At 32.5% G+C, this 67,429-nt stretch overlaps 8 protein-coding genes and 1 long non-coding RNA gene across 14 annotated transcripts; 5 read left to right on the top strand and 4 right to left on the bottom strand.

The window, feature by feature from the left end:
• Positions 1-7,714: 7,714 nt before the first annotated feature.
• LOC114378792 lies at positions 7,715-12,309 on the bottom strand. 6 transcript variants are annotated; one of them, XR_003659397.1, is made up of 11 exons: positions 12,153-12,291; positions 11,621-11,856; positions 10,999-11,054; positions 10,527-10,600; positions 10,275-10,317; positions 10,075-10,124; positions 9,730-9,792; positions 9,407-9,487; positions 8,976-9,147; positions 8,316-8,421; positions 7,715-8,217 (listed from the first exon to the last, which is right to left on the bottom strand). It is a non-coding gene; the product is annotated as an uncharacterized LOC114378792 (long non-coding RNA). The 6 variants fall into 6 exon arrangements; XR_003659396.1 differs by having other exon boundaries at positions 12,183-12,280; XR_003659395.1 differs by having other exon boundaries at positions 10,999-11,489; positions 11,621-12,309.
• Positions 12,310-17,881: 5,572 nt separating this feature from the next.
• On the top strand, positions 17,882-19,523 carry LOC114378784 (indole-3-acetic acid-induced protein ARG2-like). The gene is made up of 2 exons (XM_028337407.1): positions 17,882-18,154; positions 19,034-19,523. Exons 1-2 carry the CDS (start codon positions 18,081-18,083, stop codon positions 19,254-19,256), a joined length of 297 nt encoding a protein of 98 aa, XP_028193208.1. The 5' UTR covers positions 17,882-18,080; the 3' UTR covers positions 19,257-19,523.
• Positions 19,524-23,863: 4,340 nt separating this feature from the next.
• Positions 23,864-25,490, bottom strand: LOC114369357. Its single transcript, XM_028326579.1, has 2 exons — positions 25,392-25,490; positions 23,864-24,472 (listed from the first exon to the last, which is right to left on the bottom strand). The coding sequence occupies exons 1-2, from the start codon at positions 25,488-25,490 to the stop codon at positions 23,990-23,992; spliced, it is 582 nt and encodes a 193-aa protein (XP_028182380.1). The 3' UTR covers positions 23,864-23,989.
• Positions 25,491-28,030: 2,540 nt separating this feature from the next.
• On the bottom strand, positions 28,031-28,921 carry LOC114378777 (uncharacterized protein At5g01610-like). The gene has a single exon (XM_028337403.1). It carries the CDS (start codon positions 28,794-28,796, stop codon positions 28,314-28,316), a length of 483 nt encoding a protein of 160 aa, XP_028193204.1. The 5' UTR covers positions 28,797-28,921; the 3' UTR covers positions 28,031-28,313.
• Positions 28,922-40,600: 11,679 nt separating this feature from the next.
• Positions 40,601-41,658, top strand: LOC114378772 (RING-H2 finger protein ATL2-like). Its single transcript, XM_028337398.1, has one exon. It carries the CDS (start codon positions 40,686-40,688, stop codon positions 41,268-41,270), a length of 585 nt encoding a protein of 194 aa, XP_028193199.1. The 5' UTR covers positions 40,601-40,685; the 3' UTR covers positions 41,271-41,658.
• A 385-nt stretch (positions 41,659-42,043) lies between these two features.
• LOC114378766 (pectinesterase inhibitor 3-like) lies at positions 42,044-42,994 on the top strand. The gene has a single exon (XM_028337395.1). The coding sequence runs from the start codon at positions 42,149-42,151 to the stop codon at positions 42,689-42,691; it is 543 nt and encodes a 180-aa protein (XP_028193196.1). The 5' UTR covers positions 42,044-42,148; the 3' UTR covers positions 42,692-42,994.
• Positions 42,995-43,055: 61 nt separating this feature from the next.
• LOC114378761 (probable pectinesterase/pectinesterase inhibitor 41) lies at positions 43,056-45,654 on the bottom strand. Its single transcript, XM_028337389.1, has 2 exons — positions 44,565-45,654; positions 43,056-43,917 (listed from the first exon to the last, which is right to left on the bottom strand). The coding sequence occupies exons 1-2, from the start codon at positions 45,532-45,534 to the stop codon at positions 43,226-43,228; spliced, it is 1,662 nt and encodes a 553-aa protein (XP_028193190.1). The 5' UTR covers positions 45,535-45,654; the 3' UTR covers positions 43,056-43,225.
• A 4,145-nt stretch (positions 45,655-49,799) lies between these two features.
• On the top strand, positions 49,800-54,974 carry LOC114378751 (pectinesterase-like). The gene is made up of 3 exons (XM_028337380.1): positions 49,800-50,762; positions 51,230-51,390; positions 53,969-54,974. Exons 1-3 carry the CDS (start codon positions 49,930-49,932, stop codon positions 54,661-54,663), a joined length of 1,689 nt encoding a protein of 562 aa, XP_028193181.1. The 5' UTR covers positions 49,800-49,929; the 3' UTR covers positions 54,664-54,974.
• An 8,600-nt stretch (positions 54,975-63,574) lies between these two features.
• LOC114378742 (endoglucanase 17-like) lies at positions 63,575-66,467 on the top strand. Its single transcript, XM_028337371.1, has 8 exons — positions 63,575-63,955; positions 64,045-64,251; positions 64,466-64,666; positions 64,761-64,853; positions 64,930-65,091; positions 65,199-65,310; positions 65,412-65,575; positions 65,887-66,467. Exons 1-8 carry the CDS (start codon positions 63,704-63,706, stop codon positions 66,217-66,219), a joined length of 1,524 nt encoding a protein of 507 aa, XP_028193172.1. The 5' UTR covers positions 63,575-63,703; the 3' UTR covers positions 66,220-66,467.
• Positions 66,468-67,429: the final 962 nt, after the last annotated feature.

Below are 67,429 nucleotides of genomic sequence, written 5' to 3'. Positions count from 1 at the left end.
TCTAATAATGTGTCTTTTGACCAGTAATTCTAATAGTAATGTATCTAAAATAAAATGTTCATTTTTATGTTTTTTAATAAAAAGAATAGTGTTTTTTTAAATGAAGATATAACACAAATTTGAAAAATATATAATGTGATACTTTGTTGTGTATTTGTATAGTTTAATTTAATTATTTTATAAAATGATCATTGTCTATCAATATTAAAAAAATATCAACTAAACATGCACATTATGTGCATTGGTTTCGTTTATTTTGAAAAATAAAAATCAGGTTATTTACTATTTTCTAACAGACTTTTTAAATAATAAAAAATTGTTTTAACAAATAAAAATTTTGAGCTAATTCGTTTAAAATAATAAGTTGTATGTAGAAAATAAAGTGTGATTATAACCATTAAGTAGAAAAATGAAGATTTGAAAGTTTGAAAATTTGTAATTTTAAAATCAAAGAAAATAAAGTACACTTCGGATTATAGTAAGTTAAAAATTTGTTATACATGCTCTTATTTTCTAATTGACTTTTCAATCAATAATTATAATAGAATTCTATCCTCTAAAAGGTATTCTTTCATATTAGACTAGTTGAATTCTAAAAATATTATATATAATTAAAATTAAACTTGAATATAAATATAACATTTTTTTGGTTTTATTTATTATAAAGGTTTTTCTTCTGGTTTGGATCCATGTTATAGACAAGCTCTTGGAAGGCCCACTTGAGGACAGATTGAGGTCCAACCACATTCCATCAAGAAACTTGACATACTCGTCAAGATAACTATGGCACCTAATCGCAAGAACTTACCAAGGGATTATAGTTAGGTTGAAGTTCCTGGAAAGCTTGTAAGAAAAGTCTCTTATGTTAAGTATTAGTAATTGTTAAACGCTTGATCGACAAAATTATATCATTAATTATTAAGCTTTGATGTGTGAATAAAGACACTTCAATCAATAAAATTATACATACAAAATCACAAGATACAAAATACCTTAAAATTATACCCATCACCTTATTTGTTACTTTCACATTACCTTTCGCACTTGTTATTTTTCTATCTCTGATTCACGTGCAACATATATATGATGTAAGAATTCGTATGATCATTTTAAAAAGAAGTAGAAGAAAAAAAGAACATAGTCCTAAGTGCAACTTGTTAATGGAACAAAATTTATTAAGAGAAGCATGACTTTATAATAACTTTTATTTTAACCATCGCGAGATCTTTGAATTCCGGGTGGGATCAAAAATATTTCTATTAGTTTTGATTTTTTGAACTGATTATAAGATTAATTTATAATTAAGAATTTAGTCACGTTTAGAATTTATTGTTAGCTACCTAAATGTATTATGTGAGGATTGAACTCATATCTTCTCTCATAAACTCAATCAATATGTGTTATCAACTTATTTATACTGATTAGATTTAATAACAACTTGTTAGTAGAACTAAAATTATAAACTTCTTAACTCTAACATAAAAACGAAGCTCTCAAACTAAAAACACAGTCAAATTTAACTAATCTTCAAATTCCCCACCTTATTATTGTACAAAATGTTCCTATTTCAAACTAATCCATAAGCAATTAGCGACCCATTGAAATAGAATAATTAAGGGTGTGTTTGGTTTGCATTTTTATTTTCTGAAAACTGTTTTCATTTTCAAAAGATTAAAATTTTAAAAACATGTTTGGTTTGACTTCTTATTTTCTGTTTTCATGAAATAAAAATATTGAAAATTTATGATATATTGATTTCTTGTCTTTTTGTATTTTTAGATTTGCTTAAAATTACATTCATTGTCACCGCAATTTCATTTTACCCAAAATGAGATTTCTGTTCTCAACTTAAAACACTGAAAATGAGAATTTATTGTTTTCATTTTCTGGTTGTTTCTTGTTTTCATTTTCACTAAAAATATTTTTAGAAATTCAACCAAACACATTTTCATCACTGTTTTCTATTTTCAGTGAAAATGAAAACAGAAAACAATCAAACCAAACACCCCGTAAGTTTTCACCACAATAAATTCTTTTCATAATAACTTCCCACTCGCCACACATATAATATATTTTCACTAGTCATCATAATGACTTGAGAAGTTTTATTTTTTAAGGAATGATTAAAAACACAAAAAGTGTTAGAACTTAATCTTTCAGAATTAAATAAAAAAAATAAGTGACTTAATTATTACTTAAAAAATTACTAATGATATTTTATCTGGCATTCTCTTCCTAATACTGAGTGTCACTGGCATTGTTCTTATTACTCATCATTTCACTAATAATACTCCACTAATTATACAACTATATATATAAACTTTTCAAATTGTTATCATAAAGTTGGGCTCAATTAATCGTTATCAACTTAGAGAAGATTGACTAAATTTTGTGTTGCCTCTGATACAATCTGACTTATACTCTTTGATCTTTGTAGTTATTGCGAAGTTTGTTTTATCCTCATAGTATTAGACCTACTCACAGGACGTCTAATGTCATGCAAAACATCCTCTGTTTTGCTGATTGTATCTTTATCACTTTTATGTATATTTTGTGCCTTCTTATTTCATTGTTCAATTAGTTTGTGTCAGGTTTTGTCACTCGAGCCTTATGGATGATCATTTGGAAGCATCCATTATACGAGGAATTTAGGTCTTGAAGATTAGCTCAAAATAATTTTAAAAAATTCAAATCAATAAAGATAAAAATCAACAAAAAAATTGTTTGAAAAATAAAATAAAATTTAACTATATTTATAAAGACTAAAAACATATTTAAATTATGAATTTAATTTAAAAAAAACAAATATTAGCACAATGATTGTAAAAGCTTTTACAATCTAAACATTGTAATTATATATATATATATATATATATATATATATATATATATATATATCATATTTTAATTGTTAATTTTAATTAAAATTTATAACTTTTTATTTTATTACATTTAAAAATAAGTTTTTAATTATTTTTTTACTGGTCACATTATTAGTGTGAAATTGTTCCCATTAAAAGCAGTAAATAATCGTGAGCTTATACTATAAGAAGTTTGTTATTTAGATGGCCTAAATCCAAAATTTGGTATTTTTTTCTTCATTATTATTATTAGCAAAAGGGCAGAAGCCCAAGCTAGAACCCCTCTAGAGAAGTTCCTTGGCCAACAAGGAAATACAAGCAGGGATAGAAGAAAATCATCTGTCATAATTAGAACTTCCTAGGCCAAAGCATCTGCCACTTGGTTGGCTTCCCGGAACACATGAGAAGCAACAAGAGTATTGATCTCCTTAACCAGGTTGAAACAAGGATGATTCTGGTTGCAACCCCTTTCACAAGCAATAGCAAGGCTCTTCACCAATCTGATTTCGAAGATCCCAAGGAACATTGTTAGAAAAGCAGATTTTGGATTTCTCAAAGCTAATCTTCTGACCCAACGAATTGCAGAATAATTGAACAACTTTCTGAATAGGTTGGATTTGAGTAGTTTCTGCCTATGCAAACAGCAGCAGATCATCCCCAAAGGCAAGATAAGCTAACTTAAAAACCTTTCCTGGATATTTGCATCGGATCCCACAGTTTATAATCAACTGCCACATTGATCAACTGGAAGAGTCTTTCCAAGCATAAAACAAAAAGTTAAGGTGAGAGGGGATCTCCTTGACAGATTCCCTTTGAGATAACTCTCATCCTGGCCGAGGAGATGCAATGCCACACCAAATTCACAAAATTATGGGGTGAACTCAAATCTTCCAAAGTTTCCTTGATGAAGCTCCATTTCAAGGAAACTTTATCTAATACACCAATTATAATTTTCCACACTTCTCTTTTCTTTTCTTTTTTAATGTTATAAAGAAAAGAAAAATGGTACAACAGTACATATATTTTCTCATAACAGTAAGAAATCATCTTGAACTCCATCCAGAACTGCGGTTTCGGACCCCGTAACGGTGTTGTTTCTTCATAAGAATTTTCCTGCAAATAGTGTTGGCACAAGACATTGGTGTAAAACAGTTGTTCCAGTTCCACACGTAACACCATGTCTTTTTGAACTTGGAGACGGAGTACTTGAATCTTTTTCACACTGTACACTGACGGTTGTATATATCTAGGTTAGTTTATTTTGAATAAAAACATTCTTATAAAACTTTTCATATACAATTTAAGAGCTTAATTCCAGACAGACTATAAGCCTAAAATAAACAATTGATAAAGATTCTTTGACAGCGAAATGCATTTGGACAGCTAGATTGTCGTACCAGGTGATTAACATGTTTCATCATTTTCGATTACACTACAAGCCTTGCAAATTGAAACTTTCCACTATTACACTGCAAACAAACTCATCCTCCATGGCCCCGCTGTTACGTGTCAGATGCCTGAATTACCTTGCATTCCGAGACTCAAAAAATTGAATTGAAACTAAATGTCCTCAACTTCAGAAACTACTGCTTAGAAGCGAACGTACAATTTATAGTGTCCACTTTCAAACTAGAAACTAGTAGTGATTGGCACCGTCCACAGAAGAAAAGCAAAATGTGTTCATAGTTCTTAAACATCCAGAGTTATATATACACATGGCATATGTTATCTCAGTGATGAAATGAAATTACTGCTCATAGGGTGGTCAGATAAAATGGTAATTAATCTTTCATTTGTTGGAGACCACAATGTAACATTGACATCCTTCACACTGTTTCCAACAGCAGCAAGAAGAAGAAGAGTCATGATGTAGATTTGGAACTAAATTTACGGGGGAAATTAACAAAGAGGGAAGGAAAGCAACTACCTTCATGAAGTGGCATGACTCGCCGGAGTAACCGAGAAGGAGAGGGAATGGAGGGTGAGGAAGCCGTGTTGGAGAAGGGGAGCACGTGCAAAGGGTTCAATGGCGCTTAAAGAGAGCCGAGAGAGTTGCACGTGCCCTGCTTCTCCAACAAGTAGCTTCTCACCCAGTGAAGAAAAATTACTGCACGCCTTGAGTATGCGAGGGTGGTAGCAGAGGCTCAGTATTTATAGGTAGCAACTTGAGAGAGAGAGATTAATGTAAGCAGCGTGGCAGGAGCAATGAGTGAACTGAAAATGAAAGTCATATACGCCTTGGAATGCCATGATGGCAGCGTATACACAGAAATTCAAAGAAGGGATATCGAAGGAAACCCGATTGGAGTCTTGTCTGCCTTAATTTCATAAAAAGGTCACCAACCCCTTTGTTCATTTGAGGTTCACTGCAGTGCAGAGTACTGGTACGACCGAGCCCTTTGGATCCAGAGTGTTGGGCCCCACATGCATACGTGGCTCCCCCATGTTGGCTTGCCTTTTTAGTTTTTCCTTTGGAGAAGAATAATGTATGAGTGCACGTAGGCTTTGCGTGTTGGCTGCAAGTTTTTGAGTATGGCATGTGTATTTGACAAAGTTGGGAGAGGCTCCCTAGGTTGATATCATTCCCTATATCCAATAGCCCCTTACCTTTTCTCCCCAAAGTTTTTAGCTGTTTAATTAAAACACTCTACACTACTACAATTTCAAAGGGTAACATAAATGCCTTAACACTGCCCATCAAGGACACAAACTGAGAAGTTATTGATTAGCCATTGTGCCCAAGTAAGAAAAGTCCTACACTACTTCCATCTATGATAAGTTTCCATTGATTTCAGCAAAGCATGAGTCATAGGTACTTCAAAATCAATTGCAAACCTCATAAACCTGTTCTAGATAATGATATAGTGCATGTTTTGATTAAAATTTGTAAGTTTAAGTATACATTGATTTCATTTTGCAATCTGAATTTCTAATAATAATTTGGTATTGCTTTCATCAATTTAAACTTTGTTTCAAACCAAATACAAGTATGCAAATGTACTTTTGAGATAATATAACTCAATTGGTTAAGTAACAATGTGTAAGTTATTGTAAATTCTCTAATGTTGTCTTTGATTCTCATGAATAATAAAAAAAAAAACCAAACATTTCAGCAAGCTGAGTTTATTAAGTAAACGTAAGTCTAAGAGAGGCCAAATGGTAAACCAACATAGTCTTTTACTTGGGGTAATACCAATAACAATTACATTCAAATGTTGAAACGTATGAATAATTCGCCTTTTATGCAGAACAAACTTGCTCATGTTTGTCTTTACCACTTGATGGTGGATCCAAAGCTAGGACAAAAACTATTTCAATTTCACGATAGAGAATCCCTATAAGCCCTGTTTTGAGAGGGTTTTTTTCCCTTTTGGGGGGGAGGAGGTGTAATGAAACATTACAAAAAAGTCTAGTGAATAGCATGCGAGAGCCTGTGGCGTGCGGCAATGGCTCAAATCCTAGTTCAGTTTCTACATAGGTCACACTTACGCAGCCCATCATTACTCTTTGCTGTTTGGTTCACTGCAAGGTCAATTGAAATTAATTATGCACAATGGTTCAAGGGAAAAATGAAACAGGCTCGTATGTCACAGTGGATTTCTAAATTTTGCATGCACTCATGTCTTGTGCATTAAAGAACCGATGAAGCCCTTCTAGGGGGAGGGTGATTTTCTAGTGTCACACATTAAATATGGATATTGGAGCAGTTATGGCTTTAGAAATTGGCCATGCTCTATTTATCTTGTGGGAGAAGAACATAGATTCTGGATGAGGTCATTATCAAATCTAAGGACTTTAATATTGGCGTGTGCACCCTGCAATTGGTATGTGGTAAATGCTTTATTTGGTCTGGCACTGCAACTATTCAAAGGTTTTTGAAACTCAATCATGCTCCCAAGCTGCTAAAATTCTACTGCACTTGATGAATGTGTTTGACTATGCTTCAGAAAAAGGAACAGCAACATAACAAAAAGCCATTCCTTCTTTACCCGTTAAATTTGCACGAATCCGAACCCAGTCACATGGGAGAGAAACATATGTTCGTTCAATAATTTGCCAGTATGGAATTAAAACCTACCACTACCCCTTGCCCTACAGTTTTTCTTTTTTGTTTCCCATTAACAAGGTGGAACAAGACATGCGGAACTTGTTAAGATAAGGAAAAGGTAAGTTCATTTCTATACATTAACTTCAAATTATTAGATTTGCTAACTTGGCTTAAAATCTAGAATTTGACATATAACGACGAGAATACCACATAATTTGATTAAAATCATTATGGTAAAAAGTTATTTATTAACTGAGAAACAGAGTTAATAAGTTTGTGATAAAATATGTTTTAAACCCAAAATACAAGTAAAATCAAATTAATATCACGAATATGGGCCGCGTAAGTTTATTCTCATGCACCAAGTATCAATCATTAGACTCGTTAACGTCATTTAATTTTTTATTCTGGAGCTTTTGAAAAAACCATGCAATGCATATCTGATATCTTGTCCAACTTTCGTGACAAGTGTTGCTACAATGAGGAAAACATTTTATTTTGTGTAATAGAAGTTATTAGTAAGATTAAGTTTTTTATGTATAGATAAGCGTACCTGTTATGTTTATTTTAGCATCTTGATATAGGCATTCTTGTATTAGGGAGACTTTTGATTTTCTCTAGATGTAGGATATGTTCCGTTTATTGTACAAGTACACAGGAAGCTGATGCTAGATTAATTTAAGAAGAAAAAGAAAATAATTCTACTTGCTTGCCCCTGCCAAGCAGTAGTAAATTATCCGAGTTTAAATATGGTACATTTTGTGTTCAGTCTTTCAAAAAAAAAAATCATTGACACATCTAAACATACCAAGACACTTACCATGTTATCGATCGTTCACAAACATAACGTGTTAAATGCATGTACATCATTACAAAAATAACATTTAAAAAATTAAAAGAACTAAAACTAAAAAAGAAATTGAAGTATTAAAAATTCAAAACCAAATTTCGCTATATTTATAGCGATTTTATTCATATTTCTTGCCTCGCTTAATTATGTCATCCTAGTTTCCATTTGTTTCTTTTGGCTTACGATATTACCACAGATACGAAAGCACTGGCTAGCCTTTGACTTCATTTTCTTAGCAACAGTGCAAACTTCATCACTTTTCGGTGTAAAAATACTTGACATTGATAATAATCATCGCTGATTGGCTTTGCGAACTAGAAGATGATGAAGTTACAAATAACATAGTAATCGTTTGGATGCTAACTTGTAGTCTTAAAATTGAAATTTAAGTGAACAATATAGCGCATCCTAATCTGCTCCACATTATAAACAATGTATTCATTGTACAATAGATCGCCCTGCAATACAAAGTGATAGAGAATAAATGTGAAGTATTAAATCATGACAATTATCAACAAACTTCCCTGCTAATAAAAATTTAACTTCTAGTGCATACCTTTTTGCCTGATTCTGTTTTGGGCTTTCCTAGGGGAACTACGAGCCCATCCTCAAGTTCCTGAGCTTTTGAAGGATCAAGAGCAGTACCTCCTAATCCTTTTGTGCTGCAGTATGAGATTGCGAAGCATATAAACTTTACTAGTAAAAGCAAAAAGAATACAAAACACAATATTTGAACCTATATGAAAGATTCACTAGTGCATTTAAAAGCAATGAACTGGAATTAGCTGTGGAATCAAACAAGGAGGCAGGCTTCAAGAGCCAGACTCAAATAAAAACTTGTTATAATGACTGACAGTACATGAAAACATGCAAACTAATTGATCAATATAGATTTTGTCATTGAATTACATAATGAGAAATGCTAGATACGCACTTCAAAACACTATTATTAATTGAAATTCATGTGAGACTCATTGAATGTGTTGGGTCCCACTCCCTATTTAGAGGATCCTACTATCAATTTAGTTGATTTCACACTAATTTTAACTAATAATAAATAATGTGTCGTATTAGATAGACCACTCAATAATGCAAGTTAACTAATAAGAATAGTGACAATTACGAAGACAATTGGCTCAATTCAATGCAAAATGTCTACATATAAACATCATATCATAAACTGAAACAACTTTGAGTTACAAAGTTACATTCTTACTAGAAGAAAAATTAAGGGAGGAAGATCCTTATTCAATGATGCATTAGCCACAGTGCCAAACCTTTCTGAACCGTTCTGCCTCGCCTTCTCTTGATGTCCTGAATATTTGAACAATATCCACAGTATAGTTTGAATGTGTTTCTGCATGAGTGTTCTTCGTATACTCTTCAATCTAGTGAAATCAAAAGGGACACGATGATATTGTCAGGATCAAGAACAGAAGCTCCAGCAACAGGTCAAATTTAAGGACTGCAGTATGCAATTTTGCAGAAAGATTTTTATGCTTAGGAACAAACTGGTATTTTATATCAGGTGAAAAGAAACGTTATCACCATTTAGAATTCACTTTGCCTTTCTCGACTCTCTTTTTTGTCATAGTAATTACCTTTTCAATTTTGCAACAAAACTATAAAGACAGCATAGTTGTTTACCATAGAAAATTCCACACAACCAAATTCAACTGGTGCCAGTTCACAATGAAGGCGTTGATAATGAGTATACAGAGGATCTCCCTGCAGCACATCCAGAATTGTATGATAAGAGATGAGTATATTATCTATAATAACTACACTTTAGCTCCAGCCTATATCATAGGCATCAAGCTCATTACATAAAGTTATCCTTGGAGCTTGAAAAGATAAGGATATTATCTGTAATAATTAACCGAATTATCCGAGGGAAAAAAATTTGAAAAGACTGAAAAAATTCTAGATATTGACCATCAACTACAAGAAGATAATTAAAATAGAGATACCTGCATTTCTGCGTCATCTTTCAAGAGCTTTGTGGCAACCTCAATTTCAGCAAGAGCCTCAACCTTTGAGTATAAGGAATCAATTAATGTCAATGGTTAAACAAAGAAAGTATTATAAGTTTATTTTCTAGAATATTGCAAAAAATTGAAGTTGGCCCCAAGGGGACAAGAGGAAGCTACCAAGGCTAACAGGAGAGCCAACAGAGTCATAAATGAAAGTATATAATTTATGTATATAGCAATCCTCATAAGAGAATCCACCATCCAAATATAAGAAAATAATAATCATAATCTATGAGCAACCAGAATAACCAGGTCAATACATGCATCTGGGAAAAGGATTACCATTTCTAACTTTCGTTTTAACTTCTGAGGGGTATCGATCACAAACTCACCTGCCATTATTCATATTTTCATGTTAATATTCCTCTAAAAAAATAATGCATAAGCACCACGAGAATTTATTTATGATTTTGAACCATTATATAATAAAACTATGCATGTGTTCTTTAGATAAATGAGACAGAGAGAGATAGCTTACGCACTTTTTTGAATCCAAAATCATGAGGAATTACAGTGTAGAATTCTCTGCAACAAGCAGATAAACCAATTATAACATATGGTTTTCCAATATCTTTAAAGCAAAAGTTCCCAACCTCAAATGATAGAAAATGAATTATAATATAGATAAACAGCACACAACTCTTTCAAAAGCAAATGAAAAGGGTATGTATTTCAAAGGAAAAATAGAGCATAGCACATCAAGGAAAAAAAAAAAAGAACACCGAATTTCTTACCCACTTAATTGTTTCAGAACTTTCCTATCACCTTTATCAATCACATTAGCCAATCTTTTGAGAACTTCATAGCCCTAAATAATTCACAAAATATAAGTTAATTTTTTTTAACAAGACAACATAAGAAAAGCATGCAAGTTGAAATGCTCTAGAGTCCAAAATAATGAAAACAAAGTCACTATTACAAGGGAACTTTTGCACCATGATCAAAAGGCTTCTCAATAATATGAAAACTTGGGCTCGTTCTACAAATGAATTAATTTTGCTATTCTCACACATAAGTACATGATTATATCCCTGAATTACCCATATAAAAGGAGAAATAATAAAAGCTCAATAGTATTGAAGAATGTTGATTTCACCAACATGAGTGACAAAAGAAGAAAATACTGTGTGATAGACTTTTGAAAGGAATATTAAATAAAAACAACAAATGCCAAAGCAGAAAAACATGATGTGCCCAAAAGCCTACCTTCAAAATTGTTGATTTGCTCAATTTTCCAAGGGGCAACTTCTTCGCATTGTACCCTAAAGTAAGGATCCCACAGTTTAAGTAGATAAAGAATATTGAATGAGACAATATCAGAATTCTAGAATGAGGAATTCAGATACATGATAATGAGTATTGACTGTCATAAGTTGAATCTAAGGAAACCATATCATTGATTTAAATTAATCAACAGAATGTCAAGCATATCATTGATTCATCATGCTCACATTGCAAACAAGAGATATAAATTTTGCAACACGTGGCTCAAGTTTAGATTCCTGAGGCTGCTTTCCTAAAGCATGGTCAGGATTTTCTGTAACCTAAAAGCAATATCCAAGTGTTTAGAATGACCAATCGAAATAGTTTCTTCCTCCTTTTGCTCCCCATCCACCATTAACACTCCAAGTAAAGACAGTACCAATTGCCAATTCACCATTGGCAAGAAAAGAGTGAAGTTTACTCTATAAGAATGCCTTTCATAAAAGAGACAGGGAATTAATTTCATGATCAAGGGCAAGCGAACCAGAGTTAATTGCAAAAAGGCACATCAAGTTACATGTAGAAAATGAAAATGAAGCAAGAGCAATAGAGTCATATAACTCACAGTAGATTCATTTTCCTTGCCACTGTAGTCCATTTCCAACCAAGCATAACTTTTAGGATAGCAAACAAAATTATTCCTACTGGACCAAGCATTCTTGGTCTTGGCTAAAAACTTTTGTTCAAATTCCTGAATGGCACTCTCACATGATTTAAAAGGGCCATGTATCTTGTCTTGTCCCTTTACACCTACGCTTTCCCATCTATTGTAAACAAGGAAGTCACCACCATTATCTGGTTCTGCAAAAAAGTTGATATATGCAGTCAGCAAAACCAGTTGAATAAACAGAAAAAACTGCTGGAGAAGCACGTGGCAAACAATGATTTCTACAACTCGAGCAACAAATTTTCATAACTACTTTAGGGTTGGAGACAACTAATTATCAAATATTAATATCTCTGTCCAATAATCATCTGATATTCCAAAAAGAAATACACAATTGGGGGGAGGAATGGGCACTAAACAGTCTAAACCATAGTTCAGATCATTCAAAATTTTGCAACTACGAAGAATCATTAATCTCATGACAATTTACATCAATAGGTAGATGGAATTGAGAATTAACCAAGAACTTGAATGATATAGAACTTGAGTTAAGGGTATCTTTTGGTTGTGGGAAGAGAAAAAGAGATAACATAAGAGAATATACAACAAGAAAAAAAGAAGAGAAATAAATAAGATATATATAAGATGGAAATAGAGATAACTTGGTTGAAGAGAAATAAAAAAAATAGAATTAAAACAGAATGATAGGATTTATGAAAATATCTTTTTAAGATTAATATGTTGAATTTTTGCAAATCTCCCAAGCTATTAATGTAAGAGAGATGTGAGGATAGTAACGTAACATGTTGTATTTCTGTATAAATCTCCTCGTATGACAGTGGAAGTCTGCAACGATAGGTCCCATCAATTTATTTTTTTAAAATTTTGCTCAACCAAATCACCACGTCACCCTCTCTTTCCTCCTTTCCCCTTTCTTTCGCATGTACCAAAACCATGCCTTAAGTATAAGGAAGAAAATGAATAGATCCTATATTACTTGTTGTTTGTATTAAAAAAAAATACTCCTATATAATCTCATACCTACATAAATAATAATTTTAATTCATATTCTTATATTCGTTGGATAATTATAAATCCATATTTACACACGTGACCTATACTTAACTTATATATAAAGTTAATAAAATAAATAAAAATATATTAATATAAAAAATTATTATAAATAAATTGAAAATTTACTCTTAAATACTTAAAACATAACATTAAAAGTATCTATAGATAATATTACACATGCTCCTGTGTATAAGAAATAATTATCTAATCCATCAAAATCAATATAATCGATTAAATTAGTTAATTTGTCATAATTTTAATGACTTTTTAAGATTATCTATAATATTAAATGATTTAAGAGGTGATTATTTTTTAAATATAAATTATTTACTCAAATACATATTTTAATTAGGAAGTATTATAATAAATGTACCCGCACTAATAAAAAAAAACGAATAAATGCCTATTCTTATTTCAAGTCCCAACAAAAAAGTAATTACTCTTTTCATCTGTGATATTTTTGCAGGTATTCATAACTTCTGGGGGATTTTGTCTTCCTAACTAATTGTGTTTGGTAAGAATATAATAAATATGAAAGTTTTGAAAAAAGTGTTAGGTCCCAATGAATAATATCTTCACCCCCAAAAGTTCAAAACGAGATGAAATGCACTGAAATGGAACGTGCAAGAGAGAGAGGAACGCTGAATTCTTTTTCCATGACTAACCTTGCTTTTACGGAACGTTAATACTTTTTTTTTTTTTCACAATTTCACATTACTAGTGCTCTCACGACTCATGGTACCGCCACCTTTCTCATTTTTACTGCTGGGTAGCGCCTCTATCTTAGTCTTTTTTTTTTAATTTGCTAATTAATTATTTACTCACATGTGATTATTTATATATTTTAATTGTTTTGTATAATAATCGGATACTTCACTCATAAAAAAAAATGGTATGTAAACTGATACTTTTGTCAGTTTTATGGGTTATCGATTATGCCTCGATTATATGCCTTGTAGATGATAAAAAAAACTTGCCTTTTTTCTAGAGAAAAAAAAAACACATTAATAAGGGGTAAAAGGAGAATTGTGTTAATGAACAATTTTTTTTCTTACACATCTAAACACTTTAATTCAAAATTTTCATTTTATTTACACTTTCTTTCATCTTAATTAAACACCCTCACTTTTATCTCTTTTTTTTTCATTTTCTTTCATCTATTTTCATTCCTTTCCATGACTAAAGATGTATTAGTTATGCTAATATTTACATTTGCTTCAACATTTTTGTTCGACATCAAAGGAAAATTCATAATCTTGTGTTATATTTGGAGGCGAGACAATGGTGTTGTTCATGCTCTAGCAAGGATGATTACATCTATTCTCAATTTCCACTCTATCTTTGTACCTATGATTAGGTTCATTGACTAATTTATTGCCGTCCTATTGGCATCCAAAAGTCTAAATGGCAGACCTAATATTTTTTTGAAATTTAAATGCAAATCAAACATTTAAGTATTAATAGCAATTTATAAAATAATAGTTTGTATTGAAAATAATATTTAGTATAGTTAGATTTTGTTGTAATGTTAGTATAAAACATTTTAATACAATCGATCAATTAAAAATTATCTCATAAACAACTTTAAAACAATTGTTATCATAAAAATGTTCTGTTTTACCGTACACAACAATTTATTTATTGGAAGAATATTGTTAGTACATTTAATTAATGTTGTATTTCTTAATTAATGTCTATATGGTATTGTAAGAATTTTTTAAAGGTTAAATTAATTTTTTAGTTTTTTAATTTATTTTTTGAGTTTAATTTGATTCTTTAATTTTTAAATTGATTTAATTTAATTTTTCAGTTTAAATTATAACAAATCACACTTGTGACGGTTCAAAACTATCACTAAATACATATTTTTTTAAAAATAAATAAATTTTAAAAATTAGAGAATCAAATTAAATTAAAAAAACTAAAGAAGCAAATGAGATCAATTTTAAAAATTAAAGAACCAAATTAAACCAAAAAATAAAAAAAATCAAATTAAATCTAAATAATAAATTAGAAAAACAAAACATTAATTTAACCTTTTTATGTTATGCTACATTCTCTCCAATATCAAATAAAGTGCATTAATAGGGGTAGATTTAGATCAGGTGTTTAAGGAAAAATTCTAGCTATAGCAATTAGAGTATAATGTATCGGGCTGTTTAGGAACAAGCTGATTTTTGAAGATTATCAATCTTAACTGTAACAGAGATTATTAGCAAGATTATATGTATAGACAAGCGCACCTGTTATATTTGTTTTAGCATCTTGATATAAACTTTTTTTGTATTAGGAGGACTTTTGATTTTCTCCATCTACGAGTATGTCCTGTTTATTGTTGTATCATTTTAGGTTTAATATAATTTACATTTTTCAAAAAAAAAAAGTACATTAATTAACAGCTAAGATATGCAAGTGGAGAAAAAAGTCAGAAACTCATAATGGCTCAACAAGGGGACCTTGGAGCCAATTATATAGGATATAGCCATAGTGAAAGTAGAGCACACGGCTCTTGTCTTTCCCCAAAGGGTAATTTGTTATTTAACTTCCATGCGTCACTCGTCACTGTTATATGTGACTTTAAATATTATATTTTATAAAATAAAAATATCTTTTAACAATATATTTATTTATTGATATACAATTTAAGCATTTAGATAATTTCGTAATTGTATTTAATTTCTTTTAGTAGGAACATTTTATTAAAAATTATTTTATAATAAAAAATATATAATTGATAATTTATAAGAAAGATTAGTTTAAAAGGCAACTAATATATGTATTAAATTGTAATTTCCAGGGACTAAAAAACAAAATATCTAAATTTTATGGATTAAAATGACCAAAATAAATTCATAGATACTAAAAAATAAAATATCCAAATTACATGAAATAAAAAGATAATTAAACCAAATTAAATTAACAAAAAAAATATTAAAAACTTTCATTCACTACCACTATTGCAAATCCTATAATTTTTTCTCTCCACATTTGTCTTCCAGTCTACCGACTCGATGAAAGAAGACTGAGAAGTCATCAAATTAAATAATAATCATCTTAAAAGTTATATATCAATAATTTTTTTTATTTGTTAGCATTTGTAAATGTAAATCTTTTTATTCAAGGGTGTATAATTATTAAACTTTTTCATACATTAATAATGTAAATAAATTTTATATTATTGTTCAATTACAATCGACATGTATAATATGTTTATCAATTATTATAATAATATTTTAAAAGTTACAGTGATAATAATTTTTTATTGATTAATATTGTAATTTTTTTATATTGACATTCTATAATCATTAAAGTTTCTTTTTATAAAAAAGATTAAATTATAATTTTTATCTCTTTTTAGTTCTTGACATCTGATTTAAGCCTCAATTTTACATAAATTAAGAAGAACCGCATGACTTGATAGGTATATCCTCACATAATTGTACATGAGATCTCATTAAGGACAATCCATTAAGTGTATGTTTGATATTCAGGTGAAAAAGATATTTTTTAAACAAAAGTAATTTTTATAAAAAATCAGGATTTTTATTTTTGTTTTACTTTATAGGTTAAATTTACATTAAAATATGTTGTGAATATTTTTAATTTCAATCCAAACATAACATTATTTGTGTCTTGTAATGAAGCGCGTTTGCGAATGGTTAACCAGCACATGTGTTAAATACCGAGATTAGGAAACTAAGAATGAACTTGTCAATCGGCATTGGAAGATTCCCATCGACGACCATTCTTTAGCGTCTATATATTAACTCATGTACGAACAAGTTGGCAAAGTTGTAAAGTCAAAACAAGCCCAAGTTCATCCACCACCATTTGACTCCTTCAGCTACATTTATTTGGAATTAAAGAAAGAAAATCGAGAAAAAAATGAGGAACATATACTTTTATTTAGTTAAAAGAAAAAGAAAAAATTCTTTAAATTTATTTTTTGTATTTCAATTTGAAGTTTTTTTTCCTTTGCTTATAATTATTTTGTAACAAACACAGCAGCATTAATATTAAGATTCTTTAGACAAAACCTGCTCCACTGTCTCTTTCAGAATCGCCACGTGGATCGTCTGATGTCACACTCTCCTGCGAAACAACGGTCGTTCTGGTCTTCTGGAGAACACTGGATCTATCAAGTATGTTTAAGCCTGCTGAACGCCCACTTTTCCTCGCATAATTGCTCATTTGTGGCAATCATCGTTCCATGGATCCAAATTGTATTTATAGTTTTAAAAAAATCTTAATTACTATATATAAAATTATTAAAACCCTTAATATTAATTTAATAGTTTATTTTTAAAATAATAAAAAGATTATTAGAAACATGATCGTGAAAAGTATCTATGCCATCTCCTTTTTTTTTTCTCTTCTTTTTTACATGACAAAATCTATTATTTTGATTGATCCTTATTTTTGTGATCTATTGTAACAAATTTTGATCGAAAAAATAAATCAATGTATTTAACTTACTTAAATTTTGTGATTATTTATCAATATGATGTAATATAATTGATAGATATCTTGTTTCTTAAATGTGTGATTATAAATGTCGATCTTTTAATTAGATCTAAATACAATTAATCATTGACTTTTGATTGAAGGATATATGGTTTAAAAAAAAAATAGTTCTGATGAGATTAAATTATTGATATTGCTCTGAATTTTGATATTTCTACCCGTTTGTATCGAGGAAACGGTAAAACTAATAAATTATGATTCATATTAGTTTAACAAAAAGAAAATGATCATTTTCAATCTTATCTGTTTGTACACTTGTTAATTATTTTTCTCTCCTTTTTTTTTTCGTATGTCCACACGCCCGTTGTTTGAGGAGACGACCAAATTATTTTAGAACTTGTATTTTTTTCTTAAAAAAAATATTGGACAAGTACATGTATAATTCCTATATGCATGATATATCCATGTAATTGTCGAATTGTTTTGAAAAAAAAGAATTTGGCAATTGATAAAAAAATAAAGACAAGTACAATAATGGCTCTACGTATCAACGAATAGGTGTGGTGTGAAAGAGAGGAATTTTCTAAGGACGCTCGTATCTTGCGTGACGAACTGACTATGCAAAGAATTTTTTCTTTCCTTACGCGTCCCCTCTCCTTGGCCTATATATACCCGACCAGACCACTTGTCTCTGCCACTCACAAATAAACATAATTACTTGCCTTGAGGAACGTTCCAGACCACATACAGAGGTTTCTCTAGTGATCTTCGTTCTTCTGTGGAGATCTTGTTTTTTCATCTCACTTTTCTTCTAATTAAGGAACAAGCTTTCCGCAGTTGAAAACCCTAGCTAGCTAGCTTCCACCAATTTGAATCACCAATGGCTCGCTCTTTCTCTAACGTCAAGGTTCTCTCTGCTCTTGTGGCCGACGGATTCTCCAACACTCTCACCAGGTACCACAATCGTTTCTCATCTCAATTTTTATCAAAAAACTGTTTGCAGTTTCAGCACGTTCAGTAATTTTCTAAGTGATATGAGTTTGTCTATTTATAGTTCCAACATTATCAACTTTCTGTCGGATAATATTAGAGTGTTTTCTCATTTTATTAATTTTTTCATTCATAGAATACAAAATCTTAATTTCTTATCCTAGGCTAGGCTGTCTCTTCAGAATTCAAATACATGGTACTTGACAAGAAACAACAAAAGAAGGAAATTAAGTTGTCTGTTTCCCACTTTAATTTCCTTAAGTTAGAGTATTATTTTATACGTAATTTTTTATAATATTATTTGTTTATCACACCACACGTTAATCTCTTTATTCATCTCATCCACTACATAGCTTTTTTATAAAATAAAATGTTGTAATAAATAACTTACAACTAACGTTTCTCTTTCTTTTGTTAAATAACTTGTTGAGCGCTCTATTTTCAAAAGCCACAATAGTTGGCTTAAATTTTGGCCTGAGGGGGTTATTTATTGTTCTCTTTATGAAAAGGGGGATTCTTGTTCTAACGGGTTATTAAAAATTGAATAATGAAGTGAGGGATTAATAATGAAATATACTTCCTTTATCTCATTATAATTATCATTCTAGATTTTTTAAAACAAACAAATAAAAAATATAAATTAATAAATTAATTTTCTTTATTGGAATTAATGTAACATATGATAGTTATTAGGGGTATAAATAGAAAAAATAATGAATAATACATTAAAAAATAAAATAATAATATTTTGAAACATATATTTTTTTTATTATACAACAATTATTTTTAGGACGGTGGAGCAGTAATTAGTGTTATGTGGAATTGGTTTTGTGTGGGGAACAGGCGTGGGTACGCAGCAGCGACACAAAGCGCAACAAGAGGAGGAGCTGCCTCCATCAGCAGCAAGATAGCTCCCAAGTCAGGGGAAGACAAGGTAGGAGGAGGTGCTGAAAAGGTTTCGTGGGTCCCAGACCCTGTCACTGGTTACTACAAACCGGAGAACATCAAAGAGATTGATGTTGCTGAGCTGAGAGCCACGGTTTTGGGCAAAAAATTCAACCACTAGCTCGCTAGCTAGTTAATTTCAATAACCTTTTTGGTCACTTGAATATGTTATATCATATATGACTCTCTCGAAGTTCACAGAACCTTCGGGGATTATTCAGCATGGGCCATCTAGCATATGGCCAAATTAATGTCTACTAGTGTGATTGGATCTCATGTTGAATACTCAAACTATGCTTTAGTTGAATTCTCTTTTGCTGAATAATACGAGTAGTTTGAAACTTTCTATGCAAATCTCTATAAAGTATAAACCCTCCTTTTCTGTTTCTATTTCGTCCACATAAGGGTGCTATTGCGTACCTGTCCATTTTTATTTCCTCCACATAAGTATGCTTTCGTAATTAAATGAATCCGATCGATCAACTTTCCTCCACAAGTTTGTGTTGTGGTCACGAACGTGTTTTCTTGATTTCATCTTAAAGTTACTGATCCATGCATGAGACTCGTGTTCATTTAATGCAGAATCCCTAGGACCATAAGACATACAAAATTGAAACCACAAGTCCCTAATGGCTAAAGATTAGCACACCACGTCTTCCCTCAACTTTTGCCCTTCTCACCCACTGTCAGGGCGATATATATATATATATATATATATATATTGAAATGAAAATTGAAACATCTAAATGTATTGAGTTTATCTCATTCGAAATATTTTTAATTTTATGAAAAATTGTTTTAAGTTATTTATTGCTTTAAAAAATTAAGATAATATTATTTATTTAAAGTATTTTTCACCAAATATACATAAGAGCATTGATAATAATTATTTGAAAACAAATAATTAAGTACTTTTCAAAAATTAAAATTATTTTGAAATAGAAAGCAATTAATAGTTTGTTGATGAGCGTAACATGTGGGTGGCATACATTGGATTTATGAAGTTTGAAACTAATCGTTGACATTGAGAGTCATTAACAATTATTATTAGTTATAAATTTTTTTCAGAATTCTTAATTTGATTTGTCAAGGAAAAGAAAGTTGATTTTTAAAATGCTCCATGTATGCCAAAAGACGAAACTACTATTTTGAGGAGGATAATTCATAATTCAGAGTGGATTTATACGTAACCTTTTGACATTGGTTAAGCACACCAGAAGAAATGTTGACACCTAGCGCTCTATAGTTATAGTAATTCTAAATTCAAGTTTAATGGGAGTTTGCTATAGTAATAGCATGTATGGGTAAAAGAAAACACCTACATAAGGGAAATGTCCTGAGACTTATAATGGTTACCAACTCGAGTGGATTCATACAAATCAACAATCGATCATATCAAGGCATGAGATGCAGGGAAGATGTCTACTACTACTGCTAGGATTAATTGCCAATGTTAATTTTGTAGTCTTCTCAGAGTATTTGACAGACAAAATACAATGAAATGAAATGTGATAATTGATAAATAGTCTTTAGAAATCTCATAATTAAGGAGGAATTTATTTTTTAATGGATTAATTACACTGTCCTCCTAAAATGTAGTACATTGAGATTGTTAGACAAGAAAAAGTGGTAATAGAGCATCTTCTTATCAAATCTAGTCGAGTAATTTAATCTGCGCCTTCGTTTAGTGTTGCTATAATCTCATATCTCCTTGTTCCAATCTATGGTGGTCGGTGGAAATATATGTAAAAGAGATTATGATGATCCAAGTCAGTTAAATTTGAGATGTTTATATGTATAGAATGAGTAACATACCTTATACTCTATCTGGTTGAGTATATACGAAGCATGGGAGGAAGTTATCTTTTGGTAATTGTTCCTCACTATTTTATTAAGTATCCGTTCGTGGGGGTCGTGTTTGTCATGCCCGAATATAAGACATGTGTCCAAGTATATATCGAGTAATATGACTTGTGCGATACAAAGTATATTAACCTCAGTTCAAGACAAGATAACCTAGGTTTTAAGGACTTAATTTAAATGACTTTAATTTTTTGTGGCTAAGTGAATCGGTTTAAATTAGACTAGTGTCATGACTTTGATGTATTAATTAAGAATCATGCGCATATGTATAATTGGATTCCTTAATACAATATTTACAAACATAGGTACTCAAACATATGAATAGATTAGTCGTTAAACTACATTAGGAAGCAAAATAATGCTTACTTGAAGCGCATATTACTATCTTGACTATGATTCTTAATTATGAGTAAAGTTAGTACCATTTTGCTAATTTATGTTTAACAAATTTTTTTTTATCATTGGTGTATTTCTTAAAAAGTCAATTTAATCGCTTGTAAATAAATTATTTTTCCCCAAATGAAAGTTGAGTTCTTAAACAATTAACTAATGATAAAAATATATTAAGAAATTAACGTGTTATCAACGTTTCTTTGTTTATTAATTACAGGAGATGATGTTGTTGGGGGGAGTTTTATTTTCTTCGCTTTCTTTCAGGCTTTAAGCTTAAGGTCCATAATTTTTCTGTTCTTTAATTTTATGTGAAAATTGAATGTGTTATAGTACTCCAAATCCATTGAATACTTTAAAGCATGGCAACATTCCCATACTTAAACACGGAATGATAGAGGGGCGGTGCTCCACTTTCTGCAAACATAATTGGCCGTGGCTATGGTTGTATTGTAGCACCAACTTCGCTTACCCTCCAATCATTTTCTATTTTTCTTAGTTTTATAAACAACCGAACTATCATTTCTGCAGAATGAATCGAGCTGCACCTTATTTTATTGTTTTGTCATTATGATAGCTGACGGTGGTGATAATTCAGTGTTTATTTAATTGGTTGCAATATTTTATACTTTCGCTGTTGATTATTGAACGGACAATATCATGTACTGTACCTTTTTTTCAATTAATGTCTTTTTAGCAATTACTACTTTATAAAAATATATATTTCATATTAGGACAATATAAAAATAGTCAAAATTTTACCTAATTAGTAAGAGAATTATTTTGATTTTATAAAAAAAAAAGTTCTCACTATTATGTTCAACAATTCTAAATACATGCATATTCTCACCGTTTCAAACAGAAAATAAAAAATGTTTCCGAAAAAGTACTACTGAGAGAAAAATGAAAATAATTTGTATGGTTAAGATTAAAAGATAAATATACATAATTTTTTTTAAATAGTTATTGACTACTGATAAAAATATAGTTATGTAATACTAATTAATTTTTAATTATGATTATTTACACACATATAATACTAATGATTTTTAATATATGTGTACGTAGTAGAAGGAGTTTTCGACTTATTTAACGTATTTATTATCTAGTGAGGGATTTTATTTATTTATAGAAATAAGAATTATAAATTTAGATTATATAATTATATATAATCTATATTTATAATATAGTGAGGGATTTTATTTATTTATAGATGGTTAAGATTAAAAGTTAATTGAGGAGTATGTGAGTACTTAAAAAAAGTTATTTGTGTCTTTCTTTTAATATTGATTGTCGATTATATATACAGGAAACTTATCGCATAAAAACTCTAGTTATGAAAAATGAGAATTATAAATTTAGAATATTATACTATATTTAAATATTTAATACTAAAACGTAAGTATATACAATTTTTAAAGTAATTATATGATTATTCATTAACTTTTAATTTTAATTGTTTGCGTATAATTGTATGAGTTAAATTTATAATTCTCTTTACTTGTAATAACTAAATTTTACTTAATACGTCTTAGTTATGCGTGTGTAAATATATACACATATTCATATTTACACACGCAAATTAAAGCTCGTCTGCTTACATTCCTATAAAGGAATATGCTATTAAGATCAGCTATGGTGTTCCTAGTTTTTAGCCTTACCATTAGCAATGATCATAATGGGAGATATATCCCTTAATAAGATATGATCGTCGAGGAATTAATTTCGGTTATGAGCTTGACTCAGGCCTAGACCAGGGAGAGTTCACTAGGTGAATCTACATTGCTACTTGCAGAATTTGGGATGTGGAAATCCAACACAAGCTTCACCTTTCTTGGTTGCAGTTGAGAAATATAACCATACAGTGAGATACTAATATGCTAATTGTAATATTTGCTATGATTCTGCATGTCCTTGTATAATTCCACTTCTTCATTCATTATCAGATGAACTCAATGCATGGATAATAAATAATGTCAAAGCCAGAATTATTTCTGCAGCAATTAATAACTCTTTTCCCCCCTCCATTTCTCTATTTTTATTTCTATCACACTTTATCAGCTATTTATCTCTTTTTTTTTTTCTTTCACTCTCAACTTATAGCCAAATTAAGGTTGTTTAAGAAATATTTTTATTCATTTATTTTTTGTCTGGGGAACGAAAATCTAGGTCCGTTGAGTCTCGAACTGACCAGAATCGGAACTGTGCACTCACACTAGTTCTCATAAATTATCATAATACCTATAAACAATTCCTCAGATCATAAAAACTTACTAATTTATCCCATCATCATGACGAAAACCGAAAATCCATCATACCGTTTTCAGGCGGCAATAAATATAATATGTGCAATTATAATAACTGGTTGAAAAAAAAAAGACATTTCATGTATTTATCTTTATTTTTTCTTTAAAAAAGAAAAATAATGATATCAGTATTTTTTTAAGAAAAATTAATTGCATATTAAAAAGTTCATGAAGAAAATAAAAATAATTTAAAAATACAAAATCAACATCTAACAAGAGATATCATACAACATACAACACAAGCGTCCACAAATAATCATAGTTAAATAAAGGAGAATTGGATTGAATTGAATTTCTAAACGGAGGAAAGGGAGGGTTTTCCGTTTCTCAATTTGAGTTTCCTAATTCGAAAACCATCGCAATCCAAGCCGCTACCGCACTGCGGGGAGACGAAGAAGTTATCGAGGGGAAAGGAAGCGGAGGCGACGCCGACGGAGAAATCGAGATCATCGCCGAAACGAACGACGTCGAGAATGCTGAGCCAGAAGAAGAGGATCTTCACGCTAATCCCCCGGAGTTCGGTGAGCCTGCCGTCGGATACGTAGACGGTGATGATTTTCTGGTAACTCAGCTGGTACGAACCTTCGAGGGAGAAACTGCACGAACCGTTCAGATCGGCGTGGAATTTTCCGCTGGACGGGTCCAGCTCGTAGCCGGTCACTCTTTTCGGGAGAATGCCTGCCGGAAAGTGAAAGCTCTCCAGCATCTCGTACGCCGTCGGGGCGCCGGTGGCGGTGACCGCCGGAGGAGGAGGAAGGCGGTGTCGGACGTAGTCCCTCTATTATTGGAATTGAATTGAAATCTGATTAGGGGTTGGGGTTTGGGGACTCTGGTGGCTTCAATACTTCACGGTTTTGTATGTTCTGGGATGATGGAATGGAGGGGGACTAAACGTCGGCGTTTCGCTATGATCAAAGAGGACCTAATTAATTTATTAAAAAAAACAGATTTTATTATTATTAATTTATTAGATATTCTTTTCTTCTGATATTGAATTATTGATTATGTTTTAATGTACATTTTTAAAAGAAGATTATTAATTTTATAAATTATTACGATAAAATGATTTTTTTGACAAAACTATTCTTATTCAAAGAATTAAAACAAAATTATATATTTGTTTATGTTTTCAGGTTATTGAAAAACTAATTAATGTTTAAAGAAACATTTACCTTAAATGAGAGTAAATAAAGAGTAAAATTCATGTGATTATATAATTTTCAATAAAAACGTGTTTTAAAAAAAAATGTATTACCAACATTTTTCTATCTAAAGTAACATAACACTCGACAAATTAGAGGTCATGAAGTTAATAAAAACATCAATTTGTTTAAACTTATTTATTGAAATAAGTATTTATTTTCATAAAATAAATAATTTTATTTATTTTTAGTGGATTTGTCTCAGCTTTTTTTGCTTTAAAAGAAATAATTTTCTATTTGATAAATAAATCCGTTCTGCTGGTTGACTGAGCAAGCCCGTTGTATTTTCTACGGAGCAAGTATGAAGCTTGATTCGTAGCCGAAGGCTACATAACAAGTTGGCATAAATTTAATGGATTCTTTTTCTCCGGTTGCAACTTGCAAATTAAGCACTATCAGGTTCTTGCTTTCTATAACATTGACCTCGTGTGTAACTTGATATTAATAACGCTTTTCTCGGTGGCAATTTGTTTGAAGAGGTGTATATGAATTTACCACTTGGATATCAAGTGGAGGATTCAGGCTTGGTCTGCCAACTTCACAAGTCTCTTTATGGCTTAAGCCAAGTCTTGCAATAATTTGATGCAGTTCCATTTCATGTCTTGATTTGCATAATGTTTTATGTAAGTTTGCAATACTGTGCTAGCTCACTTTCAGCTATTAACTTAAAGTTGTTCCAAACACACTGTAAATGTAATTGGTGATTTGAATTGAAATAGTTTTTAGGCCTTAAGGTTGCTTGATCTTCTAAAGAATGTATCCTTCATAGAGCAAATATACTTTATCTCTTTGAAGATACTAATTTTTTGGCTTCCAAACTCTCCATTATTCTTATGGAAGATGCTTTGATTTGGCGCCTGATGAATCACACGATTTCCATGCCCGTCGTTACTTGTGTTGCTCACAAATTCAGCCTATCTGCATGTTGTTCACAATCTTCTCAGATGTTTGAAAGACTCACCTAGTCAATGATTGATGTTTCCTCATTCCCATCTAAATATTTCAGCATACGCAAATGCAGGTTAGGGTAGTTGGCTAGATGCCCACAAGTCCACAACTAATTTTTTGTTTTCTTTAGCATTTCCTTGATTTTCATGGAAATGAAAAACATGCCACAGTTCTGTGCTAATAAAGTTGAATATCGAGCGCTTGCAGTTGTCACTGGCTCACTGCCGTGTTACTTTGATTGAAGTATATTTAGGTTGACTTTCAACTTCCCACATCATTTGCCACACTGTTTTGTGATAATAACTTAACCATCAATTAGCATATTGATATAGATTTTCACTTTATTCATGAACATGTGGCACCTGGATTTATTTGATTGATCTATGTCCAATCAAGGTTTCAATTGGTAGATCTATCAACCAAAAACAATTCCCAATCATGTTTCCACAATTATTGTCCAAGTTGCGCATCTTGAATATATTTGCTTCAAGTCGAGGGGAGTATTAGTTTTGTAATGGTTATTTTGTTGGTAACCCTATGTTAACATGTTAGGCATCTCATCTATATATGTAAACCCATTTTCCCTATTGAATAAAAATGCTCCCTTTTATTCTCTTAAATTTGTAAGTATTAACCCTCATAAAAAGAAATTGTAACTAATAGCATTAAATGTCACATTGTTACGATGTTGAAGCTGTACCTACACATCCAGCAAATCATAACCATAAGAATCCTATTTAATATGCATCACAACAGAAGAATAGAAGATAACACAAAATCACTTGACTGGTTCATCTAACTCCCAACCCCATGAAACAGTCTATGCTTCAACTACAAGTGGGACTCTCATACATAGAAGCTACTGACCGCAAAATCCGCAGAAGCGATTCCAACTGAAAATTGGAGCTTGTCCTCATCGCTGAGTGATTCTCACAAGCGCACAATGTTTAAAACAAAACTATCACTTCGATCCCTTATAAGCCGGACATTCTGTCCTTTCTGATAACACCCATTATGATGGACTCACAACTGTGCAAGTATAATCAAAATGCTTTAAATTTGCCGGTGCAGTTGTCTAATTAGCCAATCACTCCTTTAGAAAGAAGCCCAACAAGGAAGTCCGAAGTCGTACTATTGAATGACAAACATCATATGCAGCTACTTAATATGTTGGTATTTTTTGCAGACAGATAGGATGGAGGAAAAAAAAAAACTAGCATACCCCAGTTACCAAAGGCTCCTTCCTAAGCCAAAGTATGGGGAAGGGTAATTGTGCGCAGCCTTACCCTTGTATATGCAAAGAGACTGTTTCCGGATTCAAACCCATGATCAAAAAGTCACCAAGGCACAACTTTGCCGCTGTGCCAGGATTGAGAAAATAATCAACAAAAAAAAAAGGATGGAGCCTAGAATTGCTTTTGGAATGATAAATGGGTTTTGGTTGAAAATTAATAACAATTTTCTTTGGGTGAGTAGAAGCTGATGGTATGTTAGAATAACCTACACTGGCGGAAATGACTGCTTGATACAAAATTGGGTTATCCAGATCAAAACAGCGGAGTGTATTCTAGAGGAGGAGGGGCCCGTGTAAAGTGTAAAATTGGTGCTGATAGTCTAACCAAATTAGTCGAGTAGTTTCAATTAGGTTTTGGCTTATTCAAAGGCTAGCCGTGAGGTACGGGGTGTGTGTTATCATCTATCTTCTCTCAAAAATCTCAAACAAAGATCTACCTAACTAATGTAGATTGATAATTGCACTTTAGTTCGGTGTTTGATAACCGAACTATTATTAGTCATAAAAATGTCAAGATGGGTCTACAATCAAAACAAAGAACTACACAAAACTACAATCAAAACAAAGAACTACACAAAAGACTACGCCTCTATATTTTTTTTTTCTTAACTCTTCCCGTTTATCAGAAAATACCTTGATTTATCCGTAGTTCCGCCGGGAAGATAAGTAAAGTTTGACGTTTCCATCAAGAATTACACTCAAATGTCATAAGAACCATTCAACATTAATTTCATGACATTAATACCTTGTTTTGCCTACACTCTACATCTAACATGCCTTATAATATGTTCGATATTAATATTAATATTATGATATCATTTACTTTCTTTAATATTAATAGCAAATTATTATTCTTACTTATAGAATATAAAAAAAGAGAGAAAAAATAAAATAAAAAAGAGCGATATATCCAATGAAATGATGGATTTGGGCAAGACAATAATAGAGTATTGCCAGATACAAGTAACATTTGTTTGGATTCTGAGGCAAATGGCACCACAAAGGGCGGAATCCCCTATGCTGAAAATCATTTGAGGGGAAACAAACAATACCCCGATAATAAAAAGTAGGACTAATTATTAACTTAAAAAGCATAAAAAAGAGAGAGATAGATCTACTACACTTTGCAACCCAATAATCCGTTGGTTCACCAATTGAATCACAGAAAAGCGTAATTAAATTGAGGAAACGTAAACGTCACCGTTTAAGGGGAGCGTTTTGCAATCGAAGCCACAACCACATTGGGGGCTCTCGAGGAAGTTCTCGACGCCGAAATCAGCGGAAGCGATGCCGACAGAGAAGTAAATATCGTTGCCCTGACGAGAGACCTCGACGATGTTGAGCCACAGGAGCAAGATTTTGACGGTGACACCTTTGAGATTGTAGAGCCTGCCCTTGGAGATCACACCCGTGATTGTGGACTTGTACTTGAGCGCGTAGGATTCTATGTCGAAGCTGCAGGCTCCTTCAAAATACACAGCGAACTCGCCGCTGTCTCTGTTCAGTGAATACCCTATGGCTCCCTTCGGAAGAAGACCCACCGGGAAGCCGTACTCCATGAGAACATCGTACGCTGATAGCTTCTGCGGTTGGCTTAGCGCGCATGATGCCGTCAAACACACCACCAGGATCCATAGGAATCTAATTGAAGACATCATCGCCTCTGACTCCAACGAAACACTCACTCGCAGAGGATGGATTTTGGAAGGAAGATATATGGTAGATAGATATAGAGACACTGGACTCTTAGACTAAGCTTTCGGTAGGAAAAAAAGTTGAAAGTGAAGAAAAATTATTAAGTGTTTTTTTTAAACGCGATTATTATTATCAGAGTAATTTAAACAAATCTCCCCTCAACTCAATTTTAAAGAAATTATCAACGGTTTTTTCCTCTCTTTTTTAACTTACGTAAATCTTGTGCGTGAGATTTAAGAAAATTAAGTATGTTTTTTTCTCAAATTTTAAAATCTATACAAATCCTCCTAAATATGCATTGTATTTGATATTTAATGAGTATTTTAAAAAATATATATATTTTTGTCTGCCTCTTTAAGTATGGGACAGTTTTGATAAAAAAAAATTAAAAAGATCATTGAATAGGTGAAAACACTAATTTGGGGTCAATGATTCAATAGAGATTCAAAAGTGATCAAACCTATCTTAATAAAATATTTTAATAAAATATTCTAGTAATGTTGAAAAAAAAACATAATATGTATAAATTAATAATAATAATAATAATAAAAGTAAATTTTACTTAAAAAAGTTTCATAAGTTATAATATTTTTTTAAAAATCAAAATGATATTATTTTGAAAGTTTTTTTATTCAAAAAAACAGATTTAAGGATGGATAGAATTTTAGGATGTATTGGATTGGACACGGAATCTGGATTGAATCTATTGGTCCGATCCGGTCTTTAGACCAGTGAAAAAGCAAGTTACTATACCAATAAAACTATAAGTTAAATGAATATCATGGTAAACAACAAAATCTTTGAAATTATCTCAATCAAACCATCAATAATCCAACTCATAAAATTATTAGAACCAATTCTATACCAACAATAATAACATTAAATTTAAATATATTTTAAAAATAGAGGTAATTTTCTTAAATAAGAAAGATTTGTGTAATCTCAAAAATAAAAAGAGACATGCATAATTTCTTTACAATTCAATAAATATTTGCGTAGGTTTTAAAAAATAAAGGAATATGTATGCAATTTTTTTTAAATCTAAAAGTAGATTTGTGTAATTTATTATTATTATTATTAAAATTTTATAATAATAAAATGCCAGCCTGTCTTTGGAATTTTTATTATTATTTCTTATAGTATCGAATGATAATGAAATTCATACGGCTTGAATTGTATCTGTTTTTTTAGTTTATTTTTTAAGGAAATGATTAATTATTAAAATATTAATTTAAGCTGAAATTTTTGTTTCCAGTATCATCAAGAAGTTGAATCATTTGAGTGGCCTATTGCTTTGCAGATCTACTAGTACCAATATTAATTATTTTTTTATAATTTCAGTTATTCAACAACACACTGGTATCTAGGAATTAATTAATATTATTCCAAGAATGCGAGGAACTCGTGCGGTACGTGAGAGAACTTTGTCTGTCAACTGGAGGATCCACTCTTAATTTTTAAACTCTTACTCCCTCGGACCTTAAAAAAATGAAAATTCTTGGTTTCAAATATAATTTTTTAAAATAATTATATCTTATTTATTATTATTATTATTATTATTATTATTATTATTATTTATAAAATATTTTTATTTAATTATGATGTTAATTTCAATAATTTTTCTATTTCTCATATTAAATTTCAATTAGATTAGTCTTCTGTTTAGTTAATAGACATTTTTAAGTATGAGGGAGAATTAATGTTTAAGTGGGATTCATTGTTGATGTCTTTCTTTCTCCTCCTGAAAATCTTTAGAAGATAATTTCCACTCGTTTCAACGAGGAGATAAATTAGAAAACAAAATTTTTTAATTGAAATCAATAAAATTAAATAAAATTAATTAGTTTCTTTAGTTAGTGTGAACCGAATTTTCTTCTTATTATATTTGAGATTATATTTGAGACAGGAGGAAGTAAGTCTTACCCCATTTCGGTCTTTTTATATAAGAAAGACAATTGTTTATATTTTTCACATATTTAATATATTTTTATTTAATTTTTATTTTTCATTAAATATTAAGAAGGGGTACATGAAAATATGGTATTTTTATTTTTAGAAGAATAATTTTATATCTTCTTATATTATTTTTTATCGATCTAAATTTGGAAAGCATTAGATACTTTTTTATATACAATTTTAACATATTCTGATATTCCCCCTTTGTGCAATGCTACTATTTTTTTTGTTAATCTAAGTGAAGACAATATTAAATAATTTTCATGTTTTCAATTTATTTTAATTTACAAACATTTTTATATTCACATTTAATTTTATATTTGTATTTAATAATCTTTTGGTCACTTCATAAAATCTGGATAATTATTTTTCAGATTTAACTACTCTAGAGTGTGAGAGCTACATTTTATAGAATATTTTTTAACAATTAAAGTTTTAGTAATTTATTATAATTTAATTATTGATTGTAAACTTGTAATTACACAATGTTATATATAGCATATATTATTTATTGGGTCACTTAGCGACCAAATAAATGTAAAAAAAAAAATCAATATTTGTTTGTGGTGCACTAGTGTGGTATTACTGTAGAAGTCGTGGAGGAAGGATTTCAAAACCGTGAGAAATGCCAAAATGAGGAAACACAAAAGGGAAGTGGTTTTATTATTGTAGAAGTTGTGGAGGCGACGCTGTTTAGAAGACAAGAGATGGGGCCGGCAAGGAGGGAGGATGTGAGGAAGGAGAAGGTGAAGATCTCTGATCCCTGAGAGATGAATCATGAATGTGAGGAAGGAGGGATAACATGTTGATTTTTTATTTTTATTTTTTAAATTTTTGACAGCGTACATACCATTGGCAAAAAACTTTCAAATACGCGAATATCATCATTATGAACATTAAAAAGAGGAAGATTCTGAATGTCACCCATATAACTTGAATTCAGGATTGAAGACATAAGATCAATATGTGTCATAATTGAGACACCTGATCAATGATAGAACTTTCTTTCATGTCTTCGAGACCGTTAGGAGCCAAAAAAGTTGCGTAAGGATTACCTTTTGATCACAACCATGGTTGACTCCAAATATTAATTTTCTGACCATTGTCAATTCTCCATCCTATGTCCTCCCTTTTAACAACCAGTAGGTGTGAAGCATAAATATTACGCCAAATATAACTTTAATTATGTCCAAGATTGACACCCAAGTAAACTACACTTGTTAGGGAAAAAATGATTGGAGAATGATGACTAACCATGCTATTGTTAAAAAGGTTCTGAAAACAAGATACTTTTCATAAGAGAATTTTTAGGAAGCTCAACTTGGACATAATTCAAGTTTTATATGATGTAGTATCATGCTTCATAAGTAGTGATAATAAGTTAAGGTATGAGATGGAGGATTGGAAATGAGAATTGTATTAGCATTTGGAACCAGCCTTACCATTAGCAATGACCATATGGATACCATCATTGATAATAACCATCTCAAAACTCATGGTAACTGGATGGCTATTTCAAATCTTAATATTCCTTCAAAATTCAAACATTTCTTATGGAGGCTCCTTAGAGAATGCTTACCAACAAGGCACCGTTTAATCCACAAGGGTGTTAATTGTTCACGTGAATGCGTTTTTTGCTCCTCAAATCCAGAAAATTATTGGCTTCTATTTTTTGATTTTCCCACGGCAAAGCTTTTCTTGCAAGCAGCTGGTCTTTGGACTCAAACTGAGGAGAAAATTTGTACAGTAGCTGATACAAATGATTAGATCTTCTCTTTGCTGCAGCAACTCGCGCCAGATATAAGTGCAAATTCTTCTCGTAACGAGAAGCTATGGAAAGAGGTCGATATTGTGTTAGAACAAATCTCTTTTAACCTGTGATATTACAAACTACAAAGAAACACATGTTATTAATAAAATGCGGAAATTACAGATCAAAACATACCTCCAGCCATTGCTATGAAGAGTTTCTTGTTTTGGTTCTTCCAAGCTCTCTCTCTTCCACTCTCTAGATGGTGTATAAGACTGAATTCGAAGGGATGAGCTCAGGGACCAAATTCATGTGCTTATATAGGCATTCTACCATCAAGAATGCATTTATCAGCCATTACCACTCATTATTGGCTGTTACAATTCTTTATTGGCCATTATCATCCATTAACAACCATTCAAAATGGCTTTCAAAACTGATGAGCGTTACAAAATTTCAAAATGTTATGACCATGAATTATTACATTCTCCCACTTGGTCCAAACATTTTGACTTAATGCTCAATCTTCTTAAGAAATGAATATATGAATCATAGTGATAGTTCCTCTTATAACGAGTAATATCATCTATGTATTACAATATACTCAATTTCCCAAGCAGTATACTTAAAGTGGTAATAAAACTTCATGAATAAACCCAATGTTTATTCTTGGTCCAAAACATAATTTTTCTCAAATAAATCAATGTGCACCAAAATATGAGAAAATATCATAATATAAAAGTTTCAATTTTTACATATATGTATACAATCATAAATTGGAACCAAGTCCCATTCTTTCTACATGATCCTTAAATTTAAACGGTGGCATGCCTTTAGTTAAAGGATCAGCGATCATCAACTCAGTGCTTATATGCTCAATGACCACTTTCTTGTCTTTTACTCTTTCTCTAATGGCTAAGTACTTAATGTCGATGTGCTTACTTCGACTTCCACTTTTGTTATTCTTAGCCATAAAGACAGCAGCTGAGTTATCGCAAAAAATTCTTAAAGGCCTTGAAATAGTATCAATTATCTTCAGCCCAGAAATGAAACTTTTAAGCCATACACCATGTGATGTAGCCTCAAAACAAGAGACAAACTCAGCTTCCATGGTAGAAGTAGCAGTCAAAGACTGCTTAACACTCCTCCATGAAATAGCTCCACCAGCCATCATGAAAATGTACCCAGATGTTGATCTACGAGAGTCAACACAACCAGCAAAGTCTGAGTCTGAATAACCAATCGCATCTAGATTGTCTGTCTGTCTATACATAAGCATGTAATCTTTGGTCCCTTGAAGGTACCTCAACACTTTCTTAGCAGCTCTCCAGTGGTCAATACCTGGATTACTCTGATATCTTCCTAACATTTCAACTGCAAAAGCAATGTCAGGCCTTGTGCATACTTGAGCATACATGAGGCTTCCAACAACTGAAGCATAAGGAATGTTTTTCATTTGTTCCCTCTCAAAGTCATTCTTTGGACATTGGTTCAAATTAAACCTATCACCCTTCACAATGGGAGCAACACTTGGTGAACAATCTTTCATCCGAAATCTCTCTAGAATTTTGTTAATATAGGTTTCCTGTGATAGACCCAAAATACCTCGAGATCTATCTCTATGAATCTTAATGCCGATGACATAAGATGCATCACCCATATCCTTCATGTCAAAATTCTTAGAGAGAAATTGTTTCACCTCATGTAGCAAACCCCGATCATTGGCTGCAAGTAAAATATCATCTACATATAAAACAAGAAAGCATATTTTACTCCCACTAACCTTGTGGTATATGCATTGATCCATGGGGTTTTCATCAAAACCAAATGAAGAAATTATCCCATGAAACTTAAGGTACCACTGACGGGAAGCTTGTTTTAAACCATATATAGATTTATTAAGCTTGCAAACCAAATGCTCACCACTATTAGAGGAGAAACCTTCAGGTTGTTTCATATAAACCTCCTCCTCTAAATCACCATTAAGAAAAGCTGTTTTCACATCCATTTGTTGCAACTCAAGGTCAAAATGAGCAACTAATGCCAAGATTATACGAAGAGAATCTTTCTTAGATACTGGAGAAAAAGTCTCTTTATAATCTATTCCTTCCTTTTGAGTAAATCCCTTAGCAACAAGTCTTGCCTTGTATCTCTCAATGTTGCCTAATGAATCCTTTTTGGTCTTAAAGACCCATTTACATCCAATGGCCTTCGCCCCATTAGGCAACTCCAACATTAAGGAGGTCTACTAGAGTAAGAAAATCAGCTATTCCTAGTGATTATATTGTATATTTGCAAGAATCTGACTATAATATTGGAGCTGAAAATGATCCTGAAACTTTTGATCAAGCCATGAGTTGTAAAGAGTCAAATTTATGGTATGATGCCATGAAGGATGAGATGAGTTCCATGCAGAGTAACAAAGTTTGGAACCTTGTAGAGTTGCCTAATGGGGCGAAGGCCATTGGATGTAAATGGGTCTTTAAGACCAAAAAGGATTCATTAGGCAACATTGAGAGATACAAGGCAAGACTTGTTGCTAAGGGATTTACTCAAAAGGAAGGAATAGATTATAAAGAGAAAAAGTCTCTTTATAATCTATTCCTTCCTTTTGAGTAAATCCCTTAGCAACAAGTCTTGCCTTGTATCTCTCAATGTTGCCTAATGAATCCTTTTTGGTCTTAAAGACCCATTTACATCCAATGGCCTTCGCCCCATTAGGCAACTCTACAAGGTTCCAAACTTTGTTACTCTGCATGGAACTCATCTCATCCTTCATGGCATCATACCATAAATTTGACTCTTTACAACTCATGGCTTGATCAAAAGTTTCAGGATCATTTTCAGCTCCAATATTATAGTCAGATTCTTGCAAATATACAATATAATCACTAGGAATAGCTGATTTTCTTACTCTAGTAGACCTCCTTAATGTTGCATCAACATTTTCTTGGGGATCATGTTGTTCAACTGGTTGTTCATCATTTTCATGAATTTGATGATCAACTTGATCTACTGGATTATCAACAACAGTTTGTGGAATGCCAATCATGTGTTGTTCATCATCCCTTTGAACTTGAGGGGTATGAATTACAACCAATCTTTCATTTGACGTGGAAGGTTGAGATTCTATATAATCAATTTCAGAACCTAAGTCCCTCAATTGATCACTCCCACTGATCAAATCATTTTCAATAAATTTGGCATTTCTTGATTCCACAATCCTAGTAATATGATGTGGACAATAAAACCTATAACCTTTAGACCTTTCGGCATATCCAATGAAATACCCACTAATGGTCCTCGGGTCAAGTTTCTTCTCTTGTGGGTTATATATTCTCACCTCAGACGGACAACCCCAAACGCGCATATGTTTCAAACTCGATTTCCAACCTTTAAATAACTCAAAAGGTGTCTTTGGGACAGCCTTGGTTGGAACACGATTTAATATATACGCTGCCGTCTTTAGTGCTTCAGCCCACAAGGATTTAGGAAGATTGGAGTTGCTAAGCATACTCCGCACCATGTCCAATAATGTTCGGTTCCTTCTTTCTGCCACACCATTCTGATTCGGAGAACCAGGCATAGTGTATTGGGCAACAATCCCATGTTCTTGAAGGAACTTTGCAAAGGGACCAGGTGCTTGTCCATTCTCAGTATACCTGCCATAGTATTCTCCACCTCTATCTGATCTCACTATTTTTATTTGCTTGCCACATTGGTTCTCAACTTCAGCCTTAAAGACTTTGAAGGCATCCAATGCTTCGTATTTGTTATGAAGCAAATAAACATTCATATATCGTGAATAATCATCTATAAAGGTGATAAAATATTTCTGACCATGTGCATCCATATCTGGACAACAAATATCAGTATGAATTATTTCTAATATGCTTGAACTCCTATTAGCACCTTTCTTAGACATGTTGGTCTGCTTACCCTTAATGCAGTCCATACAAGTCTTAAAGTCAGCAAAATCTAGAGTATTGAGTACCCCATCTTTCACTAACCTTTTAATCCTCTCAATGGAGATATGTCCTAATCTCCGGTGCCATAACATAGAGGAATTCTCATTAATATTACACCTTTTAATACCAGTTTGAACATGCATAGAACTATAAGTGGCATTATTTTGTAAACCAAGAAGATAAAGACCATCAGACAATATACCATTCCCAACACATTCAGAATTATAAAATAACTCAAATGATGTGTCTTTGAAATTAAAGGAATATCCAAACGGTACAAGCCTTGAAATAGAAATCAAGTTTCGGGAAAAACTTGGTACATAAAAAGTCCTTTCTAATTTTAAAATAAAGCCACTACTTAAAGTCAAAATGCAAGTTCCAATGGCCTCCACATGTGAGCCTAGCTTATTGCCTGATAAAATGCTTTGCTCACTTCCCACTGGTTTCCTTAGGTTTTGCATACCCTGTAAAGAATTTGCAATATGAATAGTAGATCCAGAATCAATCCACCAGGTGTTAATATTAACACTAACCATATTAGATTCATAACATACTAATGAGATTGATTTACCTTTCTTCTCAAGCCATTTCTGGAATCCGGGGCAATTCTTTTTCATGTGTCCCTTCTTCTTGCAAAAGAAACACTTTGCCACCTTCTTAATATCAGCTTGAGGTGGTATTTTACCATTCCCCTTCTGATAAGCTTGAGACTTAATTGCTTTGTTCTTCCCATAAGCAGTAGTCAGTAGTGCACTCTCACCCATCTCCATTACAAGCCTTTCTTCTTCCTGAACACACATGGTCATTAATTCATTGATAGACCATTTATCTTTATGTGTGTTGTAGGAAATCTTAAATGGCCCATATTCATGCGGAAGGGTGTTCAAAATGAAATGCACTAGGAAGGACTCAGACATATCAACCTCTAGTTTCTTAAGTTGAGCTGAAATATCTCGCATTTTCATGATGTACTCACGCACACCTTTCACACTGGTGAGCCGAAGAGAAGAAAACTTCATGATCAAGGTGCTTGCTAAAGTCTTATCTGAAGTGATGAACTGGTCATCAATGGCCTTAAGCAAGTCTCGGACCTTTTCATGCTGGTCAACAGAACCACGTATCCCAGCCGAGATTTTAGTCTTAATGAACATCACGCTGAGCCGGTTGGATCGTTCCCACCGCTCATATAGCGCAACGTCAGCTGGGCTACTTTCATTTGTGATTGCAGGTGGTTCGTCTTTCCTTATAGCATAATCTATGTCCATCCACCCCAATTGTAAAAGAATTCTCTCCTTCCATATCTTATAGTTATCTCCTTTGAGTTCGGGAACATCACATTGAATATCAGAAAAATTAATAGTTTGAGAAGCTGCAAAATTCAAAGGCTTATGTCAAAATTTGAGGCATACTAATCTTAATTGTATCTTTTACCAATGTAAACATACCATAAAATTGAATCTTGTGACATAAAAATTGCCTGTGGGCTAAATTTTTAATTCAATAAGAAACAATTAAACCTTATGATAGAATAATCAAATTATTTGCTTAATATTCATGCTTTACGGGTACAATATGAAAATAATTTAATTTCTATCGTAAATTTTTACTTTATGATAAAATCGACAAATTATCCATACATCATGATGCCTGTGGGTAAATCATGAAAAATAATACGTCATTTTATCCCAATTAATTATACAGATATAATAAAAATTCTTGTGAGATAAAATTCATTATATAAGTATAATTAATTACAATATTATGTCTAATTCCTTATATGATCTTTAACCAACTTAATATATAATTTTAATCAAATATAGATGCTGTGGCTAATCCATAATTAATCAAAATCATAAAGATCACTTAGACATAAAAATTTATTATATGAGAATAAATAGTATTTTGCATTTCAAAATCAAGATACAATATAATTATGAATAAGATTCTCATATAATTTTATAATTGAAATATAATATTATGCATTTGATTTCATATATATATGCATAGAATAAAATGTTCTAGAATATATTCATGCATAAATTAAATCAAAATTCAAAAAACTGTAAAGCACAATGTGTATATAACGTATTAAAAACGACAACGTATCAGAAAAGCCTTATTGGTTTAGTGGTCTGCACATACATTAGTGTTCTTGAAGTCAAGGGTTCGATACCTAGCTAGCACAAAACGTAGGAGTTTTTGTCTTTTTTTTTTTTTTTTTTTTTTTTTAAAACACTGTTCATCATCTTCAACCTTTAGCGGGTCAAACCCGACCCATACGCAGACCCGTTCGTTTTTCATTCATTCGGACACCATTTTTCACGATTCAAAAGCCAAAATTAAGGAAATCAAACGAAATACATATTTCTAATTTTATTTTTTAAGAAACAAGGCCCTTCATACCATAAACAAAATCAAATCGGAAAATACCGAAAAACGAAAATGGACAAGGCAGAGGCAATTCTTGCTCTGATACCAAATGTTAGAACAAATCTCTTTTAACCTGTGATATTACAAACTACAAAGAAACACAGGTTATTAATAAAATGCGGAAATTACAGATCAAAACATACCTCCAGCCATTGCTATGAAGAGTTTCTTGTTTTGGTTCTTCCAAGCTCTCTCTCTTCCACTCTCTAGATGGTGTATAAGACTGAATTCGAAGGGATGAGCTCAGGGACCAAATTCATGTGCTTATATAGGCATTCTACCATCAAGAATGCATTTATCAGCCATTACCACTCATTATTGGCTGTTACAATTCTTTATTGGCCATTATCATCCATTAACAACCATTCAAAATGGCTTTCAAAACTGATGAGCGTTACAAAATTTCAAAATGTTATGACCATGAATTATTACATATTGCTCCTCATATCTTTATTGCTCTCTCAAATCAGAAATATTATGAACGGCTCTACCAGGTTGCTGAAGGTCGGTCATCATGAAGCTATCTCGCACAATAAACATGATCGTTGGCTTCCAACACCAAATGGCATGGTCAAGTGCAATCTTGACGCATCAATTTTCACAGAAACATAGTTTTTCGGTGCAGGCATTTGCATTCGTGGTCCAGTTGGTAGATTAAGCAAACCAATCTTCTCAATGGAGTTCCTTCACCATCAGAAGCGAAAGCATGAGCTCTCTTTCAAATGAACTTGGTTACCAGCAAGTTCTTTTTGAATATGATTGCAAGACAATTAATGATTGATAGCTGCAACAACACACAATTGGTCTCTCTGATCTCCATGTTATATTAACTAAATGTAGAGCAAATTTTTTCATCTTTCCAAAGGTGAATATGTAAGGAGACAAGTCAATGTTGTCTACTCTCTAACTAGAACATCATTTTATGCCTATAGTCATGTCTTAATCTGACAATATCCCTGTTTGTATCCCATCTTGGATTATGAATGAAATACCATATATAACTTTCTTTCCTATAAAAGAAGTAAACTACACTTTTGTAAGTACTAGTATTCGTATATAATTTATATTCACAATATAATAAATAAACTGGCATTTTAGCTGTCAAAAAAAGGGATTTGGATTTCCTACGGTGGAAAAAAAGACACATTCACGTAGTTGGACGCCATAAAAATTTATGATAAAGATTTGACAGTTCATAAATTATATTGATGAATTTAATTTCAAAAATACTTTTTAAAAATCAACAGTTGGATAAAATAGTAGGAAATCCAAATCCAGAAAAAGCAATTGCGTGTGGCAGATAAATATTGCAAATTAAAGGGAAATTATGAAAGAAAATGTGAAAGGCAAAATAGTCATTATGCCATTTCTTTTACAAGGTAAAGAGTTGCGAGATATGAATAGTTCAAACACGTATACAGCAAAGTTGGATTTTGATCCTAAATAAAGATAAACGTAAAGCAGCCAAGAGAAAAGAAATAAATGCATAATGGTAGTAAATAGTAATGCTAAGTTGAAATTTCATCCGTCACAGTAACAGCATAACTGGATAGGAACCTTCCTCTTCATTTCCCTCCCATGCTATGCACACTACTCAAAAAAACGTTTTACTTTTATTTATTCCTAAAATTTCACTTTCTCAGTCTCTCTCTACCATCTCATCCACTGTTTTATCAATAACACTTAAAACTTGTCCACTACAAACTCTCTTCTTTTCTGATTTCTTTCCTCTCTCTCGCATTTTCATCATGGACCCAGAAACTCAAGAAAAGTATGCCAGTAATGGCAAGGTCATGTTTGGCTCCACCATCCTTCTCTTCCTAATAGTAATCATCGTAGTTTTCGTTCACACCTTCCGCGACTCATGCTTCCGCCGCCACCGCCGCCACCGCCACGCCATTCGAACCGTTTCCTCCGTGGCTTTTAACGAGGGCCTTTGCCCTTCCGTTCTCAAATTCCTTCCCACCTTTACGTATTCCTCCGACACCCACCTCTCCATCCACGATTGCGCCGTCTGCTTGTCGGAGTTCGCCGACGGCGAAGAAGGCCGCTTCCTTCCGAACTGTAACCACGCTTTCCACGCCCATTGCGTTGACATTTGGTTCCACTCTCACTCTAACTGTCCACTTTGCCGAACCCCGGTTCGCCGATACGCCGCGCCAGTCCAACCGTCCTCTGATACTGAACCGGGTTCGGTGGGTTTATCTTCTTATCCTGCACCGGTTTGGTGCCCGAGAAAGTCGTTGGAGCTCGTAGGCATGACAGCGGAGTTAGAACAAAACCCGGTTTCGGAGCCGGGTCATGGATCCACGATATCACGGGTTGGGAATTGAGAGCGTTGAATTATTGGATTCCTTCATATAAGAGATTTTTTGAAGCCTTTAGCGGTTGGTTTTTTAAGTGGCGCCTAGTGTCGCTGACAAATGTGGCGTTTTCTTGTTTAGCCTTGGCTCAACATGTCACGTATCCACTCTTCTTTTTCACTATAAGAAAGGAAGAAATAATATGATTATGATTTTTTTTGTGTGTGTGTGTCAAATTGTATATATATAAATTTTAGTTTAGAAATAAGATTGTTGCACTTGTATGAATGATCATTCATTTTTCAATTCGAATATGGGTCATGCGGGCTCCATGAATGGATGCCACTACCCGAGTGCGATAGCGATATCGTCACTGATGCACAGGATCTAGAAAACGAAATGAATTTTGTCTTCAAAACGACATCTTGTTCTTGTGTCATAAATTTTCCCGTGTGTACGGAATTTGTTTGTTACATGGAGTAGTGTTACTATTACCTTTTTCAAAAATTGAGGTACGGATGTTTTCAAAGTTTTTTTCTTCTTTTTTTTTTTATAAAAAATGTTTGTCAATGCTAGAGTATTAAATGGACCCAAGTTTATCTAAACTCCAAACTCCAAAGCCCGTTAATATATGGGCCCAGAAAGAAGAAGTTAGCACCGTAGAAAGTGTGGTAGTCTACCCAAAAATAGAAAAACCACAAGGGATCAAAATTCAAAACATAATTGAGTGTTCATTATGCATCCCTAAATTAACATTCTGATTATAGCAGTAGCAATAAGCGTTACACGAACACAGAACCATCCAAAGTTGAGGCCTAGCGCATCTCTGTCTCCCATTCTTGTTCCCCACGCCAGTTTATAAACACAAAACATTTTCAACGTTAATCAGAAAACCAAAGCAAAACAAAATGGAAAGCAAAACAAACTACTTGCCGGTCTTGGCCATATGCATGTGCTTGATTATAGCGCACGGTGCGGCGGAAGAAAAAATAGGCAAGGAGCTAATAAAGAGCATATGCAAAAACAGGGGAAACGATGAATTGTGCATGCAGGTGCTTTCCTCGGACCCAGATAGTGATCATGCGGACCTACAGGAGCTGGCATTGATATCGCTGAAGGCGGCGGCATCAAACGCGAGCGGCATACTAAATGATTGTAAGAGAATGATCGACAACCAAGATTTGGAACCTAAGATTCAACAGGGGTTGGCTGATTGCAAAGAGAATCTGTTGGACGCAGAGGGCCAAATTCAGGATGCTGTTGCGTCCATATTGAACAATGACAAGCTTGATGCTCAGGTATGGCTCAAGGCTGCATTGGCTGCGATTGATACATGTGACGATTCTATCCCCGGGGACGATGATGTTCTGTCTAGAAAGAGTGTGTCGTTTCGCCAATTGTGCAACATTGCCGTCGCCATCAACAAGGCCATGTTGGCCGCTCGTACCTAAATTCTAACATGTTTGCTCCTCTCTCTCGTTATGATGCTATATTTTTTTTTTCTTTCTTTCTTCACAATTACGCAAGTCCCGGGGATTTGATCTACAAGGTGGTTTTGAGTTTTTTAGTTAGGTGAGAGAGAATAACTAGCGTTGTGTTGAATTGGGTGTTTGGATTGAATCATGCAAGCACGAATATGTTGTGTTAGAATAATGCACATCGAGAGTGTTAGAGCAGAGTTTTCCTTTTTTTTTTTTTTTCAGAAGCTGTAAAAAAGAAAATCTTATAAGGAAGTCGTTCGGGTTTATTTTGTACATCAACCTTGCACAATATTTAAAATATATAATTTTTGCTATGCATAATAATACTATTAAATTAAATTCAAACAATTTAGGTTTCACATTGCACTATGGCAGGAATTGGGTACGGTACAATTTCACTGATCGCCTGCATATTTTATTTTTACCAACAAGAAAAAAATAATATCAAAGAGGAAATTACAACTTAAAATAAGAACAAAGTGATGAATGAGTGAGTTAATGCATCTATATCAAGTTACTGGCGTAAGCCACTCCGGTCTGGGGCAGCCAGTTATCACCAAGCAAGAAGTTAGAGACCGTAAAATTAGCAGCATCAGTGGCATTAATGACGTGGTAACCCGGCCACGTGACTCTGTTGACAGTGCTAGAACCAGGTCCAGTGTTGTTAAACTCCGCATAATACAAAGTGCTAAAAGCAAAATCACCGTCCCATTCGCGCCACCCAGCAGAATTGATGACAATGTCCATAAAGCTCTGCATGAAAACCGTCCGGGAGTAATTTTTCCAGGGCCTTCCGAGATAAGTTTCAGCGGCATCGATGTTCGTAGCCAAATCATCGGCTGGTCGGATCGTGCAGTTGTGGATGGAAGTGCCCGTGTTTTGATTTGGGTCGGTTCGTCCCTGTGCGGTGATGGCGTTGAATTGGCCACTCATTGGAAGGCGAGGATAGATGTTACAGTTTTGGAACACTGCCGCGGCGTTTCCGAATATGAAATCTACGGTGCCGTAGATGTCGCATTCCCTGTAGAATTGTCGCAGGGAATGGGTGTACAGTGTGTCTTGGTATCCTTCGAAGCTGCAGCTGTAAAACGTGGACAAATCTGCGCCGTTTCGGAGTGCTACCGCCTGGTGCTTCTCTGCTCCGGCAGTGTTGCGGATGGTCATATTTACACCCACGAACCCTGCGCCAACCACCGCTGCAACGTGCATAATATGATTACATCATTCTATTAAGTCATATATTCATAATGGCTAATCATCATGCTTTTTTCAACTAAAAGATTGTTGATCATAATTTTTTTTTTCGTAAACTGTAAGTTTCTACATTTATTTTTTTTATTTCCAATCTTTATTTTGGAAAAAAGTAATGGGAAGAAAGTGACAACAACAGTAACGTTTTTTTCAAACAATTTTTATATTTATTTTCAATCTCAAGACACGGATGAAAATTGACAATATTCTCTTTAATTTAATTTAATTTTTAAGCTAAAAAGTGGAAAAGTAATTTTATATTAATAATATTAGCAGTCAGTAGAGACAATATGATCATTTTCAAAAAAGAATATTTATTTAAATCTTATTATTAAAAATAATGCATGAATAATATAGTTCTTTTTAATTTCTTTTGTATAATTATTTTGCAATGAGATGTATTCTATGTGAATTCATATATAAATAAAAAAAAAGTAATTTATATGTTAAACTTAAAATATTCATTTCAATAATTGTTTTTTACTCAAAGATTAAAAAAATTCTTAATATGATATATGAGTGGAGATGGAATACTATAGTAGTTCTACTAATAATAGACCACTTTTTATGGTGATCATGCAGTAGTACGTACCAAATGTCGCTGACTTAAAAGTTGTCCAGCCATCAACAACACTGCGATTCCCAGTAATAATTGTCTTGTTGATGCCATCTCCAACCATCATCAAATACGTCTTTTTCTTATCAATAGACACATTTTCCTCGTAAACACCGGCGGTGACGTAGATCAGGAAGTACCCCGCCGTGGATGCAGTCTTGTTCGGGGCCGCGGCGAGGGCGTCGCCGATGGTGGTGAAGTTTCCGCTTCCATCTTTACTCACCGTCACAATGTCTTTTACCTTAACCACGTCGCCCACCGTCGCCGCCTGAAGGAGCTTTCTCTTACTCACCGACTCGTAGATCGCGCGCGTTCTGCTGGACATCTCGAGCGGCAAACGCCCGTTTCGAAAGCCACGCTGCTTGGCGTTTGGCTGAAACACGGAGACATTAGCGTCGCTGGGGACCCACCCCTTTGTGAAGAGTGCCAGAGAGACGCTGTAGAGCTTGGTGTCGTTGGAGAGCGGAACGGAGAGTCCGTTCCTGACGCGCCATGCGGAGGCGGTGGCTTGAAGGCCTTCCAAGCAGGTTTGTTGGTTGGTTAGAATGGCACTTAAAAGGGTTTGAATGTCGTCAGCTTGTGAAGTGGGTAAAAGCCTCGTTGTTCTGTTCAGCGTTTCGAAGGAACTGGAGAGAAAATCTATGTTGAGTTCGGCGAGGGTTTGGCAATCTTCCAGGGCGTGGATTGCGGAGGTTGAAAGATAGGAACGGTGGTATCTGTTAACTAAGTTCAAGAAATTGGTGGCTTTTGAAAGAGACTTTCTGACCGAGAACCGGCCATAGTCGTAAACGTTGCCGTTTTGGGGAGGGAGCACGGAGTTGCAATAAGATGGGTCTGGGGTGGACTTGCATATTGTTCCTGGAGAAACAGAAGTGTTGGGAGTGATTTCAGCCAAGGCTTGAGAGGCTAATAGGAGGATGAGAAAGGTTAACTTCTTCTTGCCCATTGGAACTTTTATGATTTATCACTCTGATGGAAATTGTGTTGCATCACTTGCAATTTATAGTGGAAATCCAGAGGTTTTTTTAATTCATAAATATTCCGTATATTGTTGGCTTAGTGGCTGCTAAATTAAGTGCAACTATGCAATGCTAACCATGGACCAGTCTTTGCAAATTGTAATGAGAAAAGGATTATGTTTGGCAAGTACATTTGCACAATTATGAACGTGTCATATACTATTTCTATGTATTGTTTCCATTTCCACTCTTTTTTAAGATACTATTTCATTATATTATATTGCTTCCATTATCTCTATTCTTTTACAGAATATATACATCCTGGTCAAAAAACTTTTTCTTTTCTTTTGTCAAACGGAGTTGTCTTCAACCTAATTAATCTCACACGTATCCAATTAGTTTAATAGTTTTTGCCAAATACAGATGGAGTCTAACATGTTGTACAAAAATGTTGACTTTTATGTCACAAGGTCAATTGATGATTCGATGGAACGCACACTTTATAAATTAATCCTCGGAAATTGACGTCACTGTATTTTCCTTTCCAACAATATTTACCGTGGAGGAGAGAAAGCAAAGTTCCAAAAAAAGTTTAAAATTTGAAATAAAAGAAAAATAAAAATTGTTTCTAAAATTTTTTTTTCTCAGTAATAATTGTATTTTCATATTGTTTCAATTAAATAAAAATTTATCATCATCTATAATTTTTTCCTTTCTATTTTCTTTTTTTTATCCAAACATATCATTACGTATGATCAAACAACTTAATTAAAACTTTATCCTATAAATTCTTATTGAATGAATATTAATACCATAAGTTTGAACATAAAACTCATTATAATATGTTTAATGGAACTCGTTGTGATTAATCACATTAAAAAGTTCAATTAAACAATTTTTTGAATAAGAGGCATCGACCATTTAAACAATTTTAAACATCATAGGATTCAAGCATAAAATGGAAAAAGACGGAAGGCAGTCAGAACGGAAAGAAAGCGTTTGGTAAAGACTTGCCTATCTTTTGGTAACAAGGCATTTGGAATTATGCACTTATAGTCAATGATGCCTAACTCGTTGCATGACTCATAACGTATATCTTGGTTTAACATTGAAATTAGGTAAATTGTGTATCAAAATCCAAATTCATAATTTTATTGTGTATTTGAGATTAAATACATAACATAATTATGATTTCATTGTGTATGAATATACACACACAATGATTCAGCGAAAGAAAATATACATTCGCAACTGAATACATAACATAATTACAATTCCATTGAATCTAAAAAAAAAAAAGTGTGGAGGCGGAAGAATGAAAAAGGAAAAACACGGATGGGAAGCGGCGCAAATGTAATTAGGGAAAGGAAAAAGGTGATGAGAGAAGGAGAAGGGGGTCTAAGGAAATGGCTAAAGGGCAGTGAGGTCTTTTCCTACCTTTTTTAGAAATCTAGGGATGGGAAGAGTAAAATAAGGCTGAGAATAGCAATTTCTAAATTCTAGCTTAATAGTCCTTTGCTCCTATGTGATTCTAGGTCCAATGTGAGTTCGATGTCCATTAATTGCCTAGAACTTGGTCTAAAATTTGGGAGGGTGTAGTATTGTAAATATATAAATAATGAGCATTAAATTAGTAGAAATTTGTACCTTTTAATATTGTTGTCATTACTATAAATTTAAGAATCTATTGCGATTTTCTTGGGAATTTTTTTGCAAGTTTTTTCTGCTAAATTTGTTATGCGTACCGATATGATTTTTTTTTTCATGTAGATTTAAATTCACAGGGAATTTTGCTAGAAGCTTTTACATTTTTTTTGATGAATTTTCTTTATTTAAATCTATAGGTGGGTTTTAAATATTTTTTTCTAGATTTCTACTACAAATTCATCTATTAGTTCTAATTTCTTTTTATTTACATAAAACAACAAAAGTAATTCCAACAAAATCATCTACAAATTTAAAAATTTTTAAAATTTAGCTGACTTATCTGCAAGTAATTTCTGCTTATTTATTTAGGTGTTATCAACATTCTCTCCCCCTCAATCATCAAGAACACCTCGTTAACAACCAAATCTACCTTATAAAACACTCATCTTCTTGTTTCACATAACATTTCTACTTGTTTTTTCAGGTATTATCAATATTCAAACAAGTAAACTTAAAAATCAAGAGATTTCTTAACAATTTTCCGATTTTTGATTAAGAAAGAAATTTTATTGAAATTGTCCAGTTCGTCATTTGAAACCATATTACATTCCGGATATGATGAATTGGAAAGATATTTTGCAAGTATATAATTATTTTAAATAAATTCATAAGTATATAAAGGGGAGTTGTAGGCAATTTTTTTTCTTTAAGTATTTAATATATTTGTAAACTTAGAACTCAAATTTAAACATATTGATAAAGTTACAACATTCGTATTTTAATTCATCCACATACTCATGACACCATGAAAATTTAGGTGTAGAATTAATCAAATTACTATTAGTATACATATTTTTAAATTTATATAAATTCAATAATTGCAAAATTACTATTAGTATACATATTTTAATTCCTTGATAACCATTAGGATTGCCTAGGCAACACCTAAAAGCAATCTTATTCATTCGTACGACATACATACTAAATGTAGAAACAAGCGTGCCAAAACCACAGTAATTGAACAACTTTACTCTGTTTGAGTTGAACTATATCAATCCACCCGAGTATGGGACACCAGTTTGAGGTAAATGTAGAAACAAGCGTGCCAAAACCACAGTAATTGAACAACTTTACTCTGTTTGAGTTGAACTATATCAATCCACCCTATCCATGCCCAAGAAGTTTGACACAGTGAAATTGGTTGCATCTATGGCATTATTGATAACGAGATATTCTGGCCATGTCACTCGGTTTGTAGTGTCTGAACCAGGTCCCGTGTTATTATATTCTGCATAGTACAAGGTACTCAATGCAAAATCAGCACTCCATTCATGCCAACCAACGGGGTTTATTATATATAAAGGATTGCATGATAATTGTCCTTGAATATTGCTTCCATGGTCTCCCAAGGTAGGCTTTCACAATGCCAACATTTGGAGTCAAATCATTAGCGGCTTTAATAATTACATTATGTATGGAAATTCCTGTGTTTTGATTTGCGTTAGATTGACCCTAAGCTGTGATCGTGTTGAATTGTCCACCGAGGGGGAGACGAGAATAAATGTTACAGTTTTGTAGAGCAACAAAAGAATTACCAAATATGTAGTCAGCTGTGGTCAACTTAGGAGGAACATATAAAGTTTACTATAAACGTGCAAACGTGCATGTATGTAAGTATTTCTTGGGATTATATTTATTCGTTTAAATTGCTATTAAGATTTGTTTTGGTACATGCTTTATTATCTGTGGGACATATAAAATGAAAGCTTATAATTAACGACACAAAGTGGTTGCTCTTTGACAAATATATGTCCAAGTAATATCTAGACACGAACGTTGACGTTGATCACGCCCCCGAATGCTAATGACAAAATTGGTTATTGGGCCAAAGGTATGGACCATAAAACTAACAGAAATGTTGGTCCACAAATTGAGAAGAAGTCTATGAAGTTCATCTGCATGTGCCACCGGTCCATGGGGACTGACCACGATTATGCACGCAATTGGTACAATCGCATGCACAGAAAAAGTTGTTCACCTCACAGTAATCATCAATACATCCCGACAACTCTATTGCTCCTCCACAAGTTTTAAACATACTGGTTTAATTTTATTATACTCCCAACTCACAAGTAGAAAAACATGTATGTGTTGTATTGAGGAAATTAAGATATATTGAGAATTTTACATTACTTGATTCTACTCATCAATTGCACATTTCAAGTTAATTTTGTATGTCTTTCTATAAAACTAGCCCTTTCAAAAGAACAGAAATATACTGCAAAAGGCGTTACCCTTTAATTCCAGCCATTCAGAATTGGAGACCAATAGACAAGAATTGGCCTGAAGCAATATATTTGAAGCTTGTTCCTACAAGAAAAGCAGATGTGAAATAAGAGAGAGGAAAAGGGACTTCAAGCTCCAGTACTTGATGCAGGAGCCAAAATGATTAAGGATCTCACGCATAATAACACGTTGCATACTCGAGAGTTCAATTAATCGAGGTGGCATATTTAACCTAGTCAGCATGAGGTCCATGTCACATTATGACAAAAGCTAGCTCATTTTTTCTCAAAAAATTTAAAAATATAAATCTATCTAGTTTCACACTCTCAACGTGAAACACCCCACTCCATGTTACAATCCAACCACTCTATTTATCCACAGCACGTACCCTTCTAGCTAGCTGCACAATCACACTTACACAGTAATTCTAATCCACCTCTTATCACATCATGAACAACCTCACACTTGCATCCATTCTGACCGTGATTTCTGCGCTACTACTCTTCTTGGGAACAACTCATTTCACTAACACCCCAATAACAATAACAAGAGCCCCAGATCAAAAACACCTCCACCATTTCCAAAAGCACATACAAGTAGTAGCCAAATCCACATGCCAAGGAACACTCTACCCAGACCTATGTGTCTCAACACTTGCCACATTCCCAGATCTCGCCACAAAATCTGTCCCACAAGTGATATCCTCAGTGGTGAACCACACCATGTACGAGGTAAGATCATCGTCCTACAATTGCAGCGGCCTCAAAAAGATGCTCAAAAACCTCAACCCACTCGACCAGAGAGCCCTCGACGACTGTCTCAAACTGTTCGAAGACACCAACGTTGAGCTCAAAGCCACCATCGACGATCTCTCCAAGAGCACCATAGGGTCGAAGCGGCACCATGACCTGCAGACTATGTTAAGCGGAGCAATGACCAACTTGTACACGTGCCTCGATGGATTTGCTTACAGCAAAGGACGCGTGAGGGACAGAATCGAGAAGAAGCTGCTTGAGATATCGCACCACGTGAGCAACTCGTTGGCCATGCTGAACAAAGTGCCTGGAGTGAAGAAATTAACAACTTCGGAATCTGTGGTTTTCCCCGAATATGGAAACATGAAAAAGGGTTTCCCCTCGTGGGTGTCCTCCAAAGACCGAAAGCTTCTTCAAGCTAAAGTGAAAGAGACCAAGTTCGATCTTCTTGTAGCGAAAGATGGCACTGGCAACTTCACCACTATAGGGGAAGCACTCGCTGTGGCTCCCAACTCCAGCACAACCAGGTACGTAACAAAAAAGATTTTTTCACACCAATGTGATGGATTATAATTTACACTAGTATGTATAAATGAATAATATAGTAATTAACAAATGGGATACAAAGAGAAAAAGAGAGAGGTGTTGGTAGAGAGTGAAATTTTTTTTAAAAGATTTTTTTATTAATGCCTTGTATTTGATTGGGAAATGTATACACTATACAGTGAGATTTTTTTATGTAAGAATCGGATGAATAAATATTAACAGTTAAATTAAAACGAGTAACATATAACTCTTTTTAAAAATCACATTACACTTTTTAAGTAATCGTGTAATTTTAAATCTGATTATCTATGCATACTTTTTTTTAAGGTGATTATCTATTTATACTTATATCACTTAGATTTATTGTTTTCAAGCTCCTACAGTCCTACTTTGATTTACATATATATATATATGTAAACTTAGATGTGTGTGATTGATATAACTGCAGGTTTGTGATACACATAAAAGAGGGGGCATACTTCGAGAATGTGGAAGTGATAAGGAAGAAGACGAATCTGATGTTTGTTGGAGACGGGATTGGAAAGACAGTAGTGAAAGGCAGTAGGAATGTTGTGGATGGGTGGACCACTTTTCAATCTGCTACTGTTGGTATGTCTTCCCTTCTTCCTACCTTCTCTGATATTATTTTTAATTTGTTAATTTTTTGTTTGCTATGACATTCCAACTTTGAAAATGAAAAATAGGTATAATATATATAGTATATGTTCATAAGTGAGATTTGATCTATAGTCTCGAAAATTAGTATCAATTTGTTTAAACTATTTTTTTAAAATAAATAATTAAGATTTATTTTTTAAAATAAACAAAAAATTATCATTTTTAAGTAAAAATAATTTAGACAAATATATTAAAAAAATATAAAATTAATATATTATTAAAATAAACACTTATTTCAACAAATAATTTTAAACAAACACATCCTTAATAAAGTTTGATAAATTCTTTTACTTTGAGGTGGCCGATGTGGTTGATATATAGTATGTCAAAGACAGAAAAAAGCATAAGAAAAAGTTAGAACAAGACAAGGAAAATGGCAACTTGATGATGAGCCCACATGCTGGTTTAAAAATTATTACTAAATTAATTTTGGCAGGTGATTTTGTAGTTAAAATACATAATGTAGATGTGGGAAAATCATTTTTAAATGGTTTGGACAGACCACGGACTACTACTTGGGTTTGTCAGGGCATCGTGCACTGCATTGAAAAATAGCGTTGTAGAGGTTGATGCATTTTCTGATGCGCTCTGTTGTCCTTAAAATTCAGATATCACACAGGACAGTGTCGGTTATTTAACAAATGGCTATGAATATTACGACAACTTATGATAGATTCATGTCATGGGCTCATGGCCACAAGTAATTAAAATGCTTTTTATTTATTTATTTATGTGTACACTAGTAAAATGTTACCTCTTATCTTGTGAGACACTAGAGCACAACTTGGTTTTTGAATGTTTGAATAGAACCAAGGAAAGTTCAAAAGACAAAAGGCTTTGCCATTTTAAAATCTTCGAGGATTCTGCTTCCCGTGATTGAACATAATGCTGAAAAAATGATAGGTGAGGGCCCATGTATATATGTTTAATTTATATCGGAAGGTCAATTTACAGTTTCACGGCCCCTCCCAATCACAATATTCACAAGCAAGGATGTACATACTACTGTAGCGATTGAAAATTTGAAAGGAAAGAGGCAAAACAACCAAAACAAAAAGTTTATAATTAGGAAACACAATTAAAATAACATAAGGCAGTTACTTTTATATATATAACAAGAGCACGCACAAATAAATATATTATGTAGAATAAGATGATTGTTTTATTCTCACTCAAGAGTAACATACTCAGAGATTCTGAGTGTGGGTCAGGCCAATCGATTTGTGTATTTATACTGGCTTTTGCTTTACTTATGAGCATATAATAGTACGTATATTGAGTTTTATCTTAAAATAATTTAAATGATTTTCATTTAATCTTATAAAACTTTTTTTTAATACATCAGTTCCCATTATATCTCTTTTCTGCAACTGTATTATAAACATGACTCCTGTTCCCCCTCTCAATTAGTTTTAAAATTATTTTCAAAGGCATGTTGCAAGTTTAAACTACCACCCCAGTTATCAATCATGTATACATCAAATATAAATAGTGTCAAAGTGGTGATAGTATGATTGGTTACAATGCTGACTAGCAAGATTCTAAAATGTAAAATGCTTGTTTTTCTTGGTGATCATTGCCGGTCTATTATTCCTATTCCGGGAATAAATTGTGTTTTTCGGTGTTCTGTGTAGTTTTTCCAGTTATATTGCAATCCAATAATATCAATTGGACTTCTCCATCAGACAACGTATCTAAATCACAACTATATTAGCAAATATATATTGTAAATAAATCAAATTTCTTTTTTTTTTTTTGTTAAGTTAGCAGCAATAAACCTAGATTTGGGATCTCCTGGCCGAAAGCATGTTTCCTTTTATAATATTTTTCCGAGATATGAGTGGCGACACCATTTTTTGGAAAGAAAATGACGTGGGTAATCTTGGTGAAAGATAGAAAAAGAACAGAAAAAATTGAAATACATAACTGGTGTAGAGTAATGAGAAGGAAAAAAACAATGGATAGAAAAGCGATAAAAGTCATGTATAAGTATGTAGAGAGTAAAACTTTTATAAGACAAAAGAACAATACATGTAGGCAGGAGCAGGACTATCTTTGGCCTTAGGTTCATTTTTTATTTGTATTTTCGCGAAAAGTAGAATTACCTCTGTGCTGGGTCAAAGTAAAGGGTCCACATGTCTATCCACGCCCACCTAAAGAGAATTCTATTCTGGATCTGCATAATTCTCATCACAACCCAACTACTTTTCAGTGCCATTGGGTCCACTTTGCTTGTTATTTCTTCTATGCTTTTCCTTTTGCTTTACTGCTTTTGCTTTAACAAATAAAAAATGCTTCTAGTTTTTCTTTTGGATGCACGTGGATAAAAGAAAGGTGAATTTTATGATCTTTGTAATTCATGTGACAAATAATGTGTAGAACAAAGTTAACAGACTTATAGTTTTCTTTCTTCTTTTCAATGATAGAACAAAGTTGCCTTTTATTGTTCAATTATGAACAATGATCCAAAATCTAATATAACAGCTATGACAATTATGGTATGTTGCAGCTGTAGTAGGAGCAGGATTCATAGCAAAGGGTATAACATTTGAGAACTCAGCAGGGCCTGACAAACACCAAGCTGTGGCACTTAGAAGTGGTGCTGACTTCTCAGCTTTCTACCAATGCAGTTTCGTTGGCTACCAAGACACTCTCTACGTGCATTCCCTACGCCAATTCTACCGTGAATGCGACATTTACGGTACTGTAGACTTCATTTTCGGCAATGCAGCTGTGGTATTCCAAAACTGCAACTTATACGCACGCAAGCCAAACGAAAACCAGAAGAACTTGTTCACCGCACAAGGCAGAGAGGACCCTAACCAAAACACTGGCATATCCATCTTGAACTGCAAGATTGCAGCTGCAGCAGATTTGATCCCTGTGAAATCCTCCTTCAAGAGCTACCTAGGACGTCCTTGGAAAATGTACTCTAGGACTGTTGTCCTAAAATCTTTCGTGGAGGATCTGATTGACCCAGCAGGGTGGTTGGAATGGAATGAAACATTTGCATTGGATACGTTGTATTATGGGGAGTACATGAATAGAGGTCCAGGTGCAAACACAAATGGTAGGGTAACGTGGCCAGGTTATAGGGTAATTAACAGCTCCACTGAGGCAACCCAATTCACAGTTGGGCAGTTTATTCAAGGCAATGATTGGTTGAACAGTACTGGCATTCCATTCTTCTCTGGTTTGGTTTGAGTTGAGAAATATTTTTAGATAGAGCGTGGTTCGAATTCTCAGTTTTCAGCGATAACTGAACCTAGGAGATCACGTGATTTGTAAGGTTACGTGTGTATTACTACTTCATTAGAGTTCCTATAGTATAGGGCTATTATATTTATGGCAGTCACGTGATCACTATACCCAAAAATTACGTACTCTTGTGAGGGATTATGTTAGTGCTCTATATAATAAAAGCAACTAACCCCACCAGAGATATCCCCATTATGCACTAAATTTCTTTTTAGAAAAATGCATCATTGAAATGCACTCGGAAATTAAATCTCATTATTTTTCTTAAAAGAAAAATCATAATCTAATAGTTACATATTTCCTTAGTAGTATAAATATGTTGTTGCATGTAACTTATGGGATATGAGATTCATTTATTAAATAATAGTTAAAACACTTACTAAGAACGAATGGTAAAGTATATATAAATTAAAATTAATACTAGTAATTAGGATGCATGAAGCTTTTTTATTTTATTTTATTAATTCACAAAATACAATGATTTTGTTTTTTTTAAAAAGCCACAATAAAATGATAAAGAGAGATCTTGCTTGTAAAAATTGTTTAACTGCATGACCTTGTTAATCTCATACATAAAGAATTAAATATAATATTCAAGCATGGCACAAATTTAAGTAAATATAAAATAATATTTGAAAAATATAAAATTATTAAAAACAAAATATTTTTTTATTAATTTGTAATATATTATAGATAATATATCTAGCATATTATATATGTGTACTTGTCATTAAAAGTAATAAAATTATTAATTCAATATTTTTATTTTTCTAACTTCCTACGAAAGTCTTTTAAAAATGAGATTACTTTATAGAAATTAATTTGAAACGAAAACGATTTAAGAAATATTTTTCCTAAATAATTAAAAATAATTTATTAGAAATTTATTTTAATAATTCATTAGTTTATATTTTTTTTTTATTAAACAATGTAGTGAATTAGATTTGAGGAGTTCAATAGTATTACCAACAAGATCTTCATATCGACGAGATTTAAATTATCTCAAATCTGTCCACCTTTATTAGTTTAAATTATAAAATTAAAAGTTTGATGATGATGATAATATTAATACTAAATTTATTTTAACGTGACATAAGAATACACAAAAAGAATCTATAATTATTCATCACAACTATAACTTGAAAATTTTAAATAAGCAATAAACAATTTTAAAAAAAATTATGAAAACTTTATTGAGGCCTCATTCACCTAATGACAGGGATGGCCTGCTGAATGGAGCCTCATTTCATTTGGTTTTGGGTTGGCCCAACCTCCACCCAATTTGTTAACTAGCTAAACCCTCTTCTAGGCCTGAAGTAATGGAAACGTGACAACGTGGCATCTTCAAAAGGACAAGGTATTAGAACGTCATTGATCACCCCGTAGCTCATGAAATAACGAAGCTAACTTCAAATGATCATCTCCAACCAAACTGGGTAAACAATTCCTTCATACATATCATACTACCAAGCAGATGTGCCCCGTTACTAGCAATGTATGGAATGGGCCAGTCTATATTCCTCTTGTTTTTAGGCCCATGGGCGTCAGTGCCTATAAAACATCATAACTTTGAGCCGAGCCTCCGAGGGGAAAAAAGACCGTCTTCATGGATAAAATAAAGAAGGATGGACAAGTTGTTATTTAACAAAATTGTATATTTGGTACTTCTATAATTTAATTTAAGAATTTAGTCTTTTAGTTTTTTACAATCTCATTATTTCAGTCTTCAACCCCGAAATTAAATGCTGACTATTAATTGTTTGTCTTGATAGTCACATGTCACACTTTTATTGGACATTGACTACTACGTGTCGTGCTTTTATTGAAGGTTGACGTTAATTATGAGCATGAAATTAATGTTTAATAAAAGCAAGACACGTGGCGGTCAACGTCCAATAAAGACATGATATATGACAGTCAAGACAAGCAATTAACCGTCAATGTTCAATTTCGAGGTTGGATACTAAAATAACGAGATTGCAAAAAACTGAGAGACTAAATTCATGAATTAAAGTATAGGGAAACCAAAATCAAATTCTAAGACAACTAGGAGGACCAAATTTATAATTTTGCCTTGTTATTTTGCATATTTTCACTTGTTTTGTTCCTTAACTTCTTTGCCACCGATGTGTTATTTGGTTGTAGGTCCGTTCTCATTATCTATAATTTTTTTAGGACCAAAGATATCCCTAAGTTAGCATGATTAGTTTCTTTCAAAATAGAATTACAATTAATTAAGTTTTTAATCCTTAAACTGAGTTTTTGAATTTTTGGTCCCTAAACTATTTTTAAAAAAAATTGGTTCCTAAAGAATTTGTTGTTATTAAAAATAGTCCATGTCGTTCATGTCATTTGTTAAACAATGAAGTGTTATGAATAAGACACATTAAATGTCAAGTGTATGTCATATACATATCATTTAAGTTTTATTATATTTAGGTAAATAATTAGAATATTATGTGATTAAAATGCAAAGGAGAAGGAGAAGAGTCATCGTTGAACCCTAACGCTTCAAGCAATAATTTATCTTTCTCATCCGTAATCTATGGTGATATTCGTAACCATTTAAATGGACAACTCAACACTTAACAAAGGACATTAACGACATAAACTATTTTTAATAACGACAAATTCTTTATAGATCAATTTAAAAAAAAAATAGTTTAGAGACCAAAACTTTAACTCCCATAATTTGAGAATAAAAAACTTAATTAACCCATACAAATATCATTAAAGTGGGTAATCCCTTTATCAATAGTTTTTTTGTTTGTGTCTGTGAATAACCCTATATCTATAGTTTGAACCATAAGAAACTGCGAAGTCTTTGATCCTTCCAAGTTCTCTTCCTTGTTTTTTCGGTACATGATCATTTATGCTCTTTGATCCATCTAACTCAAAACACAAAAGAGATATGTTTGATGCATTTTTATTTTATTATTAAGTTTGAGTAAACATATACCGAAAATCAAAATTTTTGCGTACATTATCTTCTTTTTTTCCTTTTATGATACAAATGTCAATGACAATTGGTGCTAGCTATTAGTATTGTTTACCGAAAAATCAATTTAATAAAACTTAAGTATGTGTTTAAATGTTTACAATGGATATTAAATTATTTCAAAAGTTAAAGATATTTAAATAAAAAATCATACTTGGAAACAAAATTTATAACAATATTCTAGATTATTTTTGTGTTGTCTGTTTTTATAAAGACTTATTTATTATTAAACGAAATAAAATGTAAAATATATAATTATAGCGTGCGTATGATAAAAATTAAAATGTTTGATTTCTGTTTTCAAAAGTTCTTTTTGTAAACTCTTTTGTCTACTGTTTTGAAAACTAGTCCAGAGATCATTTTTAAAAAATAATTGGCTTAACTACATTTTTTGCAACCAAAGTTTCATAATGTCGTCAATTTTGCCCTAAAAATAATTCACGAATTTTCCCCCAATTTATAAAACATCACAATTCTTTTCCCATGTAGAAAAAGTGATACAATTAATGAAAAAATCACCACAAAATATCTTAATTAACTATAATTGTTTAAAAGAGAAAATGTTTTAATTGCAGTTGTTTAAAAGAAAAACTATCACTAAATGTCTTAATTGTGGCCAATTGCTTTTACTTGAAAGCAAAATTCGCAATATTTTATAAATTTGGAGGCAAATTTGTGAAAAAGAAATTGAAAGACAAAATTTGTGTCATTGTGAAACTTTGAGGAGAAGTTTATCAAGTATGCTAAAATTAGAAGCATCTCTCTAGTGTTCGCTAACTTAAAATTTGAGTTTAGAATTAACTTTAATACTATAAATCCAACTTTTAAGTAAAGTTATCTTTTACTTATATACAGTAATTTATTTATATTATTAATGAGATCTTTAATAATTAATACATTCTCCTCATTTAGAAGATTGAACATCTTGATCATAAAGTTTGAACCCAACAATAATTATAAGAATAAATTTTAATATCATTTTAAAATTTAACTATAAATCTAACTCAATCTTAAAAATATACTTATAAAATGAGATTATCTCCTACTTATTTATATACTTTGATTTAATCATATCAACCATTATATAAGATCTCAAAAATTAAAATGATAGTGGCACCCTCCAATTCTGAAAAGAGGGATTATAGAATATGAAACCAATTTACTCCTAAACAATATTCTTAGTGTACAAATTTCCATTTGCAATGCTAATAATCATTCTAGCGTTGCATGGTTAAAACCGTGCATGGGTTTTTTCTATAGTTCTAAAACAACGAACCTAGCTATAGCCAAATATAAATAGGAGAAATTAGAGGCTCACAGTCAACATACATCAGTATTCATACTATGCTATCCACAATATTCCATATCCAGGTCACGAAATTGGACTATTGGGTGGTTCTATCTTCCCAGTTCTACACCAATGAGAGAAAAGTGTGTCAGTCTTTTTATTGAGCCCTGATCAAATACAACTTACATGTGTCTATAATTTTTTGCTGCAGAGGGGATACGAAGAAAATAGGCATGAAATGCGTACTGTTGCATGTGGGAGGACAACAGAAGCACATGGCGATGTGTCATTATGTCAAATCCGTGCAATCGCTTTCTGACCAAAGGGTTACCTAATTGATTTTATTTTTAACATAACAACAACAAACGATAGAGGGCAAAACGGAAAAAGAAAAAAAGTTCACTTCTCCCAGCTAATTTTCTCGCCTTTACAACTTCATACATCCTTCATTCTTATTCTTTCTTTTAGTTTCATGAATTGATTGCCTTGCACGAATTGAATTTGGAATCATCATACATGTGATGATTTGTTATATAGGCGGTTGAATTGAATGTAATAAAATCTTAAGCTTGATTTTGAATTAAAAAATGTTATAATTACTACGACAATACTTTTATAGTTTTACTTGAATGGTTTTAATTACTAGTTAAATAATACATAAAATTATTATTGCGGCTTATAATGTTTCCGTATAGTTTTTAAATTTATTCCGGGAGGGGCTAAGTCCCAAGAAAAACAAAAAAAATAAATATGATCTTAAATGTTCTGTATAAAACTGCTAAAAGGGAATAATGACCATTTTGTTTCTGTTTTATTGTTTCTTCTCTCTTTGATCAAACTTCATAGCGTGCACTTCCTAAGAACCATTTGCTCTTGGCCTCTTGTGCAGCTCCTTCATCTTCCAGTCTAGACTATTGGTCCATCTACTGCTATAACGTGCAGCTTTATATCCCTTTCCTTTCTCAAAACCCTCTTAAGTAATAAAGCAGTAATTTAAGGAAAATACATACATTGGTCCAACCAAATAATGCTGTATGGCATATGCGATACACATGCAGCACAAATTCAATCATTTTATGAGAGAATCATAGTGGAAAGTTATTCTTCTTCACATGCTGATAATACACCCTTTTTTCGGCCAAAACATTTTTAACAATATTATATTAGTTATTATCTATTCTGTATAGTAAACTTTTGTTTTAATAATGTTTATCCGACGACGTTTTCCTCTGCCTCGTTAAAAACTTGGAATGTCTCTGATATGAGATACCATTTAATTTGTCAGAATTACAAAATAAAATATCAGTCACTCAAGAATATACAAATACATTCCCTACATCTACATTGAAGTGGATAGAATTTTATGATAGTTTCACAAACTAATTTTACACTTCGTGTGTTCACTTGTGATAGAATTACAAAATATACCAAAAATAGCCAAATTGTGACTTACCATATATTCACTTCAACTAATTCTTTATAACATTCAACTACGACAATTTCATTTTATTGAAAATAACCAAAGAACGAGAAGTGCGCTTGGAACGCATAATGTAATTTAATATCCCCCCAATTATGGGATGAACATGTAGGGTTTGGTTGGTATGTAAGTGGGAACCGAACCAAATGCTGAGGTTCCTTTAGCTTATCCATTGAAGAAGTTCAATGACCGTGTATGGGCTTTCATCATGGACCGTTAATTTCGGAAAAGTTTAAGATGGTGTGATCTTGGAAAGGTGAAGGGTAAAATTTTTGTTTTTGAATTAAAGAAATTATATAATGTTTACTAAAAATAAATAAAAAAATATTTTTTTTACAAAAAATTATAAATTTTTTTTGTTGTAAAAAATTAAATTTAAAAGATATTTACTTGAAATGAAAAATTTATGTCATTCTCTGTGTCTTTTCTTAATTTTTATATATTTTTCTCAAAAATCCTCCATCACAATCACAATTTTACATAACTAATCAGCGAATTTGAAGGTTGGTGTCTTCTCCATGCTTGTGCTCTTGGCCTTTCCCTTGCCTATCTTCCGAGTTTCAAGCATCGATAGAACACACATTTATTCTTTTCACTGAATACTATGTGTTTTGAGTTATGGGCAACAACTTCTCTCAGCAATTATCAACGATCTTGGAGCTCTCAGTTCAACTACATTATGCAACAAGACACGCCAAAAGAATTAATATCAACTTTAAAACCAAAGCGGAATAATGCTATTTCCTCTTCCTGATATTTTTCTAAAATATATATTTATAAAACAATGAATGAAAATATAGATTTAATATTTTTATTTTACTTAATAGTTAAAAAGTTCCTGTATTATGAAGAGAAGATTTGTGATTATTTAGACAAACAGATTAAAATAAACAATTTTCTAAGCCAAACGCGGAACATAATGTGTCCAAAATTTCTCCGCCTTTACACTTAGCCAATGTAGTGCAATGTCACTAGAAGTTTTCAAATAATAGTAAAATTTTAAATAATATTAAGTAAATAGTAGTAAATTATAAAATCTAAAAAATGAATCACATTAATATAAACTAAATCATATTTAGAAATTCAAATCAAATCTTATCTGTTTAAAATTCAATCCGAACTCACACTTCAAGAAGGTTACCCAATATGTCCCCCTCTTATACAAAAATTCAATCACGTTACAATTTGTCGAGTATTTTTTATTAAAAATATTACTTGTTAAGTTATTAATTTTAATTACACATAATTTTTCGAAGTGACGAGATGTTGCCAGCGGTATTAGTAGCTTTTTAGAATTCAATTTGATAGATTCTTGTTATCAACTTAATTTTAACATAATTAAGTAAAAATTAAAAAATGCGAAATTTATTAAATCCTGTGAAATAAGACTCGTGAACTTTTATATTTTTTCCCTCTTCCCTTTTAGATTATATGACACTTTAATTAGATCCTTATATTATTATTGAATTTTTAATTAGATCCTATATTTTATTTTTGAAAATTGGGTTCTATGTTAATTTTAAATTTGTAATCGGGTTTATATGTTAATTGGTCCTGTAAAATTTGTTAGATTCGTAGAATATTTAATTATATACATAGGTAGATGTGAATGCTAAATTAATACACCTAAGCTGATTACAAAGCTGCAAATTCTAAATACAAAGGTAGGAAGTGCGAACAATATTACATATAAATTAAAGATTAATCACGTATTAAGGTTGAAGTTACCGTCTTTGAGATATGAAATCCATATATTTAGGATTGGGTAACCATTTGGGAGATAATGGATGCGTTGGAAATAAAAAAACATGAAGTGTTGAGACGTGTTAGATAAAAAAATAAAAATAATAATAATTCTATGTGTAATTGTAATATCATTTGGGTTAACATGGAATAATATTTGACATCTACATGTATATTTATGATAAAATATTTTGTCAAATCTGATAAATTGCTTACGATAGATTAACACAAAGATCTGATTACAAATTAAAAATTAATATAAGAAGTTAATTAAAAAAATAAAAAATATAACAACCTAATTAAAAATTTTGTGATAATATGAAAACCTACACACCAATTTAACAAAAAAAAATCAGAATAGATGTTATTTTATAATATGAATGCTACATTAAATATTTACCTAATTTTTTGTATGAAATTCAATAAATTAATCAGTATATTGGGTCAAAATATTAAATAACTTATAATATAATATGAAAGACCGGAACGAAAGGAATAATAAATTGTAATTAATAATAAATAACATGTTGTTAACATTTTCCTTACCTTTCGTCTGGAACACGAGAAACTCAAGAAAATGAAAGCATATGCAAGGAACGAAATGCAAAATCATTTGCTTCCTTCATTTCGTATCACAGCAGGTGACAAAGAAGTATAAAAAGGCAAGTGAGTCAGTGTTTTATTTGTCCGTCCGTTTTGGAGTGTGAGGGAGAAGAAAACTAAAATTGTGTAATAAAAATAGCCAAAATTACTCTCTTATTTATTTATTTAATTTGCTCAATTTTGTATTTTTATATTTTTTTTTATTTGATCCATTAATATTTAAAATTTAATCAATATTATCTTTTCCCGTCCAATTGACAATAAGGCTACTAGTGAAGTTGGACTCAATTTTAAAAATTAAGAAATCAAATAAACTCTTAATAATAAAAAGAATGAACGAAAGAGTAATTTAGCCATAAAAATATCATAGTATCCTTACTTTTATATTCTTTTCCTGTTAAGAATATTTATGAAATTATATATATATATATATATATATATATATTATTTTGCTTTCAAATTTTGCTTTCAAATTTATATAGGTAAGAGTAACTTGTATTTCTTAAATAATTTATATAAGTGAAAGTAAGATATATCTGTTAACTAAATGATTCAGATTTTAAATTGTATTTCTTTTGACAGATTAATAACATGGATAAAAAAAGAAAGAAGTTAACTTCCATTTCCCGAAATCTTTGTAGACTCTGGCTATTATTACAAAATGAAAAATAGAATGCATGAAAGGCATAAGAAAACACTGTAGCAGGAGCAGGATGTGGACCTAATAATTGTTGTATTGTAACGAAGCAGGACGTTAGAGACGCAGCTTTTGCTTTATAAAAATCAGAGATTAAACAAGCAAAGAGCAGCACAGTGTGGCAGTTTGGTCGTTGAGTGAGTGAGTGTGGTTTCACATTGGCTGTTCAAATCAAAAATGACTTTCTCCCTTTCATTCACCACTCTGCTTTCCCTTCTCTCTGTCATTCTGCTTCATGTCAATGCCTTCCCCGTTCATTTCAATCACCCCATACACCATCGCCACCCTCGCTTTGCCGCTCATAACTACAGAGACGCTCTCACCAAATCCATTCTCTTCTTTGAAGGCCAGAGGTCAGGGAAGCTCCCTCCTAACCAGAGAATGTCTTGGAGGAGAGACTCTGGCCTCTCTGATGGCTCTGCCATGCATGTATGTATATACCAAGTTACCAACTCTCACATTACCATGCTATTTGTGTTTTTTTGGTTTGCTTATTTATGTGTGAATGTGCAATGCAGGTTGATTTGGTTGGAGGGTACTATGATGCTGGGGACAATGTGAAATTTGGTTTTCCCATGGCATTCACCACCACCATGCTTTCATGGAGCGTTATTGAGTTTGGTGGCCTAATGAAAGGTGAGTTGCAGAATGCCAGAGAGGCCATTCGCTGGGGCACTGATTATCTTCTCAAAGCCACTGCACATCCAAACACCATTTATGTTCAGGTCAGTTAAGACAACACTCTTCCTAAAATCAACTTATAGTTATACCCTTTTGAAAGTTCTTTCATTTAACTTTCATGTATGTTACCTTTTTATTTTTTCTTTTCTTATAAGTACTTATGGAAATTTTTTAAAAAAAATGGGGTTAGTCTTCTTTAGGGAGAGAATGGGGAACTTGAATTCTGATATTGGTTTGGTTTGGTTTTTGGCTTTGCAGGTGGGGGATGCTAAGAAGGACCATGCTTGTTGGGAGAGACCAGAGGACATGGATACTCCAAGAAGCGTGTTTAAAATAGATGCAAACACACCTGGTTCAGAAGTTGCCGCAGAAACTGCTGCAGCTCTTGCAGCTGCTTCTCTGGTTTTTAGAAGAAGTGACCCCACATACTCCAAAATTTTAGTCAGGAGAGCCATCAGGGTAAGCCTTATGTTCATTTTTTGGTAATTACTTTTACTTGGTGCAAATTGGTCCCAACTAAATCTTAAAGAGTGTATTTTGTTTCTGAGTGTAGGTTTTCCAGTTTGCTGATAAGTACAGGGGATCCTACAGCAATGCCTTGAAACCTTATGTGTGCCCCTTCTACTGCTCTTACTCTGGATATCAGGTAAAGTTTCAACTTGTTCAGTTTAGTTAGATGAGACATAATCATTACTCAAAGTCTTTGGTGAATAATATGGTAGGATGAGCTGTTGTGGGGTGCTGCCTGGCTGCACAAGGCTACCAAGAATCCAATGTACCTAAACTACATCAAAGTTAATGGCCAGATCCTTGGGGCTGCAGAGTTTGACAACACCTTTGGGTGGGATAACAAGCATGCTGGAGCAAGAATACTTCTTTCCAAGGTCCAAAAAATAACTCCATCACATGTATTCTGCTTTATATTGCAAAACTAGAAAAAGTAAAAACAAATAATGGTTTGAAATTTACATTTTTGTGTTCCATGTTTTAGGAATTCCTGGTTCAAAGGGTACAATCCCTCCATGACTACAAGGGGCATGCGGACAATTTCGTCTGTTCCCTAATTTCTGGGACCTCTTTGTCTTCCACCCAATATACCCCAGGTGAAGTCCCTTTTCCTTCTTTTAAGTTTTACTTATCCCCTCTCCCAGTGGAAACTCTGTGTTGCGGTCTAATTTTGTAACGGTTACTTGCTTGTTACTAGGTGGCCTTCTTTTCAAGATGAGTGATAGCAACATGCAGTATGTCACATCCACCTCCTTCCTACTGCTAACATATGCCAAATACTTGACCCAATCCCATATGCTTGTTAACTGTGGCGGAATCACCGTAACCCCAAGGAGACTCCGGACAATAGCTAAGAAACAGGTTCGAGAAAGAAGAAGAAAAAAAATAAACTTTTTATGCAGTAATAATCGAATCATGTATTATATGTTCAATATATTTGGGAGATATTGATTAGATGATTAAAAAAATAATAATAATAATAATAATAAGAAAAGGGTGACGGATTCCAACTTTTTCCGTTAATAAAAAATTACAAACTAATAATTATTATTTGTCCCATAAAAAAATGGGTTCAATATATTTTAATCTATTAAAATGTGTTGCTTGATTTCCTATTCTTGTTAATTGAACTTGATTTTTTTTTTAAAATAAAAATAAAAATGTATTTTCAGGTGGATTACTTGCTTGGAGACAACCCATTGAAGATGTCATACATGGTGGGGTATGGTCCACGGTACCCACGAAGGATACACCATAGGGGCTCATCTCTACCGTCGATTGCTGTACACCCGGGAAAGATCCAGTGTTCCGCAGGGTTCAGTGTGATGAATTCGCAATCCCCCAACCCAAACATTCTCGTGGGGGCCATTGTTGGTGGACCAGATCGGCATGATAGGTTCCCAGATCAACGGTCAGATTATGAGCAATCGGAGCCAGCTACATACATTAACTCACCCCTTGTAGGAGCACTGGCCTATCTTGCACACTCATTTGGTCAACTCTAGGAACCCCAATTATTTCGTGTATCCCATGTTTTATTTCACTAGTCTCGCTAGTTACTTGTGTCTCCTAGAATTATTATGCACACACTCATTTGAGACCAGTACCACACCACTAAACCTTATAAACTTATCACAAGCTGCTTAACTTAATACTATTATGTGTAACTCTTATGATTTCGGAAAGTGGTATATATGTATGTCACGTGATGGTGTGTGTTCAACTTCTCAAGAAATTCAAACAAAATTACGAATGTAGATGTGTTTGATTTTGCATGTTATTTGGGCGAGGCAAAATGGATTAAGTTACGATGGCTAGATGCATGGTTTGTTAAAAAAGAACTTGGACAGAGACTATCACTTCCTAAAATAATTTTCATATAATTGTTTTTTTTTTTTACTTTCCTTTTCACTTGTACAAAAAGTAAACAGAATTATTTTATTTCTTTCGTTCTTATTTCCATTCGTTTCAAGAGTACATTTTATTTTTAATATTTTCTCTGTTTGCTTTTTATTTCTATTATTCTAATTTCTCTGGTTCGCATTTTTTTTTCCTGTTTCATATCTATTCAAGATATATAGGTGATGTAGGTTAAAGGAAAGAAATAAAAAGAGCATGTTAAAATTTTTCCGAAGTGTGAAAGTGAGGGCGATGGGGAAAGACGATTTCATTTGTGAGAGGCATGTGAAGCAGGGCAGAAAGAGCTGGTTTAAGTTAAGAGTCTATGACAAGTGTCAGGGATGTCAGAAGTAGTACTACAATTATTTCTTGACAAGGAGGGAACTTCCCCAAAATGTAACAAAACGCTTCCAAAGCACTAATGTCTAATGGGACCCAAAACATTCCTCTAATTCGTGTCTCCATATGTTAAAATATAACAAAGCTTGGTTTAACGTCTTGTGTTTCACAACAGATCATGAACCAAAGGGGGCGCATTGTAAGTCGCTTCTCACTAATATGATCTCATTCGAGGTTCGGTTTGTTTATTTTGACAGATTTATACTTTATACTATTATATTACTTACTTTAACAAGCCTGTTCTCCTGTTTTTTTTTTTTTTTTTAATAAAAAATATAAGTTTTTAAACAATTATATATTGTTAATAAAAATGTTTTGTTTCAAAAATTATATTTTCCATAATATAATATCATACTTATAATAAATTATTTATTTTGAAATATATATATTTAATAAAATATATCTCAATTTATATTT

The sequence above is a fragment of the Glycine soja genome, chromosome 2 (assembly GCF_004193775.1).
Source record: "Glycine soja cultivar W05 chromosome 2, ASM419377v2, whole genome shotgun sequence".
Taxonomy (NCBI): domain Eukaryota; kingdom Viridiplantae; phylum Streptophyta; class Magnoliopsida; order Fabales; family Fabaceae; genus Glycine; species Glycine soja.
The sequence above is the reverse complement of the archived record's forward strand: the minus strand, read 5'-3'. Positions and strand labels throughout refer to the sequence as shown.

Bases quoted from the DNA above. Each gene is read 5' to 3' on its own strand.
- LOC114378784 (XM_028337407.1), top strand. From the start codon at position 18,081: ATGGCTCGCTCTTTCTCTAACGTCAAGGTTCTCTCTGCTCTTGTGGCC. The intron at 18,155-19,033 runs GTACCACAATCG...TGTGGGGAACAG, and splicing joins TTCTCCAACACTCTCACCAG to GCGTGGGTACGCAGCAGCGA.
- LOC114369357 (XM_028326579.1), bottom strand. From the start codon at position 25,490: ATGGAACTGCATCAAATTATTGCAAGACTTGGCTTAAGCCATAAAGAG. The intron at 24,473-25,391 runs GTAAATTCATAT...TTCCAATAATAG, and splicing joins CTCCACTTGATATCCAAGTG to AGGGACTACGTCCGACACCG.
- LOC114378777 (XM_028337403.1), bottom strand. From the start codon at position 28,796: ATGATGTCTTCAATTAGATTCCTATGGATCCTGGTGGTGTGTTTGACG.
- LOC114378772 (XM_028337398.1), top strand. From the start codon at position 40,686: ATGGACCCAGAAACTCAAGAAAAGTATGCCAGTAATGGCAAGGTCATG.
- LOC114378766 (XM_028337395.1), top strand. From the start codon at position 42,149: ATGGAAAGCAAAACAAACTACTTGCCGGTCTTGGCCATATGCATGTGC.
- LOC114378761 (XM_028337389.1), bottom strand. From the start codon at position 45,534: ATGGGCAAGAAGAAGTTAACCTTTCTCATCCTCCTATTAGCCTCTCAA. The intron at 43,918-44,564 runs GTACGTACTACT...TGCACGTTGCAG, and splicing joins TTTTAAGTCAGCGACATTTG to CGGTGGTTGGCGCAGGGTTC.
- LOC114378751 (XM_028337380.1), top strand. From the start codon at position 49,930: ATGAACAACCTCACACTTGCATCCATTCTGACCGTGATTTCTGCGCTA. The intron at 50,763-51,229 runs GTACGTAACAAA...ATATAACTGCAG, and splicing joins CCCAACTCCAGCACAACCAG to GTTTGTGATACACATAAAAG. The intron at 51,391-53,968 runs GTATGTCTTCCC...GGTATGTTGCAG, and splicing joins TTTTCAATCTGCTACTGTTG to CTGTAGTAGGAGCAGGATTC.
- LOC114378742 (XM_028337371.1), top strand. From the start codon at position 63,704: ATGACTTTCTCCCTTTCATTCACCACTCTGCTTTCCCTTCTCTCTGTC. The intron at 64,667-64,760 runs GTAAGCCTTATG...TTCTGAGTGTAG, and splicing joins TAGTCAGGAGAGCCATCAGG to GTTTTCCAGTTTGCTGATAA. The intron at 64,854-64,929 runs GTAAAGTTTCAA...ATAATATGGTAG, and splicing joins GCTCTTACTCTGGATATCAG to GATGAGCTGTTGTGGGGTGC.